A 72,089-nucleotide genomic window follows, 5' to 3' on the forward strand; every position below is an offset into this window, starting at 1 on the left:
AAGGAAATTTAAGAGTTGTCATTTTATCTTGCTCTCAATTAGTCACCACTTTTGGATATGATGAGCAAATATTTTTGGGAGTCTTCTGTTAAGGGTGGTAACTGCCACTCTGTGCAGATTACACCCATGTACACTCTTCTTCATTTCCAACCTCTAGCCTTTAAGGATCCTCAGGGTTTATCCTATGCATTTTTGAATTTGTTTACTGTTTTTATCCTCACCACCTCTTCCAGAAGGGCATTCCAGACATCCACCACCCTCTTGAAGAAGATACTGTTATGCAAATCCATCATTGCTCTCTGCTTCAACGAAAGTGGGAAAAGGGGAATTGGATTCAGAAGGCAAACCAAGAGGGCCCCGACTTTTACAGTTTAGGGAACAAATAAACATGGGGATAAATTGCTAATGCGGCTTTAACTACCCTTAATTACTAAGCCTGATACGTTTTGATACAGCTCCAACATTGTTCTTTGCTTCCACAGAAAGGGTTAAAGGAAATTGTATTCAAACAGCATCCGAGGGCCCTGATGGTCTTGGAAAGTGATAAGCATAAGGCTAACCTGCACAGTGCAGCAGATACTGGCATAGGCATAAGCTTGCTGGGTAGACTGGGTGGATCATTTGGTCCTTTTCTGCCATCATTTCTATGTTTCTATGTAAGACATATTTCCAGATGTTGCTTCTGAATCATCCCCACTGGAATTTCATTTTGTGACCTTTAGTTCTACAGGTTCCTTTCCATCAGAAAAGGTTCAAAGTTCGTGCATGTATGAAGACAGGAAATTCAGTATGGGGTTTCCTGCAGCTTGTGCATGCTGACCGGGCCTGCGATGGTGTGCTTCATCTTCCATGGGTTTCCATGGTATCTGGAAGACTGTGTAGGTAAAAAGGATTGGATTCTGCAGAGCAGTCAGCAAGTAAAGGCTGCAGGAGGTCCGGCACTGAATTTCCTGCCTCCCCTTACTGTTGTAGATGGGACCATGACATAGAGGTGAGGTTAGATTTTGCAAGAAGAGAGTATTTGGGCAAAGGTGATTAGGGAGGCAATGTTCCCTCCCACCATGGGGAGATAGACACTCCTTCCCCTTTGCATATAGGTACTTACAACTTAGATCCATCCCTGCTGTCTTTCCATACGTAAAAGGATAGTGGAGTGGATTATCTTGGATAGTCTGGATCTGATGGCCGGGATTGGCCAACTTGGAAACAACACAGAGGAAATAATTGTTAGATTTATACTTCTTGCGTTAATACTTCAGAAACTAAATAGGATCTGGGTATTCAATTATTTTTTTTAGAAACAACAATTCCCTTTTCAGTGGACAAAACAATCAGGATATTTTCTGTCCTAAAAGCTTTACAGATTAAAAAAAAAAAAAAAAAAAAAGGTTTTTGGATATATGGTAGCATGTCATTCTTCTAGGAGTGGATATTTTTCTTAAAATTTCCCTTTTAATGTCCAATTAAATATCAAGGAGTATGGTAAATGTTTTCAATATAGAACAATTTAAGGGGGTCATTTTCTAAGCCTATCGCACGCGAAAAGTCCCTTTTCGCGTGCGATAGCTTGCCGGAGGCAGAATAGGGGCAGAGTCTGGGCAGCGAGGGGAGGAGTCGGGGCAGCGAGGGGAAGAGTCGGGGCAGCAAAGAGATGGACGCAGCATTATCTTCGCTGGCAGCGATAAGGTAAGGACCGTTATCGTCGCCAGTAGCATGCCCAATAGCACCACCTTTCACTGTGGCACTATTGGTTGCAAAAGCCAGAAGCGATAATACCACGGTGATGCAATTGCTGCTGGATTTCACAGGCCTGCCCCCCCTTTGCCCCCCACCCACCGTTACTGCTGGATTCACCATTATCTGCGAGAATGGAAAATCCAGGCCTAAAATAGGTGACACTGTGTGCAGAAGGACTGAAGAGCTGGAAGCAAAACAGGAACATTAGAGTAGTACAGCAGAACTGGATGCGAAGCAGGAACACCAGATCAAGGAACAAGACCAGATGAGCAGTGGTTCTGGAGGATGCATTCCAGGACTCTGCTGTACTTGCAAACCTATGTCTCTGTTTCTCTTCTCGAATTTTATCACCGATCAGGAAACACCCTAAACTGGGTGTATCTAACTCCCTGGCAACCAGAGGGTTAATATTTCCTTGCCTTTCTTTGACTCTACATTCCTTGTGGTTCCTCTGCAGTTTCTCAACCTCTGCCCTCTAAAACCACTAGTTCAAGCAACATCAATCCTGATGCTGGTCGACAAAGGATCCATCGGATCAAACAGACTCCACATAAGGATTGGATAAATACCTAACTAAAATACGTTACAGGATGTTTCTGGTAAACCCATTGTTGACCCCAAACCTAGTACTTAAAAAGTGCTGGCAGACTCAGCACTTTCCAATCTGATTAATGAAATAAAAAAGGTTGAGAACCGATGTAAGTATGGTAATTAATGATCTTAAAGAATAAAAAGAATCTCCCAAAATGAGACTCACATAGGGGAACAATTGATTCAATGGCATCATTATTAAATAAAAATAAATAACTACATTGAAACACAGCTAAAGAGATTAAAGAGTGACAGTACAGGATAGAAAATCATCAGAGGAGAAATATTCAAAGGGTTTTTGAAATCCCTGAAACTGATAAAAATGAAGATTTGTTTTAAATGTTGAATGAAAAATCCAAAAGTTGATTCTGGATTCAGGTGAAAGCATAACTGGGGGTAACCTACACCGAGCAGTTACTACCTTGGGAAGCTTGCTGGGCAGACTAGATAGACCATTTTGGTCTTTTTCTGCCATCATTACTAGGATACTATGTTACTATGGGTTTGACAGAGTTGGGAGAATCCAAGCTTCTGAAAGAAAAAAATATTTGGGCAATAGTTGCCTAGTTTTGTTATTAAGAGGATAAAAAAAACCCTGCTTAATAAAATAAGAAGTGATCATATTGCGTAAAAAAGAGAGATTTTTCAGGAGTTTTTTTCAAGTAAAATGAATAAACACAGTAAAAACAACAAAAATCTAAAAACATATAATATTAATGAATAGTTAAAATACAATTTACTTCAAACTAAAGTCTTTTCTAAGCTTAACTAAACATAAAATAACTGAGAAAGATAAAAATAAAAAGTAAAGGTAAGATACAAATTAAAATAAAATGCATATTGGATCAGACCAGTTTGTGGATTGTCATGCCAGACCAGCAGGCAAGTGGCTCGACATGGAGCCTACTGTGCCTTGGGAAGTCTCAAGGCAAAAGGTGACAGCAGCCTATGATACAAAAGTATTCAGAGTAGTTAAATCATAAGCGGAGTGTGATAAATTGCAGGAGGACCTTACGAAACTGGAAGATTGAGCACCCAAATGTCAGCTGAAATTTAATATGGACAAGTGCAAGGTGAAGCTTATAGGGAATAATAACCCATGCTGTAGTTACATAATGTTAGGTTCTATATTAGGAGCTACCGCCCAGGAAAAAGAACTAGGCATCATAGTAGATAATATATTGAAATCATTGGCTCAGTGCTGCAGCAGTCAAAAAAGCAAACAATGTTAGGAATTATTAGGAAGGGAATGGTTAATAAAATGGAAAATGTCATAATACCTCTGTATCGCTACATGGTGAAACCACACCTTATGTACTGTGCACAATTCTGGTCGCCGCATCTCAAAAAAGATATAGTTGTGTTGGAGAAGGTACACAGAAGGGCAACCAAAATGATAAAGGGGATGGAACAGCTCCCCTATGAGGAAAAGCTAAAGAGGTTAGGAGTGTTCAGCTTGGAGAAGAGATGGATGAGGGGGGATATGATAGAGGTCTTTAAAATCATAAGAGGTTTAGAACAGGTAAATGTGAATCGGTCATTTACTCTTTTGGATAATAGAAGGATAAGGGGCACTCAATGAAGTTAGCAAGTAGCACTTTTAAAATTAATAGGAAAACATTCTTTTTCACTCAATGCACAAATAAGCTCTGGAATTTGTTGCCAGAGGATGTGGTTAGTGCAGTTAGTGTAGCTGGGTTCAGAAAAGGTTTGGATAAGTTCTTGGAGGAGAAGTCCATTAACTGCTTATGGTATTTGGCTTAGCTATTAATACAGCGATAGAACACACCATTGTATTTTAGACTACCTAAGTACAACATGGAAGGCAGTCGGATAATTGTGAAAGATGCTTGAGTTGGGTACAAAAGTATTTGAAGATATTGCAAATAAAGCTGTGGCCCTTTAAATCTACACATAACTCATTTATTAACTCAAGGAATTAAGCTCCAGGGAAGAGGGAGCAGGAAGTGATGGGCATTACAGATGTCTGTGTTCTCAATGTGTTGCAGCCTAGTTGAACCAGTGAATAATTCAAATACAAGAGGGTAGAATAAGTTGTCTTCTCAGTGTTTCAGTTGAGTTTACTGGTTAAAGAGCACCTGTTATAAGCTACATAACATATCGAGAGGAACTAATCTGTATATAGCAAGGGTCAGTCTCTCTGATTTGTTTTTTTGGTTCAACAAATGGATCATGCAGATGGTGAAGTGGACCCGGGTAAAGGGTGGTTACCACTCTTCTGTTTCTCTCTTGATCTGATCAGGATGAGATAAAGCCTTTTTTTCCCTCCATGAACTCTGCCTCCAGAATAGCTTTCCTTTGCTCCACCCCCTCCCACCCCCCTTGAGACCAGGAAAACAACTGCTCAAGGTTATCTTCAGACACTCAATATTTATTCATCTGGAAATCCCAGCCAGCAACTATAGACCTAACATACAGAAGGTAGTTAATCAATACTGAATACATCATAGTTCATGGGATATGCAGTCAAGACCAACATTTGGCAAAAATAATTATACATTAAAGTCCAGCACTTGGAATACCACCTCATACTTCAAAGTACACTCTTCCATCCATTACTCCCATAACTTTCTCCATCTACTACGTAACAGAATGTATGTCTTACATCCAATGATACCCTACTACTGAAGTTTCCGGCCCTTCAGTTACCCATCTTTTCATGTGTAATCTTATCTCTCACAAAGGTAAATCATACTACTCAGATTTCTCTTCCTTTTAAATACCAAACTCCTTTGTGTGTTATGGGGGCTCATATCCCTGAATCCTGTGTCTCTCACTCAATCCCCCCTCTCTTTACTCCTGTCTGCATGGAAACTGCCCTTCGCCTCAGTCTTCCTGACTTTACCTTTCATGCAGTTTGCAGGCTTCCCTGGTCTGCTCCATGCTCTGACCATCCTTTTGAGGTACTCCTCATTTTAGAACCATTCCATTTTCCTAGCTCCTGGCCATTTTCTCAGGGGGATGAATCACCTCTTCTCCAGCACCTTGGATTCAGGGAAATAGTCCCTGCAGGGCCCTGTTTCCTACTCAGAGGGTCTCCAGGTCCATCAGCCCACAGGCTGACTAGTCGAGGTCCCCTACATACTGGAGGTCCCTATCTTCCTCTACTCTATCCTCAGAATGGGCAATTCCTATCAGATTGACTCAGAATTTATACCTTCTCAGGTGACTCCCCAACCAATCATCTCCTCTCATAAGGGGATACCTCACGATACCCTTTAAACAGAGGGTTAAAACAATTGCATAAAGTACAAAATATCAGTTGCTCAGTATCACACCAACTAACAGCATTTCTTCCCCAAACTCTTCGCAACAAAGACCACCCTTGGGCTCCCCCTCACAAAATGTCTTGTACTACTAAACAGGGATGGGAGTACAATCAATGACAACCCCCCCCCCTCCCTTCTCAACTGTATTAGATCATAGTCTTCAATAGGTACATGTTTCACTGCACCACAATCACAGTTATGATGAAGCTTTAGGATAAAGCATGACTAGCTGTTGATGGTCTAGACTGTGCTAGGCTCGTAATCTAAGATTCATGCCTGAATGGAATATATGAAGACATCACCAAAAGGACAATAAATATGACTCAATGCAAAATTTCACAATCAGGAATTAGATATTCTGCCATTCATGAGACTGTTGATTTCATATAAATATTATAATTACTCATATATATTTTTATAGCTCTACTGGAAATACACGGTGCTGTACAATGGTGATAAGTATTAAGGTATGATAACTTGATAAGTCCCTTCCCCAAAGAGAATACAATGTAAGTTTACAATTCTATATCGATTTCATTTCAGAATTAAACTGCCAGAAATACTTTAATTAGCCCCCCCCCCCCCCCCCCCCCCACACACACACAAGAAAAAGAATTGGTAACCAAAGTTTATTAAACACAAAAAGTCCACAAATAAATCCAGACTAAATCGCACTCTTCTCCCCAATGCACTGTGCAGTAAGATAAATAAACCTACATATTATTAATGCGTTAGACAGATGGATAGACCTCTCATAAATCATGCATTCTCCCTCTGTTGCTCTTGTATACTTCCAAATTTATAGTGAAGAGATTTTTCCAAACACATTAACTAAATATTTCAATGACTTCATTATCAGTAGGGATACCTCTAATTGGTCCAATGTAAAATGTTGGAGAACATTAATTTTGAGAACACATAGGACATTTCTTCAGATCCTGGAATTCATTTGTATAAAAATGTAAAAGAGGGCTTTTCCCATCAATCTTTCTATGATTTACATTTCTTTATATGTTGTCTAACTTCCCTGTCTCGGCTCCCAATTCCTTCCATCTCTGAGGACCGACTGAATGAGCTTTAGGACTGTTACTTGTGCAGTCCACTCTTTGTTACAACTGCTAATTATTTTTTTTTTAAAGGTCAGGCAGAATATTTGGGAATTTCTGCCAAATGAAGTCTGAGCAACATGGATGTTTTAGGCGTCTTGGGGGTTCTTCTTAATGGTTTTCATTCAGCCCTGGTAAAATCAAATTCTCAGGAAATAAATGTCAGCAAGTTTTACTGAAACCAGCTAGGAAATGTTGTAAGAATACATTTTCTGAAAGCCTTTACTAATATTTTCAGGCAAACAAAACTGCTCACAGTTAGGGTAATTTTAAAGGAAAATGTAAATGTTAATATAATATGCTATCATAGCAAATTTCAAAAGCCCATTTACCTGCATTAAGTGCCCATAACATAGGTAAAACCTATTGACAATTCAATATCGCTAGCTATAATATGGAGGCAATATAGCTATAATATTGAGGCAATTTTCAAAGGAGTTACAAACATAAATGTAGCATATTGTCATAGCAATTTTCAAAAGCCCATTTACGTGCTTATATGGTATTGAATTGTCAATAGTTTTTTTCCCACATTAAGTAAACTCAACACTGGAAAATGGGCTTTTGAAAATGACTAGAAAAATGCTGGGCTGCATAGAGAGAGGAATATCGAGTAAGAAAAGGGAAGTGATTATCCCCTTGTACAGGTCCTTGGTGAGGCCTCACCTGGAATACTGTGTTCAGTTCTGGAGATCGTATCTCCAAAGAGACAGAGACAAGATGGAGGTGGTCCAGAGAAGGGCGACCAAAAGGGTGGAAGGTCTTCATTGAATGACTTATGAGGAGAGATTGAAGAATCTAAATATGAACACCCTGGCGGAAAGGAGGAGCAGAGGTGATATGATACAGATTTTCAGATACTTGAAAGGTTTTAATGATCCAAAGACAAATAAGCATGGGTGTAGCTTGCTTATTGCGGCGGTTACTACCCCTAACTGATTAAGCTAGATATTTCACTTAAATGCAGCTCCAACACTGCTCTCTACATTAATGGTGGGGGTGGAAGGGAAATAGAACCAAAAGGTTACTAAGAGCCAAGAGTAACAGATAAGTATGAGTAAAAAAAAAAGTGTGAAACTTGCTGGGCAGACTGGATGGGCCTTTTGGTCTTCTTCTGCCGTCATTTCTATGTTTCTATGTTACATTTATATTTACATTCTCTTTTGAAAACCATCCTGAATATGTTCAGACCATGCACTTGTGAGAACTGAATGTTATTTTTAAGGACTGTATTTGAAGTCAGAAATGTTGATCTCTGTCTAGCCCTTTGGGTGTCAACGAAGGCTTGTGCAAGCACATGGGACCTGCACTCTTTTACAGATGTTATATTAGACACCTGGAATAAGTTACTAGCAGGCAAGGGGACTTCTTTGATCCCTGACCCCTTTCACCTTTATGGAATAAGAACATAAGAACATAAGAACATAAGAAAATGCCATACTGGGTCAGACCAAGGGTCCATCAAGCCCAGCATCCTGTTTCCAACAGTGGCCAATCCAGGCCATAAGAACCTGGCAAGTACCCAAAAACTAAGTCTATTCCATGTAACCATTGCTAATGGCAGTGGCTATTCTCTAAGTGAACCTAATAGCAGGTAATGGACTTCTCCTCCAAGAACTTATCCAATCCTTTTTTAAACACAGCTATACTACCTGCACGAACCACATTCTCTGGCAACAAATTCCAGAGTTTAATTGTGCGTTGAGTAAAAAGAACTTTCTCCGATTAGTTTTAAATGTGCCCCATGCTAACTTCATGGAGTGTCCCCTAGTCCTTCTACTATCTGAAAGAGTAAATAACCGATTCACATCTACCCGTTCTAGACCTCTCATGATTTTAAACACCTCTATCATATCCCCCCTCAGTCGTCTCTTCTCCAAGCTGAAAAGTCCTAATCTCTTTAGTCTTTCCTCATAGGGGAGTTGTTCCATTCCCCTTATCATTTTGGTAGCCCTTCTCTGTACCTTCTCCATCGCAATTATATCTTTTTTGAGATGCGGCAATTTATAAGGGGACAATTTATAAGGGGAACTTTTTAGCTTGCCATGGCCTTGGAATGTGGATGGTGGAGCAATGTTCAATGTTCAATGTTCAATGATTTATATTCAACGTTGAATCTTTACGGATAGATATTCCAGGTGAAAAGTGGAATACAATGGCAGTCGGGAAGTATTACCATTCAACTGGCCAGAATGAACAAACAGATAATGAAATGCTAAAATAAATTAGGGAAGCTAACATAATCAGCAACATAGTAATAATGGGTGATTTCCATTACCTGGGTGAAAGACAGATCAGGATATGATAGTTAAAGTTCCTAGATAAAATAAATGACTCTTTGGAGCAGCTGGTGCAAGAACCAACAAAAAACAGGACACTATTTTAGACCTAGTTCTTAATGGAACACAGGAATTGGTGTGAGAGGTAACAGGCTGGAGCCACTTCACATTAGTGATCACATGATCAAATTTGATTTAATAACTGTAGGGAGGACATTAAAGGAATATAATGCAAAAGCATTTAACTTTCAAAAAGATAATTATGATAAAATGAAGACAATGATTAGAAAAAATGAAGGAAGCAGCTGCAAAGATTATGGGCCAGTTTTTAAAAGGCCCGGTGACGTGCGTAAAGCCCCAGGACGCGTGTAAGTGCCAGGGCTTTACTAAAGGGGTGGGGTGGGGGCGGGCTGGGAGCGGGGAATGGGCGGGGTCAGAGGCCTCAGACACAGTGGCCATTTGCCGCTGTGTCAGGGATCGCGCGCCAGCAGCCGGCCGGCATGTGCAACTTACTTCAGCCCTGGGGCTGAAGTAAGTTTTGTGATTAAAAAAAAAGAAAATGACAAAGGTAGGGGGGGGGGGGGGAAAGGGTGGGGGAGGTAGGGGAAGGGAAGGTGGGGTGGGGGTAGAGAAGTTCCCTCCGAGGCCGCTCCAATTTCGGAGCGGCCTGGGAGGGAATGGGGGAAGTCAGCGCAGCTCGGCGTGGGCTTGGTGAGCGCAAGGTGCACAATTATGCACCCCCTTGCGTGCGCTGACCCCCGATTTTATAACTTGCGTGTGCCTGCATGGACAAGTTATAAAACCGGGCATACATGTGTGCGCGCCGGGTAGCGTGTGCACATGTACACCACATGCGCATGTTATAAAATCTACCTCTAAGAGTTTAGCTCAGACATAAATGTTGTCTAAAAATATCATCTTGGAAGCTCAGAATAAATGTATTCCATGCATTAGAAAAGATGGAAGGAAGGCTAAATGACTATGGCATGGTTAAAAGCTGAGGTGAGAGAGGCTATAATAGCTAAAAGGCCATCTTTCAAGAAACAGAAAAGGTATCCAAAAGAAGAAAACAAGAAACAGCATAAGCATCAGGAAGTCAGCTGCAAAGCATTATTAAGGAAGGCAAAGGAATATTCTGAAAAGAAACTTGCCGTGGAAGCAAAAACTTTTCCAGGTGCGTTTGAAGCAAAAAACACGGTGAAAGAGTCAGCTGGACATAAGATAATCAAGGGGTAAATTGGATACTTAGGGATGACAAAGCATTAGCAGAGAGACTAACGGCCCTATTTTAAAAGCCCACGTGCATAAAACAGGGGTTATATGCAGAAGTCCTGGGCCTTGCAAAAGGGATGGGTTGGGGTGGTGGGGGGAAGGCTGGGACAGTGCCATTAGCTGCTGCCCTGGGGAAGCACTTGCCAGCAGCGGGCTGGTTTGATTACTTATTGCTCCTGAGGAGTAGAAAGAAATCAAACACAAAAAACCATGAGCAGCTAAGAATGGGTTATGAGTAGGGGAGGAGAGGGAAAAGGGTAGGAAGGTTAGGTAAGGATATACAGAAGTTCCCTCTCAGTCAGTTCCTTAATTACATAGAAACATAGAAATGACGGCAGAAGAAGACCAATCGGCCCATCCAGTCTGCCCAGCAAGCTTCACACTTCTTTCCTTTCATACTTATCTGTTTCTCTTGGCTCTTAGCAACCCTTGGTTCTATTTCCCTTTCACCCCCACCATTAATGCAGAGAGCATTGATGGAGCTGCATCCAAGTGAAATATCAAGCTTGATTAGTTAGGGGTAGTAACCGCCGCAACACGCAAGCTACACCCATACTTATTTGTTTACCCAGACTATGTTATTCAGCCCTTATTGGTTGTTTTTATTCTCCCCTGCCATTGAAGCAGAGAGCTATGCTGGATATGCGTGAAGTATCAGTTTTTCTTCTCCCCTGCCGTTGAAGCAGAGAGCTATGCTGGATAAGCTTGAACTATTAGTTTTACTTTTCCCTTGCCGTTGAAACAGAGAGCAATGCTGGATATGCGTGAACTATTAGTTTTACTTCTCCCCTGCCGTTGAAGCAGAGAGCTATGCCGGATATGCGTGAAGTATCAGTTTTTCTTCTCCCCTGCCGTTGAAGCAGAGAGCTATGGTGGATAAGCGTGAACTATTAGTTTTACTTTTCCCTTGCCGTTGAAACAGAGAGCAATGCTGGATATGCGTGAACTATTAGTTTTACTTCTCCCCTGCCGTTGAAGCAGAGGGTTATGCTGGATATGCATTGAAAGTGAAGTATGCATTGAAAGCCACATTAACTATCAACAAATATTGAATACGCCTAATAATTGGTAATACCTATAGCCTATGAACTCTCCGTTAATTTTACATACTCTTACCCACCCCTGTTTTTTTTTGTTTGTTTTTTTTTTTAATTTGGAGATGGCAGCCCTCCATCCTTCCGCTCCATGAAGGTGGAACAGCAACCACTGGCATCCCGCTCCGTGAATGCCTCTGTGGCTACTGCCGCTCGGTGCAGTGTTTTGCTGCCTCCTCTAAACCTGATGGATCCACAGTGTTTATCCCACGCCCCTTTGAAGTCCTTCACAGTTTTGGACTTCACCACTTTCTCCGGAAGGGCATTCCAGGCATCCACCACTCTCTCCGTGAAGAAATACTTCCTGACATTGGTTCTTAGTCTTCCTCCCTGGAGCCTCAGCTCGTGACCTCTGGTTCTGCTGATTTTTTTTGGACGGAAAAGGTTTGTCATTGTCTTTGGAAAGTTAAAGATTTTCAAGTATCTGAAGGTCTGAATCATATCACCCCTGCTCCTCCTTTCCTCCAGGGTGTACATATTTAGATTCTTCAATCTCTCCTCGTATGACATCTGATGAAGACCCTCCACCTTTCTGGTCGCCCTTCTCTGTACTGCTTCCATCTTGTCTCTGTCTCTTTGTAGATATGGTCTCCAGAACTGAACAAAGTACTCCAGGTGAGGCCTCACCAAGGACCTGTACAAGGGGATAATCACTTCCCTTTTCTTACTCGATATTCCTCTCTCTATGCAGCCCAGCATTCTTCTGGCTTTTGCTATTGCCTTGTTGCATTGTTTTGCAGACTTCATATCATTAGACACTATAACCCCTAGGTCTCTCTCCTGCTCCGTGCACATCAGCCTTCCCCCCCCCCCCCCCCCCCCCCATCGAATACAGTTCATTCGGATTTCCACTCCCCATATGCATGACTTTGCACTTCTTGGCATTGAATCTCAGCTGCCATATCTTCGACCACTCTTCCAGTTTCCTTAAACCCCGTCTCATTCTCTCCACTCCTTCCGGCATGTCCACTCTGTTGCAGATCTTAGTGTCATCCGCAAAAAAGACAAATCTTACCTTCTATCCCGTCCGCAATGTCGCTCACAAAGATATTGAACAGGACTGGTCCCAATACCGATCCTTGCGGTACACCACTTAAAACCGCTCTCTCTTCAGAGAAAGTTCCATTTACCATCACACATTGTCTTCTGTCCGTCAACCAGTTTGCAATCCAGGTCACCATCTCGGCACTCACTCCTAAGCTTCTCATTTTATTCATCAGTCTCCTGTGCGGAACCATATCAAAAGCTTTGCTGAAATCTAAGTAGATGACATCAGGCACTCTTCCTTGATCCAATGCCTTGGTTACCCAGTCAAAAAAGTCAATCAGATTTGTCTGACAGGATCTTCCCCTGGTGAATCCATGCTGCCTCTGGTCCAGCAATTCTCCGGACTGTAGATAGTTCACTATTCTCTCTTTCAACAGTGACTCCATTACTTTTCCCACCACCGAAGTAAGGCTAACCGGTCTGTAGTTACCAGCCTCATCTCTGTTCCCACTCTTGTGAAGCGGGACCACCACCGCTCTTCTCCAATCACTCGGCACCACTCCCGTTTCTAGGGATCTATTGAACAGGTCACACAGCGGACCCGCCAGCATATCTCTGAGCGCCTTCAGTATCCTTGGTTGAATCCCATCAGGTCCCATGGCTTTGTCCACTTTCAGATTCTTTAGCTCTTCCCATACATTTTCTTCTGTAAAAGAGTTTTCGGTTATTCCACTTCCTTCCAGTTTCTTGTTGTGTAGAGATGGTCCTTCTCCAGGGTCCTCTTTAGTGAACACAGAACTGAAGTATTCGTTTAATATTTCTGCCATTTCTTTGTCTCTCTCCACGCATTGATCATTTCCACCTTTCAATTTCACTATACCACTTTGAACTTTTCTCTTTTCACTGATGTATATGAAAAATGTTTTGTTACCATTCTTTATCTCCTTGGCAATCCTCTCTTCCGTTTGACTTTTTGCCGACTTGATTAGTTTCTTCGTCTCCCTCAGTTGTTGACTCAAATATTGTTCTTTGTGCTCATCCCTTTGGGATTTTTTATATTTCTTGAATGCTGTTCTTTTAGCCTTAATTTGGTGGAAGGGAACTGGGGAAACCCTAGTCGCATCACCATATGTTGCCTATCATTCCCCTTTGCACGCAGAGGAGGCCTTCCGCACATGCACAAACGAATGTTAAAATCTGCGGCATATGTGCTGATGCATGCGTGTTATAAAATAGCCATGATCATGTACCAGGAACCGCGCACACATGGATGCACACACTGGAATTAAAATTGACCCCTAAATGAATTCCTTGCTTTGAGGATGAAGTAAGAGTGATACTCATGCCAGAAATTATATTCAAAGGTAATGATTCAGCAGAACTGTAACAAATCTCAGTGTACCTTGAAGAAGTAATAGGGAAATTGACAAACTAAAGAGCAGCAAATCACCTGGATCAGATGGTATACATCTCAGTATGCTGAAAGAACTGAAAAATGAAATTTCATACCTGCTATTAGTAATTTGTAAACTATCTTTAAAATCATCCTTGGTAACTGAAGACTGAAGGGTTGCCAATTTTTTAAAAGGAATCAAGGGGTGAGCCAGGAAACTACAGACCAGTGCCAGACAAAATGGAGGAAACTAGCCAGTTGGAGCACTGAGAGGAGAGGATCACCTTGCTGGTAGCTGAAAGGAATCAGTAAGTTTTTTGGGAAGTTTTTTTTTTTTTTTTAAGTATTGGGGTGAAGTTAACTATTGGGATATATTATTTAGTTTGTTTGTGCTTTTAATAGTCAGTAAGGCAGCTAATAAGCAAAAGTTAGTGTGTCTGCATATTTAAAAAAAAAAGAAAAAAAGTAGCCAGAAGATAAAAATAAGCTATGAACAGTGTATACCTAAGTAAAAAGGTTGAAAAGTTCAGTTACTCACCTTGGACATGTGTTAAAGTAGTGTGATTTGGTTTGATTAGGTACCAACATTTGTTAATCAAGAAAGCAATTAGTCATTCAGGCTGACTAACTGAAGTGTTTAGGTTGTGTGATTGATTTGATTAGGAACCATAATTTGTTAATCAGAACAGCAGTGAGTCACTCAGGACAATTAGCTGTAGGGTAAATCTCCAAAGGAATTGTTTTGCACTAATTTACCTTAGAAGCACAATATAAATTGCAAGGGAAGAGCTCAGTAACCCACAATCCAGTGGGTCCACTGAGAGGAGATTATCATCTTGCTGGTGGCTGAAAGGAATCAGTAAGTTTTGCTTGGGATTGTTTTTTTTTTAAGTATTGGGACGAAGTTAACTATTGGGGTATATTATTTAGTGTGTTTGTGTGGTTGTGCTTTTAATAGTCAGTAAGGCAGCGAATGAACAGAAGATAGAGTGTTTGTAAGGTGGAACCAGACTGCTGGCGCAAACCTTTAAAAAGGAGATAGAGCAGCTTTTGAACTAGAACAAAGGGGAAATCCGACTGTTGCTCAGCAGCGCATGGTTCAGAGGGAGGTATCTTCAAAGGATACTAATGATGCATTAGAATAAGGGCATCCCAACAGTGAGGTTCCAATAATAAGAAAAGTAGTCCAGGTGCCTGTAACTTTTTTTTTTTTTAATGCATTTTACATGTTTTAGACAGTAATTTTACATGTCAATGACAGGGCTTCCATGTCAAACAAATCAATATTTTACAAAGTAAATTTTTAGGTATTTCCTATGTTACCCTTTATAAAGAAACTAGAGAACCTACATACATTCAATTCTAGAGCAAATATAAAGAAACATTTTTCATTCAATTAGGTGGTTTAAATGCCTTATACTAATATACCTATGACCAACCTGGAGTTTCTATTTTGGCAATCTAGCATCTATAAATTTCCTAAGCTCTGTGGGGCGGATTTTAAAAGGAGCGCGAATAGCCTACTTTTGCTTGCGCTCCAGGCGCAAACAAAAGTTTGCTGGATTTTAGTAGATACGTGCGGAGCCGCGCGTATCTGCTAAAAACCTGGATCGGCGCGCGCAAGGCTATGCATTTTGTATAGCCGGCGCGCGCCAAGCCGCGCAGCCTACCCCCGTTCCCTCCAAGGCCGCTCTGAAATCGGAGCGGCCTCGGAGGGAATCCTCTAACGCCCTCCCCTCACCTTCCCCTCCCTTCCTCTACCTAACCCACCCGCCCGGCCCTGTCTACACCCCCCCTTACCTTTGTTGGGGGATTTACGCCTCCCGGAGGGAGGCGTAAATCCCCGCACGCCAGCGGGCCTCCTGCGCGCCGGGCTGCGACATGAGGGCGGGTACGGAGGGCGCGGCCACGCCCCCGGACCGCCCCGGGCCGTAGCCATGCCCCCGTACCCACCCCCAAAACGCTGCCGGCACGCCCCCGAAACGCCGCGACGACCGGGCCCGCCCCCCGACACACCCCCCTCGGAGAACCCCGGGACTTACGCGAGTCCCGGGGCTCTGCGCGCGCCGGTAGGCCTATGTAAAATAGGCTTCCCGGCGCGCAGGGCCCTGCTCGCCTAAATCCGCCCGGTTTTGGGCGGATTTAGGCGAGCAGGGCTCTGAAAATCCGCCCCTGTGTGTTCAAAAAATACATAACATTCATTTATATGTTTAACAACACATTTACAAGGGAAATAAACTATCATCTGGGCGCCCAGATGTTTTACTTCAGGGCCCATCTGAAGGAAACTTTTTCTTCTTATCTGGGTATTCCTAGTGATGTCTGGATACATCCAAATTTTCTCAGAAAGATATAATTTTTCTTGATTTCTCAAAAACTGTTTCAAAATATTATCCCTATCTTCAGTTTTTTGAAACCTTACACATAGGGTACCTCTTGACTCTATTTGTTCCTCCATCGTCTGTTCTAAGAAATTTGTAAGGTTATCTAATTGTTGCGATTGGTTCAGAACATTTCTATTCTCTTTGTTACAATGTAAAAGATTTTTTCTATTAAAGGAATTTTTTCTGGGGTAATCAATAAATTTTCACCTAAAAATCTTTTAAATTGTTCCAAGGGAGAAATAAATTTCACAGAAGGAAAATTTAAAATCCTAACATTATTATATCGTGAATTATTTTCAATTATCTCTATTCTTCTAGAGTTTGCTGTTTCCACTTTTATTAATCCTATTTGAACCTCCTGTACCTGGTTTAACTGTTTTCTAAACTCTCGCATTTCTCTGAGTACTTCTTAACTTTTTCATCTATTATTTTACCCTGTGTTTGCACATCAGACATTTTTGTTTCAAGATTGTTCATAAAAACTTTTAATTCCATTAATACCCCCCATAACCTTTCCAAAGTAATCCCTTGAGTATTTTCCGCTAAAGAGCTCCCAGGTTTAACTACTTTATCCCCAGGTTGCAGGTAGTTTTCTGTCCTCAATATTGGGGATACTACCCCTCCTTTAGCGCCATTTGGAGTTGATGTTAAAGGGTCCAGAGATGAATGACTTCCTCCACTGTTCTTTTCTACAGATTCCAGCGGGTTGCCTCTAGTACTTCCTTTTCTATCCACATCAAGCCCATTTTCACCCCCGATGTTTAGCGGCAAAATCACATCTTTGGTAGAGATTGTTGCCTCTGAGCTCGGGCTATGTGTGGGGTTTGGCGGTTCTGGAGTCTTAGGTGCACCGGGACCTAACGAGGTCTGATATTGTTCCTGGGATGACAGAGTTTGCTCTTGTTCTGCATCCAAGACGGAACCTCCCGATGCTGTCACATTTAAAGTTTTGAGAAAGTTTTCAATCATTGGTTGGGATTGGGCCAGGCTTGGAACGGTCGGGGTCTCCGAACACAGCCTTCCCTTTCTCTTAATATGCGGCATGTTTAAGGTATACTTTTAATCTTTCTCAAACACACCTATATTTAACTTAAATAGGTTCTCCGTAAAAGTGGGGGTAGGGAGAGCTAGTAGAAACATACTCACAGTTCTTGAAGTAAAAACGATTCGATTTTCAAATTTTCTATTTCCTTCTCCGGGGTCCAAACAAAGCCGTGTGCCCCTTTGGCGCGGTTATAGGGATTAGAATTTGTACATCATCGGAGTATAGATAGTGTTTAAGTTTTAGGTTTGTTAGCAGTTGGCAGAGGGGAAGGAGATAGATGTTGAAGAGAGTGGGAGACAGGGAGGAGCCCTGAGGTTCTCCTAGAGAAGAATTGATGCATGGGAGACTCTTTGTTTTTGACTTTGACTTTATATCCTCTACTGCTGAGAAAGGAGTCGAACCATTTGAGGGCCGTTCCTGTTATCCCTATGTCAGATAGTTGATTTAGGAGGATGGAGTGGTTCACAGTGTCGAAGGCCACTGAGATGTCGAGGAGCACTAGCTAGAAGGAGTGTCCTTTGTCCAAGCCCATGATGAGGTGGTCTGTGAGGGAGATGAGTAGGGTTTCGGTGCTTAGCAATTTGCGGAATCCATATTGAGTAGGATGGAGTATTTTATGGTCTTCAAGATAATCTGAGAGTTGAGCATTCACTAATTTTTCCATGATCTTAGCGACAAAAGGCAGATTGGAGATAGTGGATTAAAATCATCCACTGTACCTGAAGACTGGAGGATGGCTAATATAACACCAATATTTAAAAAGGGTTCCGGGGTGATCCGGGAAACTGCAGACCAGTTTGCCTGACTTCAGTGCCAGGAAAAATAGTGGAAAGTGTTCTAAATATCAAAATCACAGAACATATAGAAAGACATGGTTTAATGGAACAAATTCAGTATGGCTATACCCAAGGCAAGTCTTGCCTCACAACTCTGCATCACTTTTTTGAAAGAGTTAATAAACTTGTAGATAAAGGTGAACTGGTAGAAGGCATTTTACAAAGTTCCTCATGAGAGGCTTCTAGGAAAAGTAAAAAGTCATGGGATAGGAGGTGATATCCTTTTGTGGATTACAAACTGACTAAAAGACAGGAAACAGAGAGTAGGATTACATAGATAATTTTCTCAGTGGAGAGGGTGGGCAGTGGAGTGCCTCAGGGATCTGTAATGGGACCCATGCTTTTCAATATATTTATAAATGATCTGGAAAGAAATATGACAAGTGAGGTAATCAAATTTGCAGAAGATACAAAAGTATTCAGAGTAGTTAAATCACAAGCAGATTGTGATAAATTGCAGGAAGATCTTGTGAGACTGGAAAATTGAGCATCCAAATGGCAGACAAAATTTAATGTAGATAAGTGCAAGATGATGCATATAGGGAAAAATAACCCATGCTATAGTTACACAATGTTAGGTTCCAAATTAGGAGCTACCACCCAAGAAAGAGATTTAGGCATCATAGTGGATAACACATTGAAATCGTCAGTTCAGTGTGCTGCGGCAGTCAAAAAAGCAAACAGAATGTTGGAAATTTTTAGAAAGGGAATGGTGAATAAAATGGAAAATGATATGGAATGATACAGAGGCATTATGACATTTTCCGTTTTATTCACCATTATTGAATAATGTGTACAATTCTGGTCGCCGCATCTCAAAAAAGATATAGTTGTGATGGAGAAGGTACAGAGAAGGGTGACCAAAATTATAAAGGGGATGGAACAGCTCCCCTATGAGGAAAGACTAAAGAAGTTAGGACTGTTCAGCTTGGAGAAGAGATGGTTGAGGGGGGATATGATAGAGGTCTTAAGATCATGAGAGGTCGTGAATGGTTAAATGTGAATCAGTTATTTACTCCTTTGGATAGTTGAAGGACTAGGGGGCACTCCATGAAGTTAGCAAGTAGCACATTTAAGACTAATCGGAGAAAGTTCGTTTTCACTCAACGAACAATTAAACTCTGGAATTTGTTGCCCAGAGGATGTGGTTAGTGCAGTTAGTGTAGCTGGGTTTTTAAAAGGATTGGGTAATTTCTTGGAGAAGTCCATTACCTGCTATTAATTAAGTTGACTCAGAAAATAGCCTCTGCTATTACTAGCAACAGTAACATGGGATAGACTTAGTTTTTGGCTACTTGCCAGGTTCTTATGGCCTGGATTGGCTACTGCTGCAGATAGGATGCTGGGCTTGATGAACCCTTGGTCTGACCCAGTATGGCATGTTCTTATGAACAAAATGTCTGAACAAACATATACGCATAGTTTAATGAGACAAAACCAGCCTGGATTTAGCCAAGAGAAATCTTGCCTCACTAATCTGCTACATTTTTTTGAGGGCATAAGTAAACATGTAGATAAAGGTGAGCCAGTTAATACAGTGTATTTGGACTTCCAGAAAGCATTTGACCAAGTCTTTCATAAAGACGACTTAGGAAATTAAAAAGTCATAGGATAGGGGGCAGTATCCTACTGTGGATTGGGAAATGGTTAAAAGATAGAAAAAGGAGAATAGGGCTAAATTGTTAATTTTCTCCATGAAGAAAAGTGAATAATGAAGTTCCGTAGAGATCAGTTCTGGGACCACTGTTTTTTAATATATTTATAAATGACCTGGAAATGGGAACAGTGAGTGAGGTGATCAAATTTGCCAATGACACAACATATTTCAAAGCTGTTAAATCACAAGAGGATTGTGAGAAATTGCAAGAGAACCTTGCAAAATTGGGAGACTGGGAATGTGAATGGCAATTTAAATTTAATGTGGACAAGTGCAAAGTGATGCACTTAGGGAAGTGCATCACTTTGCACTTGTCCACATTCAATCTAAACAATATAAACATGCACTCAACCACATTCAACCTAAACAATATAAACATGCACTCAACAATATAAACATGCATTCAACCTAAACAATATAAACATGCACAAATTCAACCTAAACAATATAAAGTTCCATATTAGGAGTCTCCATTCAAAAAAAGCATTTAGATGTCATTGAAAACACATTGAAATCTTCTGCTCAGTGTGCAGCAGCAGCCTAGAAAGCAAATAGAATGCTAGGGATTATTAGGAAAAGAATGGAGAACAAAACAGAGAATATCATAATTCCTCTGTATAGTTCCATGGTACAACCTCATCTTGGGTATTGTGTGCAGTTCTGATAACCACATCTCTAAAAAGATATAACAGAATTAGAAAAGGTACATAGAAGGGTACCAAAAATGATGAAGAGGATGGAACATCAACTTGGAGAAGAGATGGCTGAGGTATGATATGATAGAGGTCTAAAAATAATGGTTAAAGTGGAATTAGTAAATGTTAATTGGTTATTAATGCTTTTAAAGAGTGCAAAGACTAGGGGATACACAATGAAGATAGTAGGAGAATCATTTAAAACTAATAAGAGAAAATATTTTTTTTACTCAGTGCATGATGTAGCTCTGGAATTCATTGCCAGATGATGTGGTAAAATCTAGAGATGTGAATCGGAACCGGAATCGGTTCGGATTCCGGTTCCGATTCACATGTGGTTTTTTTTTCATCGGGCCCGAGCCGATAAACAAAAAACCCACCCCGACCCTTTAAAACTAATCCCTTTACTTCCCCCACCCTCCCGAACCCCCCAAAAATATTTTACAGGTACCTGGTGGTCCAGTGGGGGTCCCGGGAGCGATCTCCCGCTCTCGGGCCGTCGGCTGCCACTAATAAAAATGGCACCGATGGCCTTTGCCCTTACCATGAGACAGGGTATCTGTGCCATTGGCCGACCCTGTCACATGGAGGGAGCACTGGATGGCCGGCGCCATCCTTAAAAAGTGCGCATAGAGTGCCTTACACGTGCTGGGCCTATTTTCAAAAGGCCCGGCGATGCGCATAAAGCCCCGGGACGCATGTAAGTCCTGGGGCTTTACTAAATGGGTGGTCCAGGGGCAGGGCATGGGTAGGGTGGGGGGGCCATAGGTCTCCAACACAGCGGTCATTTGTCACTGGTTTGGAGGATTGTGCGCCGGCAGGCAGGCGCAAAAGGTATGATAAAAATTTGGGGAGGCTAGAGGGGAAAAGGTTAGGGAAAAGGGTGGGAAGCTTAAGTTAGGGGGAATGGAAGAGCCCTCACAGGTCGCTCCGATTTTGGAGAGGCCTGGGAGGGAACGGAGGAAGGCAGCGTGGTTTGGCGCACGCAAGGTGCATAATTGTACACTCTCTTGTGTGCATGTTATAAAATTGCGTGTCCATGTTTGAGCGCCAGGTAGTGCGCGTACATAGACGTACTTGCACAAGTTTAAAAATCTACCCCTAAGAATCTTTGCAGAGCCCTTAGGCCAATGGGCTATGCTCAATCTTGGATACTCTTGATATTATCTGAATCCATGTGAAAGCCCTAACTGGACACTATGTATCCCAGGAAGGGGAGACTCTCCTTCTCAAAAAGACACTTTTCAAGCTTTGTGTACAGCTTGTTCTCTCGCAGTTTCTAGAGGACTGGACATACGTCCCATCAGTGAGAGTAAATGTTCTTAGAGAAAGCAAGGATGTCAAGATCCATGAAGACACAGACTTAAAGAAGGTCTCTGAAGATTGTGTTCATCATCTTTTGAAATATTGTGGCAAATTGAATGCCATCTTCCTGCTGAATCTGAATGAGGTTATAGGCATTGCGGAGATCAAATAGCTTGGAAATGAGTGATAAAGGGTACCAATCTTTCTTTGTAATCACATTTAGTCCTCTGAAATTGATACATGGGCATAGTGAGCCACCCTTCTTAGTGACAAAAATGAAGCCAGCTTCAGCCGGGGAAGTAGAAGGCTGAATAAACTCCCTGTTGATTTTTCCTTGATATATTCTGTCATAGCTTGGGTCTCTGTGATGGATAATGGTACATATTGCCATGAGGAGGCTCAGAATTAGGGAGCAGCTCAATGGCACAGCCATATATCCTATGAGAGATCAGTGTCTAAGCTTTATTTTTGAATAAGATGTCTACATAGTCCATATATGGTGGGGGTAATCCCTTGAGGGTAGCTGCTAATGGCAAACAGAGTGGTGGTTTGTCTTGCTTCAGGCAGGCACCATGGCAATCAGGGCCCCAACTGGGAAGCTATAAAAAAGCTTAATTAAACTGCAGAGAGTGGAGTTGTAGCCATGGAAGACCCAGTTCAATGGGAGTACTACTTTTTCAATGACATGGAGAACCATGTTTTCCACATGCAGAATGTCATTGCATATTAGCAAGGGTGCTTGGCCAGAGTGATTCGTTTTGGCAGAAGGTCACCATTACTAGATGAAATGACAAAGTGTGTCCTCTGGGGGGCCGTAGGAAGGTGCAAGTGGTCAACGAGAGCTTTCATAATAAAATTTCCCCAGGGCTAACATGGGAAACTCCTGGTTGTTCACCATAATCATCATTGGGAGTGTTAATAGAGGAGTGGGGATCATGAATCCTAGGATCACCTCCCCACTACATCCTAGGCTTGGTAGTTTCTCAGCCTCTGTGGGCACCATTTGAACTGATGCCTGGTACAGGCACAGTAAATGCAGAATCCAAGCTGACATCAGCAGAGCCTTTATTTGGGGGTCAGACACCCTTGACTAAGTTGCATTGGTTCCTCCTAACGTGATTGGGTAGGAACTGTTGTTGGTAGTGGAGGTAGAGGGTGCTGAAAATGGGGGGCTAGTGCAAGCAGTTTGCATGGTGGTGGAGTTCTCAGACCCATTGCTGGAGGTGTTGATCAAGCCTCCTGGCCAAGTCTATCAGACCGTCCAAAGATTCAGGGAGCTCATGAGCAGCTAGTTCATCATTGATCTGCAAAGACAGCCCCTCCATAAAAATACTATGGAGACTGTCCTCTCCACACTTCAGACCTGTGGCTATGGTTTGGAACTCTATTGTGAAGTCCATTAAGAGCCTACTACCCTGGCGCAGATGGAGGAGGTCAAAACCCACCATGTACAACTGGCCTGGCTCATCAAAGACCAGCTTGAAGCCCCTTGAAACTGTTGCAGTTCCTCCTGAAGGGGTTATGCTCACTCTGACAAGTGGGAGGCCCAGGCCAGAGACTTCTCATCCATTAAAGAGAGCAATGAAAGTAGTCTTGACTGTATCCATGAGGAACAGAACCAGCTGAAGTGAAAAGTGCATAAAACATTGGTTTAAGAACCCTTGCCACTGTTTCAGATCCCAGGCATACCTCGGTGGAGTCAGCAGCCAGATCATAGGTGAAGTGGAAACATGGTTATGTGGTAGTAGCTGCAGGAGGCAAGGAAGTAGCTGAAGCTGCTGTTGAATCCAAGCTGGCAACGAGTCACTCCATGGAGCCCGCCAGAAGTTCAAGAAATTGCTGCTTGTGCTGGATTTTCTGTGCTAGGCCTGGGATTGCCTGAAGGCTCAAGGTATCTGCTGGGTACATGGCCTCAGCAATCTGTTGCAAGTGTGGAACTTTGGGTCAAGGGGGAGTTGGTATTACCTGCAGGGAGGATCCTTGCAGTTCCCCACCATCACAAGATGAAGCTAATTGAAGCAGAGTACCACATGAAGCTTTACCAATACCAGCCTTCATTTCCCTTAGTTTGAGCCTTCGGGTGCCAGGGCTGGCTGAATAAAGGTACGGGTCTCTGTGCATTGCAGGCTAGCATGGAGAAAATAGGGCAAGTGGTGGTTGGGATAGTCACCAGGAGAATTGAATCAGATTCAGGCTGTGGTCAGAGACAGGTGGAGTTCACTCAGTGTCATGGTTCAGACAGTGGTCTGGTCAGGCAGAGGGTAATCAAAATCAATGAGCAGGAAAATGGTCAGGGGCAGGCGGAGGTCATGCAGCATCGAGGTCCAATATGAGATCAAGCCAGAAGTCAAATCCAGACAAGCAAGAAGTCCGATCCAATGTCAAAGTCAGAAATCCAATCCATGGAGATGAGGGTCAGAGAGGAGGATGTGGGACCACATGAGAAAGATGAAACACTAAGGATAGATAAAAGGAAGACTGACCATGAAAACAAGGACACAGAAGAAAAACCAGACTACCAAGGAGCCAGGAACTGGACATGGGAACTCAAGACTAACACATAGCAGAATCAGAAGCAGGAAGTAGGGATCACATAGTGATGCCCTGTGCGTTCACAAACCCCTCATGACCCCCGACCTAGTACCTAGTCCCTGGTTGTCTAGTGGTACCTCTTTACCCCTAATATAAGAAAGAAACCCTGGTGGTATAGTGGCCTTCCCTCCAAATCCCCTTCACTCTCAGGATTCCTATAACCTAAGAAACATCTCCCTGATATCCTATAACTGGTCCAGTGCATCTTCTAGGTCCTATCTCTGTCACTGCCATTTTCCAAAATGGCACCGGCTGGCCTTTGCCCCTGCTATGTTTTTGTACATTTCAGCTAGCCTGTATATGATGTGTCCTACATGTTCACTTAAAAATTAGATAGCATGGTGTAAGCAATATAAGGGTATTCTGTAACCTGTCTAATACTGTCTGCTTTTCTTCCCCCTCACCTGCAGAATCAGGTGGTGCTATAGACAATTACCTCTTGTCACCTCCTATGTGTGCAATCCAAGCATCTTAGAAACAGAATTGTTCTCCTCAGAATCAGACTTTTATTGATCAACCATGTTGGGCTTACCAGTTAAAATAAGACAGACAACTCATGCCTCTACAGTTTTTTATACTGCACAGGCCTAAAATGATTAAAACTTTGCATCATTAGTGAACTCAGGGCTACATATTATATACCTTGACTTGCTGAGTGTATGGTAATAATGTAGCTAGCTAACTACCCCTATAATTTTAGGAGATTACCTTTAGTTTCACTCTGGAGCAGTCTCTGTGCTGGAAGTCTAGCAGACAGTCTCTGCCAGAAAGAGCATGTTTTCTTGGCCCCTGACACTTGCTGGCCAAAGGAGGCTTGCCTGAGCTCTGTGGAAGAAAATACAGGTTTGACACAAGCAGTCAGTTAACAGCAAGACCTTCTTACATGCAGCATGCCAGGACACCGTAGCACATCTACTTCATCGCAGTGAGGGATGGAGGTGATGGATCAGGAATCCTCTTCAAGTGTTAATGTTCTTCTTTTGCCAACCACCCTGAGCCCTCTCCCCTGCTGCTTTTAACAGGCAGGAGATGCATATTTAAGAGCTCATGCATAGTCAAAAAGGAGCCTAAAAAAGGTTCTCTCTTTCATTTCAGACTACTGGCCCCCCCTTTTCCATCAGTGGGGTCACTGCTCCTTCTAGGTGAAAACTCATGACCATGATGCACAATCTCAGTACTGTAACCTCTTGACCAGTGAATTGCCCTAGTGTTTCAGTGCTCCTCTGTGAGCTGACCTGTCTCATAAACTTGCCTATTATATATATATATATAAACATATATATATATATATGTTTGCTTGCTGGTAGTCAGAAAGTTATGAACTGGCTTATTCCCCATTGTTTAAGTGTGCACAAATATAATGCAAGTGTAGAATTGTCTGTGAGGATTCACATTTTCACAGATAGTTTTTGAGTAGTGTCTTTTTAGTAGATGTTTTTACACATAAGCACCATTTAGTCAACAGTATTAATACTGCTGATTTTTGTTACCTATATATGTATACATATATGTAAACTAGTGGCTTATTGCACTTTTCTTTTCCTTCCTGGATAGGATAAATCTAATTTCAAGGGAGATAGCCCCTGGCCACATTCTTAGTTACAGAAGAAAGCAAATGCCAAATGTTTTTTGAAAATTAAAAGAAGGGTCATTAATATATTCTTGAGATATCCCCAGGGAACCACTTTGACTGGAAGCCAGTGCCTTATTATTTAGTAGACTATACTAACAACAGGTGGACATTACTAGATAGGAAAATATATTATAATTTACATACTTTGCAATATTATTTATTCTTAAAAGAACCAATCGCAGACTTTTGCATCACAGTTAGGGAGTTATTTTCCTACTCGCGTTATGGCATTTTCGCGTGCATTAAAGTGTTTTTTGTATGTGAAAATGCCTTAATGCATGCAAAAAGCACCATAATGCTAATTTTTAAAAAGGGAGGCATTGGGGTGAGATTTTTGTAAGAGTGGGCTGGCATTACAAAGTCATAATATTGCACAATTTTAATGCTGAAAATAGCTACACCTTTTTCATTGGTATTAGGTTGTGCAGTATGCCATTAAGGAGAGAGAGAGAGAGAGAGAGAGACTATCTATAGGGCTCTTGTAGTAGTTAGCTAGTTAGCTATTTATGCTACTATTGGAGGCCCACCTAGTAACTCGGGGTGAGGTTTAGGTAGTAGTGTAGGGGTTAGGGGCCAGTATGAACAGAACAGTGCATTCCTGTGAAGATTAGATGTCTTTCAGAATGAGGAAACTCACAAAACGATGAGATTAGTACAATGCTCTCTCAACCTAGCTTGATGGACTCTTTACCTGTGTAACATCAAGCTAGTTTGAGAGAACATTGTACAAATCTCATCTTTGTGTGAGTTTCCTCACTCCAAAGGACATCAAATCTTCACAAGAGTGTACTGTTCTGTTCGTATGTCTCACTCTGCATATCAAAGTGGCCCCTAACCCCTACATGACTACCTAAACCTCACCTCAAGCTATTAGGTGGGCCTCCTATAGAGATATAAAAAGCTAACTACTACAGGGCTCTTATAGATAGTCTCTCTCACTCTCTCCCTGGTTGTAGGTAAAAAATGCAATAATTGTGGTATTACCACAATAAGTTAATGTACTTTTTCATAATATCTGTGCTAAGGTAACATACATTGTGCTAAATACTAGACTATTACTCCAAAACACATCCCTCTTCCTATCACGTGATAGTTTGATGAATCTAGTCCTTAGATTGGGAAATTCCTGTCTGAAGACAAAAGATTGAATACTGATGATCCTTTTTGATTAGGTAATGATGTGTTACTGTTTGTTTGAAGACAGAGAAAGAGATATTGGAATGTAGCCATGAAGTGAGAGATTTATCTGCAGCTTGGCTGCAGATTGAAAAAAAAAAGTTAAGTACTTATCCAGTAGTACTAAGACAGATATTTATTTCATTTATTTGAAAATATTTATATACCGCCCATGTACCTTTCTAGGTGGGTAACTTTTTCTTTGTAGTAAGGGAATAGAAGGTGACTTTTTTTTTTTTTTTTTAGATATTTCCTGATATTGGTTTTATGTCAAGCTACATGAGAGTAAACACTGTTAGTATCAGTCTAACTGATGAAGAGGTTTCAGAAGATTTGTTGCAATTTTATTTAGAATTGAGAGGGAATATAATTGTTTTTTAACATTCATCTCTGTGAAATAATTTCATCCTACATTTACATGAAGTGCTGAACCCTATATAGATACATGGACTACTTCATCACCCATCTGGACTGCAGACAAGTTTGTCTAAAGGATTCAACCATCACGTGAGATTCAACTAAGAATTCATGCAATTATTCTGGCTAGAATTTAGGTGGGAATTTGGAATTTTTCTTTAACTGAACTAAGGTACAGACAGTAGTTTCCTGTTATAACTTTTAAAAAAGCTAATTTTCTTAATTTTCCAGTGCTAAAATTTTTTTTTTTATTATTATACCACGTATTTCTATTTCCTACAGATTATGAAAATCTAAATGTGTAATGTAAATGTGCATTCACTGATTTGGATTACTTGCAACAATAACATTGTGAGTTTATTTTATTTTATGTTGCTTTTATTTTCTGCTCCAGCCTCTCCTCTCCACTCCTAGGAAAACCTTTAGCTGTGTAGGCCTGCAACACTTGCTCATTCTAAATCACACAAGTGAGAGCTGTAATTATTTATGTAAACACTCCCAAAGGTGAGAATTGCTCACACACTCATAGACACACACACACACACATTTTTTTTACATCCCTTCTACTAGCTGTATCATTTATACAATTACACATTGCATAGCATTTCAGTTTGGACAGTTGACTTATTTTTCACCACTTTGGATTATGCAATGAAAAAAAGAATATAAATCATTTTTAAGAACGCTGGAAGAGTTGAACTGGCCTTCATATTTGTTCTATTAATAGGATTTCTACTTAAATTATTCTGTAGAAAACAGTTCTTACAGTTACCAACTTTAATAGCTTTCTGCATATAGACCTTCACCTCTAGGTTTTAATAAGCTGTCCAAATACCGTTCTGTTATTTACCCTTGACATAAATTTTAAGTCTCTTTATGACTTTAATGAGATGTACAGTAAAAGCATCATCAATTTATATTAGACATTCCCCAGGTCCCTTTACACTTATTCCCATAGCAAGTCTCGCCAACATCCAAAAGCCCTAATGCAAATTTTTATTGATGGCTATCATCAGGAAATTAGTAAACAATGCATGCTAACGTCTTGTGATGGAAAACATAGGCAATAGAATATGAACATTTTACTCTCTTAGTGTGCGTGAACTTCTGAAGTAGGATTGTTTTGTCATCTATTTTAATTATGAAAGGCAAACTAAGGTAGTGGTAGAGATACTGTACTTGTATCATTCAGGGCTTACAGCAACCTGAAGATTTAGGAATGTGTATTCATTTGAATCAGAATGCGGAAAGGCAACAAACAAGTTGGATCTGTTTATTCTAACAAACGTAAAACACAAGGAACTTGAAAATATATGAATCTCTTTCAGTTCATTTGGTTTAGTTCCATTAGAATCCACAGAGCAAGCAAAGCAATACTTTTATTTTACTTCAAACCAGATAGAGGGATGGAGTTAGGAAGGAGCAAAACCAATCATGTTAAAACAGCTTTTCAAGCATCTTAAAGCAGCGTGACTTCCTCATACTTTCTTTTTGAAAAGGTGAAAGCAAAACCAGTACTAAACTTTCATACACACAGCCTTTTCACTCAGTCCTCCTGTGTTAGACATTGAGAAAGTAAAAAAAAAAAAAGGTTGTATAGACATAGAGTCCTATTAAAAGTTTACAGGATTTGAGAAGCGTGCACTGTCCTGTCAGTCAGTACTTAGGTCGACTCAGCTGTACTGGCTCTTGTGCTTGTGCGCAGCTGCTTACTCTTCGGGCTGCACTACAAGGAAACTTGGAGCTGTTGGGCTTGCTGTCTCAGTCTACGCTCTTGTCAGTTTTCCTTCCCACATTTGTAGGCTTAAAATAAAAGCTGTATTTGGTTTTTTTTTTCACAAAAATATGTTTGTTGAGAAGTAATGTTTGTTTAATGCTTCAAGAATACTTTTCAAAGCTTTATTATTCCTGAAGAAACATTTTTTGGAGGTTGTACTCCCTTTAAAAAAACAAACAAACAAAAAAAAAAGAACCAGTGTTTCAGAACAAGCAACAGCTCCCGATGCCCTGCCCTCTCATGGTGCCTTGGGTTGTTCATGCCAATCTCCATGCCATTGTTTCTGGTGCTGTTTCCCTCTTGCAGTGCCTTAGGTTATAATTTTATCTCCACTACTGTACCCTTGGTCCTCTCTCGGTGCATAGTCATGTTGATGCTACCATTCCTGCTACCTGAACTTCTATTGGTGCCTTAGGGTGTAGATAGATGCCTCTACGTCCGCCACTATGCCCCTATCTCAATTCCTTAAAGTGTCATTGCCCCAGTTGCCACTGTCTTGTTCTTTGCTTGGTGTCTTGGGGTATTATTAATAGCTTTGCTATCATTTCCTTGGTCCTTTCCTTAATCACTGCTTTGGAATGATAATTTGAAAGCTGCCTAGTCCTTGACCCTTACTCTGTGCCTTGGCATGTGCATATCATTGTTCCTGCAACTCTTCTTCTCACTGGTTGCTTTCAAGTACCTACCAGGTTCTTGTGACTTGGATTGGCCACTGTTGGAAACAGGATATTGGGCTTGATGGACCCATGGTCTGATCCAGTACTTCTGTACTGGAAAGCTGGGGACTACATCTCACCTACATCAATAAATGGAAGTCAATCTCTCATTCTGATCCCCCAGCCCCTTCCCTTATTTATGTCTTAGGTAAATTATATAAGGCCCACTACAGACCTCCTTCAGAGATTGTCTCTAGGTTTTCCTTCACAGGGATAGTAAGTTCACCATCTTTCACATACTAGATGGCTCAAATAGTCTTTTACACATATACACATAGCAAACTACCAATATGTACATCATAACTGCTATGGAACTTCCCCAGAGTTTGTCAGGTTACAGTTTGTGATGTCTTACCCTATCTTGGTGCTTGGTAGTGCTCCTGCAACTGCTGGTGTTGCTTTCCTCCCTCTTTCATGGTACCTTGGGGTATTCCTGTAACTGTTAAGAACATAAGAAGTTACCATATTGGGTCAGGCCCATGAAACCAGGCATCCTGTTTCCAACAGTGGCAAATCCAGGTTACAAGTACCTGACAGTGTCTAGCACCTACATATTAAACAGATCCCATGCTACTAAACCAGGAAATAAGCCGTGGCTAATCCCTACGCCAACCTGAATAATAGCTGTTTATAGACTTCTCCTCCAGGAACTTATCCAAGCCCTTTGTAAACCCAGCTACACTAAGGGGTAGATTTTAAAAGGCTGCGCGCGGGCGTACATGTGCGTGCACTACCCGGCGCACACACATGTACACCCGATTTTATAATTTGCGCGCACAGGCACGCACAAGTTATAAAATTCAGGGTCGGGGCGCACAAGGGGGTGATCAATTGTGCACCTTGCGTGCGCCGAGCCACGCTGCCTTCCCCCATTCCCTCCCCCTAACCTGACCTCCCCACCTCTTCCCCTAACCTTTCCTCCCCTAGCCCTATTCTAACACCCCCCATATTTTTTATTTTACCTTTTGCGCCTGCCTCTGGACAGCAGTGGCGTAGCCAGAATTGATTTTTTGGGTGGGCACAAGGTTAACATGGGTGGGCTGTAGGCATGCAGGTCTACGAGTTGTTTTTTTACTGATAAATAATGCCAAATTATGCAGCATAGCATTCACATCTACGCCTAAGTATGAGGTTTACTTAATGATACAAACATAATTCACGGTGATTTGTGGTACTTTAGCCTTCTTATTATTACGATTTTATACACGGCTCCTACCTATCCATAAATTTTGAGAGAGCGGTTGTGTTGCTTATATTTAAATTGCTAACATCTCAAAATATAGATATATATTTTTACTTTTGTTGTCTGATCTTTGTATTTTTCTAATCAGTTGGTCTTGGTCTCTTTTTCCCATTTTTTCTCTTATAGCTCATTTCCTAATTCCTTTTCAGTGTCTTTCTTCTATTATTGTCTTCTTCCCTTCCACACACACACACACACACATACACGTTTTCTCTCACAGACTCCCTCTCACACACTCAAGCTCTCACTCTCATATGCTCTCCCCCCCCCCAGCTCACATTCTCTGCAGACACACATACAAGTTCTCACTTTCTCACCCCTCCCCAGGCTTATATTCTTATGCACACACAGACGCACATCCAGGCACCCATTCTCACCCACACACATAAACCCAGACTCCCATTCTCACCCACAAACCCATGCTCCAAGTCTCACCCACACATATTCAAGCTCCCATTCTCATCCATACATATACACATTTAAGGTCCTATTCTCACCCACACATACACACATTCAAGCACCCATTCTTATCCACATATTCAAGCTTCCATTCTCACCCACCCACACAAACCCAGGCTCTCATTCTCACCCATACATACACACATTCAAGCTCCCATTCTCACCCACCCAAAAACCCAGGCTCCCATTCTCACCCACACATACACACATTCAAGCTCCCATTCACCCACATATTCAAGCTTCCATTCTCACCCACATATACACACAATTCAAGCTCCCATTCTCACCCACACACAAACCCAGGCTCCCATTCTCACCCACACACAAACCCAGGCTCCCATTCTCAACCACACATACACACATTTGAGCTCCCATTCACCCACATATTCAAGCTTCCATTCTCACCCACATATACACCCAGGCTCCAGTTTTCACCCACACACACTCCCATTCTCATCCACACATACACATTCAAGCACGTGCACAGCTTCCGCTTCCTCCCCACAAAGCAGGAAGATCAGCTGCCTCTCCTGCTGCCACCGGACTCCTGCTATCTTTGGGCGTCGGGCCATACGGCCCGCCGAACTTCCTGTCGGGGGAGGGGGGGAACGGAAGCGCAGCGCACAACGTCCGCTTCCTCCCTCCCCCCCCAAGCAGGAAGATCGGCAGGCCATACGGCCCGACGCCCGAAGATAGCAGGAGGCCGGTGGCAGCAGGAGAGGCCAGCTGATCTTCCTGTTTTGGGGGAGAAAGCGGAAGCTGTGCGTGGCACTTCCGCTCCCCCACCCCCAAACAGGAAGTTCGTCGGGCCGTTTGGCCCGAAGATAGCAGGAGAATGGGTGGCAGCAGGAGAGGCCAGCTGATCTTCCTGCATTGGGGGGAGGAAGTGGAAGCTGCGCGCGGCGCTTCCGCTCCCCCCCCAACAGGAAGACCGGTTGGCCATATGGCCGCAGCAGCGCTTCCCCATGTGTGCTGTGATGGCGCGCGAGGCGTGGGTTCTCTTGTTCGCTGTCGCGGGGATGGGATCCCGCGACAGCCTTGCAGTTCCGGTGCCAGTTGGGTGGGCCTGGGTCTAAGTTGGGTGGGCACCTGCCCACCCAGGCCCACCCGTGGCTACGCCACTGCTGGACAGGCGCATGTTGCACCTGCTGGCATACTGCTGGCATGCGATCCTCCGACACAGCGGCAATGGCCACTCTGTTGGAGGCCTCTGGCCCTGCCGCAGCCCCACCCCCAGACCACCCTGCCCCCTCCCCACCCCTTTTTGCATGCCCTGGGACTTTCTCACGTCCCGGGGCTTTACGCGCATCGCCGGACTTTTTTTAAAATAGGCACAGCGTGCGTAAACCCAGTTACGCACATAACCCTTTTAAAATCCAGCCTTAAGTGCCTTAACCAAATCCTCCCACAATGAATTCCAGACCTTAATTGTGTGTTGAGAGAAAAATAATTTTCTCCAATTTATTTTAAATGTCCTACTTGCTAATTTCATGGAGTGCCTCCTAGTCCTTGTATTAACTGAAAGATTAAATAATCAATTCACATTTACCTATTCATATCCTTTCATGATTTTATGTACTTCTATCATATTCCTCTTCAGTCCTCTCTTCTCCAAGCTGAATAGCCCTAACCTCTTTAGTCTTTCCTCATAGGGGAGCCATTCCATCCCCTTTATCATTTTGGTTTCACTTCTCTGTATCTTCTCCAGTGCAACTTTATCTTTTTTGAGATGCCATGACCAAAATTGTACATTACATTCAAGGTGCAATCTGACCCTGGAGTGAAACAGAGTGTTATTTTTGGTGCCGCATGGGATGCCCATGAACTGCTTCGCTCACCCCAATACCGACAGAGATTCCCTGCATCTGGGACATTGCCAACATTTGAACTCAGCCAAGCGTGGAACACAACCATGCCACCACCCTCTGGTTTTCCCTAGGCATGCACACACCCGTTGTCCAGCCTTTTAAAAAGCCCGATGTGGGAAGATGCCACAGTGCCCTCTGATGACTTCAGTGACCCTGCATTATAAAAGGCTCCTTCTGCGGAGCATTAGATGCCTCAGCAACAGTTACCATGACGTGCCCTTGGTCTTCACTGTGTGCTGCCATTGCTCCTGCGTTCCAGTGTTTCTTCTTTGCTCGTGCCTTCTCGTCTTGTTCCTTAGTGCCTGACCACCTTGCCTTGTCCCTGTCTTGCTCCATCCTTGTCAGCCTTGTCCAGCCGAACCCTGGTCATTTTCTTTGCCTTGCCCTGGTGCTTGTGTTTGTCTTGATTTCTAGATCCTGACCTCTGCATTTCTTGATTGTTTCCTGGACCTGATCTTCTGCTTTGGATCTGATCTTGCCTTGTCTGCTGCTTTCCCCGACCTCTGGCCTGTTATTTCATGCCACCGTGCTACCACCCTTTGGCTTCCCCTAGACACGAGAGCACCCTAGGTGCGGCCTATTAAAGGAACCAAAGCAGGAAGACACTACTGCACCCTCTGATGATTTCACTGACTCTGCAATATTCATAAAAGGCTCCTTTCAGAGGAAATTTGCTCACCAGAATCCAGCTTAGGTTGGAGGTCCTGTCATCTTACTGCGGACCTTAGGGTGATCTTTTGGCTTGGCTCTGAAGCACTGTTGCATAGGGATGTGAATCGTTTTAGGACGATTAAAATTATCGTCCGATAATTTTAATATCGTCTTAAACCGTTATGGAACACAATACAATACAGATTCTAACGATTTATCGTTATAAATCGTTAGAATCATGAGCCGGCACACTAAAACCCCCTAAAACCCACCCCCGACCCTTTAAATTAAATCCCCCACCCTCCCGAACCCCCCCCCAAATAACTTAAATAACCTGCGGGTCCAGCGGCGGTCCGGAACGGCAGCGGTCCGGAACGGGCTCCTGCTCTGAATCTTGTCGTCTTCAGCCGGCGCCATTTTCCAAAATGGCGCCGAAAAATGGCGGCGGCCATAGACGAAAAAGATTGGACGGCAGGAGGTCCTTCCGGACCCCCGCTGGACTTTTGGCAAGTCTCGTGGGGGTCAGGAGGCCCCCCACAAGCTGGCCAAAAGTTCCTGGAGGTCCAGCGGGGGTCAGGGAGCGATTTCCCGCCGCGAATCGTTTTCGTACGGAAAATGGCGCCGGCAGGAGATCGACTGCAGGAGGTCGTTCAGCGAGGGTTCCGGCGCCTCGCTGAACGACCTCCTGCAGTCGATCTCCTGCCGGCGCCATTTTCCGTACGAAAACGATTCGCGGCGGGAAATCGCTCCCTGACCCCCGCTGGACCTCCAGGAACTTTTGGCCAGCTTGTGGGGGGCCTCCTGACCCCCACGAGACTTGCCAAAAGTCCAGCGGGGGTCCGGAAGGACCTCCTGCCGTCCAATCTTTTTCGTCTATGGCCGCCGCCATTTTTCGGCGCCATTTTGGAAAATGGCGCCGGCTGAAGACGACAAGATTCAGAGCAGGAGCCCGTTCCGGACCGCTGCCGTCCCGGACCGCCGCTGGACCCGCAGGTTATTTAAGTTATTTGGGGGGGGGTTCGGGAGGGTGGGGGATTTAATTTAAAGGGTCGGGGGTGGGTTTTAGGGGGTTTTAATGTGCCGGTTTTTCGATTTTTCGATTTTTCACGATTTTTAACGATTTTTCACGATATTTTACCCCCCCAAATGGCAACAATACGATTCCCTCCCCCTCCCAGCCGAAATCGATCATTAAGACGATCGAGGACACGATTCACATCCCTACTGTTGCATTCTCCCGTGAAAACGCGGACGGGCAGTCTGAGAGGCAGTCATCGAGGTCCTGAGCGTTTAAAATTCTCTGCCCAGGGGCACACCTCTTATATCCTTTTTTTTCCCTTTTGACATATGGGCAAGAAGAGAAAAGGAACTATTGTGATTTCTCCCAAAGCTTCTATACCATTAAGAGGGCCAGTGTGGATTCCCATGTCTTTCGATCCTCAACCATCACGGCAGGTAATACTGAGTATCAATTTGGACACCTCTATTAGTTTTGAAGGGCACTCTCCACCACTCACTTATGCCTTCTTTTATACCTAGGAATCAAGTGCTAACTAAACATGGTCCTATGTAAGCTACAACATCTGTCCCCGGTGATGCTCCCCATATTTTAGAGGAGGAATACCAAGGAGTACTAGCTGCTTCTGACTCCTCAGAGTTTGGTCCTCTTAAATTGTTCATTCCTGATTTAGTACAGCCTCCCCAGCCTTTTGGAGTTGAAGCTGAAAATGCCACAACATCTGAACCTAATAAATAAGAAGTCTTTCTTAGGGGCATATGGAGGGTGGGGTAATCAAGACTGAAAATGTACTTCTGAATTCTATTATTCAATTATGTTCTTTCTCCTCTGGTGTTTCCTTAAAGCCAACAGAGATAGATCTTGGATAGGGCAAACAGAATCTCAGGTGGCTACCCATTTGACTATGGTTACTAATTTGCAAAACTCTATAACTTCAAGAATAAAAGACAGCTTGAATATTTACCATCAGTTGGAATCCCTTGAGAATTCACTGAGATTTAAAAACCTTAGGAGATAATTTTCAAAGGAGTTACGAGCCTAAATGTAACATACTGTTATAGCAAATTTCAAAGCCATTTACTTGACCAAAGTGAAATTATGCGAGTAAATCCTATGGACAATTCAGTGGCATATATTGTAGCAATTTTCAAAAGCTCACTTACTCGAGTAAAGTGCATTTACTTGAGTAAAACCCAGTTTTACTTAAGCAAATGCTTATTATAATCAGGCCCTAAGGTTTTTGAATTTTCCAAAATAACATCCATTATCTGGTTTAGAACCTTTTTACAAAATTTGCTAATGAAGTCTTACAATTTACTGAAGGCAAATCCATCATGTTGTCTAAATTGTATTTTATGCCAGATAAAAAGAGGATATCTAATGAAGAAGCAAGAAGCTCAGATGTGTTTGCTTCTATCACTAGTCTTGATTTCTCTGTGTATCTTAGTTCAAATGATAATATACCCACTGTGGCTACTACAATTGTTACTTTTGATACAGAATCAGATATGAATCTGTGGTCAACAGATACAAGCCTTCCTGCATGTTTTGTGGAGATCCAAGTTAGGTGGAAGGCTTTTCTTTATTTGAAACCATGTGTTATTTCTTTGGGAGCTTCTTTTTTTCCTAAAATATCCTTGTAGATATGGGGTTAACTTTCAGCAGGACAGATATGTATTTTTGGACCTGACACATTTGAAGTCTTTCTTACTTAATAAATCTGCTTGAATTCCTTATTTTATCAAATGGGAAGTCCTCTGTTGTGTCTTTGCTCTTCAATGTGCATTGCTATTGTTCTTGTGTTCCAGGGTTCCTGTCTTGTTCCTGTGTTCCTGCATTCCTGTGTTCTAGTGTTCCTGCCTTGCTCTTGACTTCCTATCTTGTTCCTGAGCTCCTGTCTGTCTTGCCTTCCTCTGCCTTGCTCTTTCCTTGTCCACCTTGTTCAGCCATAACCTGGGTGTTCTCTTTACCTTATCCTGGTACTTTGTTTGTCTTCCTTGGTTTGATTTCCAGATCCTGACCTCAGATTGGACTTTGATGATTCCTTTATTGCTACCTGGACCTGATCTTCAGCTTTGGACCTAACCTTATAGAAACATAGAAACATAGAAATGACGGCAGAAGAAGACCAAATGGCCCATCCAGTCTGCCCAGCAAGCTTCACACATTTTTTTCTCATACTTATTTATTTATTTATTTATTTATTTATTTAATTTCTTTTCCTATACCGATGCTCAAGACTAGGTCTTATCGTACCGGTTTACAATGTAACTGAGGGGAAACCAATTAACATCAAGGTAGAAAGTAAAGTTACATTAAACAGGGAGCATAAAACCTGGGCAATGGAAGACAGTGCAGAGTTTAAACTAAGAAACAATTAGAGAGAGATAAATATATAAATATATATATAAATCAACAAAAACTGTAAGATACAAAACATAGGTTTGTCCTATGTTACTTAACTGTTTCTCTTAGCTCTTTGGTTCTATTACGTTGTATGCCTATCGATTTTGTACTTTGACTCGGCTATTTATGTACTTATCTATTATATATAGTTTTGATGATATGTATATAGTGATTTTGCTGTTCTCAATTTTATGTAAGGGCCCTGCCCAAAAGTTAACCTGTTTGCAATGTTATATGTAAGGGTTCTGCCCAATGGTTCCTGTTTAACTGTAAACCGATACGATGTGTGAACAGCTATCGGTATAAAAAAAGACATTAAATAAATAAAAAAATAAATAACATTTCCCTTCCACCCCCACCTTACCTTGTCTGCTGCCTGCCTTGATCTCTGGCCTATTTTCCAGTATTTGCTATCTGCTGCCTGCCCTGACCTCTGACTAATCTCCTGGTATCTGTCATCTGCTGGCTGCCCTGATCACCACCTGGCCTTCAACCCTCATGCCATTGTTTGCCCTTGGGCCCACCTAAGCCCTGCCAGCCACCAGAACCCAAAGGCACAATCTGCAGAGAATAAGTTAACTCTAGTCTATCCTATCATAGGGCACATTTTCCAAGTGTCGGCCTGGGCCTAGTATATTCACCTACTATCCTGCTCCATCCAAGCCATAACACCAAGGGCTCACAGATACCATGCCCATTACACAGAGACATTATGACATTCTCTGTTTTATTTACTATTCCCTTCCTAATAATTCCTAACGTTCTGCTACATTTTTTGACTGCTATAGCACACTAATCCGATGATTTTAATGTATTATCCACTATGACTTCTAGCTCTCTTTCCTGGGTGATAACTCCTAATATGAAAATTAACATCATTTAACTACAGCATGGTTCATTTTTCCATATATGCATCACATTGTAATTGTCCACATTACATTTCATCTGCTATTTGAAAGCCCAATTTTCCAGTTTGTGAGGTTCTCCTGCAATTTATTATAATCTGTTTGTAATTTAACTACTCTGAATAATTTTCTGTCATCTGCAAATTTGATCACCTCATTAGTTATACTCCTTTCAAGATAAGAACTTAAGAACATAAGAAATTGCCATGCTGGGTCAGACCAAGGTTCCATCAAGCCCAGCATCCTGTTTCCAACTGAGGCCAAACCAGCCCACAAGAACCTGGCAATTACCCAAACACTAAGAAGATCCCATGCTACTGATGCAATTAATAGCAGTGGCTATTCCCTAAGTAAACTTGATTAATAGCCGTTAATGGACTTCTCCTCCAAGAACTTATCCAAACCTTTTTTGAACCCAGCTACACTAACTGCACTAACCACATCCTCTGGCAAACAAAGATCATTTTTAAATATATTAAAAAGCCCTGGTCCAAGTACAGATCCCTGAGGCACTCCACTGTTTACAATTTTCCACTGGAAAAATGACCATTTCATCCTACTATCTGTTTCCTGCCTTTTAACCAATTTGCAGTCCACAAAAGACATTGACTCCTTGACTTTTTAGTTTTATTAGAAGCCTCTCATGAGGATACTTTGTCAAAATCCTTCTGAAAATCAAAATACATTACATCTACAGGTTCATCTTTATCAACATGTTTATTAACTCCTTCAAAAAAATGTAGCAGATTTGTGAGGCAAGACTTCCCTTGGGTAAATCTATGCAAACAGTGTCCCATTAAACCATGTCTAGCTTCAGTTTATGTTCTGTGATTTTGTTCTTTATCTGGTCGCTGCATCTCAAAAAAATATAATTGCGATGGAGAAGGTACAGAGAAGGGCGACCAAAATGATAAGGGGAATGGAACAACTCCCCTATGAGAAAAGAATAAAGAGGTTAGGACTTTTCAGCTTGGAGAAGAGACGACTGAGGGGGGATATGATAGAGGTGTTTAAAATCATGAGAGGTCTAGAACGGGTAGATGTGAATCGGTTATTTACTCTTTCGGATAATAGAAAGACTAAGGGGCACTCCATGAAGTTAGCATGGGGCACATTTAAAACTAATCGGAGAAAGTTCTTTTTTACTCAACGCACAATTAAACTCTGGAATTTGTTGCCAGAGGATGTGGTTCGTGCAGTTAGTATAGCTGTGTTTAAAAAAGGATTGGATAAGTTCTTGGAGGAGAAGTCCATTACCTGCTATTAAGTTCACTTAGGGCCTCATTTTCAAAGCACTTTACCGCGTGCGATAAATTCGCAAATCGCGTTAACAGCTGTTAACGCGATTCGCGAATGCAAATTAGTCATTTGGTATTCAGGGGGCGGAGTTGGGGCGGAGCATATGTAAAGCGGGAACCTGTGTATCGTGTGCGGCGAAACAACCGCAGTGGTAGCGCGGCTGCTATCGCGGATTTTAACTACAACTCCAACTTCGCGTTATGGACTGCGCTACGGGCCAGAAAAGGATTATCGCCATCCACGGTAGTTCCAGAAAGAGAGAGAGCGAGAGAGAGCCTTACTATAGTGCCTATGCCCTACATAGGTATTTGAATCCCTATGGGAGGGCTACCTACTAACTCGGGGTGGGGATTAGGTATGAGCGTTGGGGGTTGGGGGCCACTTTTGCATTCCACATGAGACCTACGGACAGAACAGTGGTCTCTAGTGCAGATTTGCTGGCCATCGGAGTGAGGACGCTCACACCAAGAAGTGGTTTGGGCAACGTTCTCTCCACCTAGCTTGATGGACACTCTACCTGGGCAACAACATGCTAGGTGGAGAAAATGTTGGCCAAATCTCCGCTTGGAGTGAGCGTCCTCACTCCGACGGCCAGCAAATCTGCACTAGAGACCACTGTTCTGTCCGTAGGTCTCATGTGGAATGCAAAAAGTGGCCCCCAACCCCCGACGCTCATACCTAATCCCCACCCCGAGTTAGTAGGTAGCCTTCCCATAGGGATTCAATACCTATGTAGGGCATAGGCACTATAGTAAGTCTCTCTCTCTCTCTCTCTCTCTCTCTCTCTCTCTCTCTCTCTCTCTCTCTCTCTCTCTCTCTCTCTCTCTCTCTCTCTCTCTCTCTCTCTCTCTCTCTCTCTCTCTCTCTCTCTCTCTCTCTCTCTCTCTCTCTCTCTCTCCCCAACAGGCTGTCTGGGACTACGTGCACCGCGATACATGAAACTGGCAAATATCATGCACCGTGATAAACCCTGAAAGAATCATCGTGCAGTGGGAAAACATTGCGTGTGGCACTAATGTTTTCACAAATGGCAAAAACATCGCCGCACACGATGTTTCCCCACTGCACGAAAGAAGCCTCATTTGCATTGGTAACGCCCCCTAATGCGTTACCAATGCGATATTGGAAAATAAGGCCCTTAGAGAATAGCCACTGCAATTAGCAATGGTAACATGGAATAGACTTAGTGTTTGGGTACTTGCCAGGTTCTTATGGCCTGGATTGGCCACTGTTGGAAACAGGATGCTGGGCTTGATAGACCCTTGGTCTGACCCAGTATGGCATGTTCTTATAATAGTTTCAACAGTTTGTGCAGATACTGAAATCAGGCTCATTGGTCTATAGTTTCCCAAATCAACCTGGAATTCTTTATAAATATTGGGGTTACATGGCTTGAAGGGGTTTATAGAAGAGATGTGATTTGACTGAATCTTTCAGTTCGGCCTTCATTATCAGCCCACCGTGGGAAATTTTGTTTTCCCGCGGTTCAGGCTGATTTTTTTCAGCCGCCCTGAAAAAATAACCCCCAAACCACCCCAACCCTTCAAATTTAATTACAAACCCCCACCATCCTGACCTCCCAAGACTTGCTTAACCCCCAAGACTTGCCGAGAGTCCCTGGTGGTCCAGTGGGGGTCCAGGGAGCGATCTCCCCCTCTCGGCCATCGGCTGCCAGTTATCAAAATGGCACCAGTCGCTCTTTGCCCTTACCAGTGACAGGGGCTACCAGTTCCATCAATTGCTCCTATCATGTGACAGGGGCCAACCAATGGCACCTGTAGCCCATGTCACATGATAAGGGCAAAGAGCCACTGGTGCCATTTTGTTTACTGGCGGCCAAAGGCCTGCGAGGGGGAGATCACTCCCGGGACCCCTACTGGACTACCAGTGACTTCTGGCAAGTCTTGGGAGGTCAGGACGGTGGGGGTTTGTAATTAATTATATTTGAAGAGTTGGCGTGGATTTGGGTTTTTATTTTTTTTTAAAGTGCCCTTTCTAACCACCCCCCCCCCGCCCCCCAAAAAAAAAAACGATAGGAAAACCACACAAAATTTTTTGGGTTTTCCTTTCGTTTTGTCAGCCCCCCGAAATGCAACAAAATAGAAAATATCGTCTTCACTTCTTATTTCATTGCAAACGAATGCACATCCCTAGTTTATAGACATGTGGAAAAAGGTGAATCAATAGATATTGTATATTTGGATTTCAGTAGGTGTTTGACAAAGTCCCTCATGAGAGGTTTCTAAGAAAACTAAAAAGTCATGGTATAGGAAGCGATGTTCTTTCGTGGATTACAAACTGGTTAAAAGACAGGAAACAGAGAGTAGGATTAAATGGTCAATTTTCTCAGTAGAAAAGGGTAAACAGTGGAGTGCCTCAGGGATCTGTACTTGGACCGGTGCTTTTCAATATATTTATAAATGATCTGGAAAGGGAAACCACAAGTGTGGTGATTAGATTTCCAGGTGACACAAAATTATTCAGAGTAGTTACATCACATGCAGATTCTGATAAATTGCAGGAGGATCTTGTGAGACTGGAAGACTGGGCATCCAAATTACAGATGAGGTTTATGGGGACAAATGCAAGATGATGCACATAGGGATAAATAAACCATGCAGTAGTTGCACAGTGTTAGGTTACATATTGGGAGTTACCACCCAGGAAAAAGATCTAGGCATCATAGTGCCTATCACCCCTACACTAAAGGACCTACATTGGTTGCCCATATCCTTCCGCTCACAATACAAAACCCTCACCATCCTTCAGAACTCCATACATAAACACAAGCACATCTGGCTTGATGAAATGCCTCGTTACCGCTCCTCTGACCGCCCCACAAGAACAACCCTTACAGACACCCTCCACACCCCATCCCTCAAAACAGCATATTCAGCCAACACCAGAGGGAGAGCCTTCTCCGTCGCTGGCCCCACCCTCTGGAACTCCCTCCCCGCCCTCCCCACCCTCCTACGCCAAGAGACATCCATTCACAACTTCAAGAAAGGCATCAAGACATGGCTTTTCCGTCAGGCATACCCTGACGCAAACCAAACGTAATATCCCTTCTCAGTTCCGATCACCGATCTCCACCAGCTCCCCCCTGCTCAACTCTACACCCCTGCTCCCCCCCCACTCAGTTTCCTCTTGGCCTGACCATCTACACTCCCCCCCTTTCGCCGGACTTATCCTTTCTCCTCCGGGGGATAGGGTAGCGGCCGGGTGACGATTCCTCGTCACCCGGCCGCTACCCTATCCCCCGGTTTCCCCCCCCCCTCCACCTCCCCCCTTGATACCCTTTGAAGAATCTATTTCCCAGTGTTCCTACCGCCTTTGCGACCTTTCGAATCCTCCGCAACTCTACTTATTTAAGCGATACCTTTCTTAAGTCTTCTGTACATTTTCTCCCCCTATTCCACCTTATTTTCTCCCTTTTAATTCCTTTTAACTATGCTTCTCTCCCCTCCCTCTCCTCACCCCCCCTTTCCCACACCCCTCCTAAACCCTTACCCACCCTCCCTCCCCTCGCTCCCCCCCCTCCTCTCCCTCCCCTTTCTCCCCCTTAAATCTGTGCTCCATTGGTTCTTTTTTGTAATGCCTTTGTACTGTTTTTATTTTGTTCATTTTGTTTTTATTCTTTTTGGTTAGTATTATTATATTATATTGTTCATAATGTTATATTGTTATATTGCTATAGTGTTTTACTGTATCTCATCTGAGTTCTTTGTAAACCGGCATGATGTGCTTCACGAATGTCGGTAAATAAAAGTTAATAAATAAATAAAATAAATAAATAAATAGTGGATAATACTTTGAAATTGTCTGCTTAGTGTCCCAGAGCAGTCAACAAATGTAGCAGAACATTAGGAATTATTAGGAAGAGAATGGTGACTAAAACAGAGAATGCCATATGGTAGCAAAGCAGAGTGGGTATGGTAGAATGAGTAGCATAAAGTTCCCCCAATGTGTAATATAAGGGGTAGGGATGTGAATCGTTTTTCAACGATTAAAATTATCGTCCGATAATGTTTATATCGTCTTAAATCGTTATAGAACACGATACAATAGAAATTCTAACGATTTATCGTTAAAAATTGTTAAATCGTGTTAGTGCGCACTAACTCGAGTTAGTGCGCACTAACTGAAAATGATACAAATAAACACTTTCCAGGTCACTGAAGGTCAGTTAGGAATGAATATGTGTTCCTATTGGCTGGCTGCCCTCTTATCTATTGATGTTACCAAGGTTACCACTGAGGTGATGGTTGGGGGATGGGAAATGGAACTGGAAACTAACGAACACCAACAGAAAATGAAACAAAGTGTTCACACTTCCCAGGTCAGTAAAGGTCACTTAGGAATGAATATGTATTCCTATTGGCTGGCTGTGCTCTTATCTATTGATGTTACCAAGGCTAATACTGAGGTAATGGTTGGGGGGATGTGAAATGGAAACAGTTGGAAGCTTGACAAAAAAAGTAATGTAATGATCAGCACTCACGTGACTAGAACTTGTTTGTTTATTATTTTTGTTAGCAGGCACCTGAAATGCTAGTGCATGTTGAATTTGCCAATCACTGTGCATTTTAGAAAGGTGGTCCTGGCTGGAACTGTACACAGTTCAAATATATGTAATTGATTGTTGGTAAGTGTATTTTTTAAGTAGCCACACTGGCACAAGTATGTTTACTTTTCCTCCTACTTAACTCACTAGCTCAGCTTTGTAAGAAGGGCTTCTCTGCTTGTGTGTTGTTTTTGTTTGGTGTGAGGAGAGCAGAAACATCAGATCTTTATTCAATCTACTACAGTCATCTCTTACAGTGCCCTATCCCTATTAATACCAGGAGTGTTGTGATCTTCCTGCACACAGTGCCCTAACCCTGATACCAGTCTGAGACAGCTCCCTCCCTGCATTACTAGTGAGAGGCTGGCTTCACAGACAGGGGGGAGCTGCCTGACCCTCACTCCTGACTTCCCCCATGTCCCAGCTAGTGAATGGTGTGTGGGTGAGGGGGGGGGGAGGATGGTGAAGTCTGAGACAGCTCCCTCCCTGCATTACTAGTGAGAGGCTGGCTTCACAGTCAGGGGGGAGCTGCCTGACCCTCACTCCTGACTTCCCCCATGTCCCAGCTAGTGAATGGTGTGTGGGTGAGGGGGGGGGGAGGATGGTGAAGTCTGAGACAGCTCCCTCCCTGCATTACTAGTGAGAGGCTGGCTTCACAGACAGGGGGGAGCTGCCTGACCCTCACTCCTCCGGGGTATTGTGATCTTCCTGCACACAGTGCCCTATCCCTGATACCAGGGGTGTTGTGATCTTCCTGCATGCAGTGCCCTATCCCTATTAATACCAGGAGTGTTGTGATCTTCCTGCATGCAGTGCCCTAGCCCTATTAATACCAGGAGTGTTGTGATCTTCCTGCATGCAGTGCCCTATCCCTGATACCGGGATGTGTGCAAGAAGATCACAACACCCCCGGTATCAGGAATAGGGCACTGCGTGCAGGAAGATCACAACACCCCCAGTATCAGGAATAGGGCACTGTGTGCAGGAAGATCAAAACACCCCTGGTATTAGGGATAGGGCACTGTGTGCAGGAAGATCACAACACTCCTGGTATTAATAGGGATAGGGCACTGTGTGCAGGAAGATCACAATACCCCTGGTATCAGGGTTAGGGCACAAGTTCTAGTCACATTGACTGATCACATTACTTGTTTTGTCAAGCTACCAACTGTTTCCATTTCCCATCCCCCATATACTGTCAGTAGGAAACTTGGTAACATGAATAAATAAGAGGGCAGCCAATAGGAATACATATTCATTCCTAAACTGACCTTAACTGACCTGAAAAGTGTCAAATTGTATCATTTTCAGTTAGTGCGCACTAACTCCCAGTTAGTGCGCACTAACTCCCGTTAGTGCGCACTAACTCGAGTTAGTGCGCACTAATCGGAAAAAACGATTTTTAACGATTTTTTAACTAAAAAATCGTGCCTAAGACGATTTTCTTGCCCTGCCACACGATTTCTATCATTAAGACGATATGGAAAACGATTCACATCCCTAATAAGGGGTATACCAGGAAGGCAAAGTGGCAGCAAGAATACCATGTTGTACCTCCTCAAGGAACCCTTGCTGCCACTCCTTACTTGGGTGTCACTCCCTGACATGGGTGTCACTCAGGGTGGTATATCAGGAGCAAGGCAGATTGACACCCAAGCCCCCAAGGTGCTTTCAGTCATCCTGCCACTCACATGGAAATTCTAAAAAACCCAGTAAAGGCAGATTAATTTTAAAGACCAACTTTTCAATTAATTCTGCCTACTCTTCCTGGGGGGTTCTTCTCAAATCCATCAGTATAATCTTCCTCCCCAACTCCTTATAGTAGGCTAAGAAACTATTAACTAAAGCTCCCAAATTCTCTTCAGCTACTAGCTATTTGATATCTTCTGATTAATGGATTCAGCTTTTGAAAATACTGCTTCCATTACCTCATAAGCAGTAATCCTTGAGGCATGCATTACTGGTTTTGTGTGTTCCCCTTCTGATGCCCCATCATTGCCCCTGCCCTGCTAACATCAGCCTCAGATGGCTTTCCCACCTTTTTTCCCCTGCTCCAGTTAGCAGCACAGGTGGTGACAGCACATGCTGTCTTTATTTTTAATTCTTGTGGCCATTCTGTCTTCCATTATTGGCTTTCTGCAGCTAAATTAGTCTCTTAAATTTAGGAGCAGGACTCCATTTTTTTCTTTGTTGCTACTACTGTTCATGCTTCTGACATGCTAGGCTGCCTCCGGAGGAACATACAATCCTCTGCCCTTGTCATTTTTCTGCCTGCTGCCATTTCCTCCTCTTGCCTTTGCTTGCAGTGGCATGATGTAATTGGACATGGCTACTGGGCTTGTTTATGTCACAATATACTTTAATACTCTAATACTGCTTAAGTGTATGTCTATCTTAAATAATCAAGTTGACAGACTGAGTTCACCGGTGCTTAACAAGTATGGTGTCAACTTACCAAGCAGTCTCTGACTTTCTATTGTTATCCCTCACAGTATGCAAAAATGTCTCTCTCACACACACATACATATAGAGTGAATGTGTGTGCAATGCTGACTGAGAAGGATGTCAAGACTGTTGTTTCTCTTTACTGAAATGTCTGCAGTTAAGCAGTGAAGTGAATTGTACAGAGACAGAAAGAAACAAAGAATATTTTACTGTTCACTGCTTCTGTGTTTCCAGTCCACAACTCTGGCTCAATGAACGGACAGAAAGTAGTACCTCTTTTACAGTGAAAGCACTGTGATTGCAGTAGTGAAGATAAGAAAAATCTCTTTACCAAAGCCAAAATTATTTTTAAGGCTTTTCTATGACTCTAAAAGATCTTCTGAAAAGATAAGCTTTACCTGTGAAATCCTTCAGAGAAAAAGGTGTTTCTTTTCATATGCTCACACCTTTCAGTAGGAGTACATCATTGTCACTTGATCCAGATGCCAGATACAGGCTAGTTAAAAATAATGTTTCACTTTTATTGGTGATTTAATGTCTACTTACCTACTTTTCTCTCTCTGGCTCCAGCCTGGCTGCTACCTGACACAGACACAGGTTAGTTGCTATAGTTACCAGTCTCCCTGCAGCACTTTTCAATGTGCCAGACTTGAATGGGAAATATAAACAAATGAAGCAAACATTTCTGTTTATATTTGTGGTCACTCTCCATTCATTTAGGGAGTCCTCACATGAAAAGACAAAAATTGTATTTGTTGCATTTTACCCATTTGTTTCAAATTAATGCACATCCCTAGAATCTGACCAGCTAAACCATTTGAAAATTGAATCCTATGATTTTCAATCCTCATTCCTGTTCTTGCAGTGATCTGCTGTTTAATGGAACAACCCTTTAAAGGCTGACACTGGTCATGATTTCATTTCATAGGCTGTCTTTTAAAGCTTATTGATCTTTTGGTGGGCTTTGTTCTGAAGAGAACTTTGTCATGTTAGACGACATCCTATCAAAAACAATAGGTTTCACTGGTCAAAATGTTTCTTTTCATTTATAACCACATATATAGCAATGCAAATATGATGTTTGTAGGACCTATACTCCATGGGTTTGTATTTCAATCAAACTCAATCTGGTTATGGTCCATTTACTTTATTAAATTGTTGAGTCCTTTTTTTTTTTAGGTATATTTTTATGGACCATAACCAAATTGAGTTTGATTGAAATACAAACCCATGGAGTGTAAGTCCTACAAACATCATATTTGCATTGCTATATATGTGGTTATAATTGAAAAGAAAAAATTTTGACCAGTGAAACCTATTGTTTTTGAGAGTGTGTTACACTCTCAAAAGTGTAACACACTTTTGAGAGTGTAAGGTTTTCTGGAATGTGAGGGTTTCTGGAATACAGGAGTGTTTGGGCAGTTTTTTGTGATCGAGGACAACATCCTATATCAGGGCTTCCTTCTCCTCTGAACTAAAATGTATGCTTCCAATACACAGTCTGGACTGGGATGTTCCTGACACTGCTATCCTTTCCAGATGTCACTTCAGTAAAATAATATTCAGCCATCTGAAGCTGTCTCCCTGCCTGGCTTATCCTTCCCCTCTTTCTACCCATCCCTCTCTGATCTAGTTTCCCTCCATCAAACCCCTTGCTCTTCTCCCCCTCTCTTCCTTCACACATGCACTCCTTCCATGGCTAATTTCCTGTTCAATTGCTTGTCTACACTTGCAGCTCCATTCTCTTCACACACACACATATGCACCTATCACATAGACTCAAAAGAACAGAAAGGGGTACATTTTAAGAAACTGCGCGCGGGCATCCATGTGCGCGCGCTACCCAGCATACACACATGGATGCCCGGTTTTATAACATGCGCGTGCAGGTGCGCACATGTTATAATATTGGGGATCAGTGCACGCAAGGGGGTGCACAATTGTGCACCCTGCATGCGCTGACACCCGCGGCCTTCACCCGTTTCTTCCCAAGCCGCTCCGATTTCAGAGCAGTCTGGGAGGGAACTTCTTAACCTCCTAACATAACCTCCCTTCCCCTTCCCCTTCCCCTAACCCTTCCTCCCCCTAGCCTTATTCTAACCCCCCTGACCTTTATTTTAACTCTTGTGCCTGCCTCTGGGCAGGCGCAAGTTACTCGCACCAGCAGCCTGCCTGCATGCCCCTCCCCAGACCACCCCACCCCATCCCCTCCCCACCTTCTCCCCTCCCCGCCCCTTTTTGGAAGGCCCGGGAAGTAGACGCATCCCGGGACTTTATCCACATCACCGGGCCTTTGTAAAATAGGCCCGCCACGCGTAACCCTACCTACGTACATAAATCCTATGGATTTACACATGTAGGGCTTTTAAAATCTGGCCCACAATGCACAGAAAGACTGATGCTTACGCACACTTTCTGACTGCAACAAACTGAAAATAGACAAACATACAATATCACGATATGACACTCAAAACTCACTAAAATCCTCTCTGAATAACCAGTCCCTCCTCAATCTGGTTCAGCGTTCTCTTTCTCTTCTTCCCAGCACTGACAAAGTATGGATGGAAAGGTACAGGTTTTATATATATTTTTTGGGGGTGAGAATATGCTGGTGGAAGGCTTTCCTTTATTGCAAGCTACATCGCAGTACCACATTAACATTTCCCTTAGGCTAAGTTTGCAATATTATCTTAGCAGATTTCATGGTTTCATACAGTATAGAGGCCTCCTTAAGTTGCTATGCCTCCGTTTATTTGCAGTAGGTGCTTGATGACTAGATTTCAAATTTAGAATTCAAAGTAAAACAGACCATGTTCCTCCCTTTGGGCTATATTGCCTGCTGTACATTCACAAAATGTCTATATTCATTTGATGAAAGGCCATGGCTTCCATGTTGCAAGTTGTAAAACTTACCAAATCACACTTCAATATATTGGACCTCAAGGATGTATTAGACTATTGGGACTGACTCTTGGCAGAGAACACTTGTTTTCTACTTGCTCACTGCCTGAACAATCTCAGCTCTGATATTACATATATTTAAAAATGTTATTTTTTTCTAACAAAATAAAGTCAAGAAACCATTCTAACGAATAACCTTAATTTAGTAAAACTGCATTCAAGGAACATTATGGTTCTACGATAATTGAATACAAATCAGTTGATTTGATTGCAGTCAGAACAACAGTTTCAAGTCAAAACCCTTTTGCACTGCAATTACATTAGAAATAGTATCACATGAGGTTTTTTCTTTTTTCTTATGACTCCACCCTACAATAATGTGAAACGCAGGTTGGAATTATGATTACATCAAGAAATATCATATAATCAGAATCCAGTGAAAAGTCTCCCTTTCTCTGCTTCTTCTCTATATCAGTTGTTTAACAGTGCTTTGTGCCAGCTTCAGAGATGTATTATTTTCTTTACTTAAACCAGTTTGTGTCATGGATGTGAGTCCTTGGGCTATGGCGCAGCCTAATAGGCCCAAACTGACAGTGGGTGGCCTTGCTCTTACCAGGAATGGATCAGTCCCATTCCCTGCAGGTTGAACCCTTGTGTTCCAAAGTAGGACTTGGGCGAGAGTCCTGTAAGAAAAGGTCAGATGCAGTCGAGTCTTGGGCAGCGGTCAGGGCAGACAGCAAGCAAACAGTATCCAGGTCCAGGCTGAAGTTGCGGAGGTGGCAGGCAGGCAGTTCAATGTCCAAGCTGGAGTCAGGGCAGGCGGCAATCCAGAAGAGTAGTAAGTGTCCAAATTAAGGGTCAGAGCCAGGAGTCAGGCAGAGAAGGATAGACAAAACAAAGGCAACTGGGGACTAAGACACAAGCAGGACAAGACAGGGCGAAGTAACAGCGAGACGAGACAAGTCACGGCAAGGCAAAGCAACAACAAGGCAAGGCAGGCAGGGTAGCAGTGAGGCAAGACAGGCAAGGTAACAATGAAGCAACAAGGAAACGAGGCACACAGGAAGGAACATGCACTGCAAGGCTGCAGGACTTCCTGTTGCTGAGGCAAGGCTGCGAAGCACGACTGTGGTTTAAGCAGATGGGTTCATGATGTCATCAGAGAGTGCTGGCAGATGGTTTCCACTGAGGGGGCTTTAAGTGATGCTGCACTGCATGCACACACCAGGGAAGCCACAGCAACATGACACAATGGCATCTCAGCCACATCAGCAGTGTGGGGAGTTGGGGGTGAGGGTGGACAGTCATGGGCCATCCTGTGGCTGGCCAAAATTTTACAATTTGTATCTATTATGCTATTCAATTGGCATCAATGTTCTTTAACTCCCACCTCTACCACCCACTTTTCCAGCTCCTTATTAATATTGCAGTTGAAGTGGTACGAGCAATGTTTGGTGCATTTGCTCATTGAGTTGGAACAGTACCAGTTGTTACTACTGGTATGCATGGGTTTACTAATGTACAGGAAATTGTAAGATAGAGAATAGTTTAGTACAATGTCTGTGGAGAGAATTATTTTTTTTACATTAATATAGCAACATAGCAATCACAACAGAAAAAGACCAAATGGACCATCAACTCTGCCCAGCAACTTTCTTATGGTAGTAACTGCTGCTCAGTGCCAGTTATCCCCAAGCCTTACCTTTAATGTAGTAATTCAAAACCAAGCAACCGGAAATCTTCAGAGCTTGTCAAGATGGCACCCTGAGCAAACACGGGTACTCGAGCTCCCGAGACAGTCCCTGCTTTTCTTTGAAAATTTGCTGTATACTCCTTCCTAGGTGGCTATGGGCAAGAGGAAAGGAGTTGTTCAATACTTATCTTCAGAGGGGACAGCCCAGCAAAACACCATGCCGGAGTACTCACCTATTTTGTCTTTGCCGATGTCAGAGGTTGACTTGGCTGGCTCTTGGGCTGTCAACTTGTCAACGGGTGAAGGTTCGCTAAGCCCTGTTGATTGGTGATGCTGAGGCCTGCTGGTGCTTCTGCCCCTGAGATGGTTGGAACATTGAAGCATGTCTGCAGTTCCGGTGCTGCCTTCACATCATCAGTTGGGACCCGCTTGTTTTCTGCTGTGGGTGAAATGCAGAGAGATGTCACAGAGTATTGCCAACATTCCAGGGGGCTGGAGAGGTAGGCTGAAGGAATGATGGCTGCGATCTCGGTGTTGAGTGAAGTTTCTTCACTGCAGCAGGCCATGGGAGCTTCTTTGGAGGAGGGTCAAGCAGGTATTTCATCTTTACAGTTAGAACTGCAATATCTAAACCTCCCTCTGTAATACTGGATAGTCTTTGGACTACAATGACAACTATTGAGTAGTCAGATTCTTCTTTGGTAAACATTACTCTTGATATTCATGCTAAATTACAAACTCAAGATCCTGTGAAATTAATGTCACTAATTCGGAAGCTTTAATTTCACAAAAGAAATAAAAGTTAAACAAATAGGCTTAATATCAGTCTCAAGAAGGGTGGAAAACATGAAAAATTTTTCAAACATTTGAAATTACATATTCTAAATTTTCCTCAAAAGCCATGATTTTTCCCATTGAGATGTTTAAATTGTATATGAAGGAAGTGTTGCAAATTTCTGAATCAGAACTGTCCCCAATGCAAAACATTTTTTATTTACCATCTGCTAAGAAAAATATGGACAGAGAAGAGCAGAAGACTCCCTGTGATTTAACAGATTTGTTTTGGAAAATTCTGGGTCCTCTGCCTTCTCTAGTGCTAATTTGTTGGTTTTGCTTATGTTTCTACAGGATAGAAATGAAGTTCTTTGTTCATTTTCTCTGCATTGAAAGGCCTTATTTAAGGGTGAAAGAATCTGGATATTTTTTAACTTAGCTAAGGCAACGCTGGAGCAAAGGAGGAGATTCTTAGCTATGAGATCAGAGGTCATTTCTTTTGGGGCTTCCTGTTCAGTCAGAAACCCTTGTAAATGCTTAATAGTCTTAAATGCTGTTAGATATGGTTTTTTGACCCAATGCAGCTGAGAGATTTAATTGATGCTAGACATGACACTACCTTTCAGCCCCGGAAGAGGAGGAGTCAGGGTGTCACCAGGGCCGACTCCGTGACGACGGCGCGCACAGCGAAAAGGTAAGTGCCTTTTCGCTGCCTTTTTCGCTCCCAATAGCTACACCTCCTATGGTGGCGCTATTGGGATCGCACCGCGACGGTGCGATCGCTGCCGGCTAGCGCAGGCCCACCCCCTGTTTTGGCCCTCCACCCCTCATCTTCTAAAGTATCGCAGGCCTGCAATACTTTAGAAAATGAGGCCCTTAGTGTGTTAGGCTCTGTTTGAGGAAGCAATGTATGCTTGGGGTAACTGTAATTGTTCTGGGCATGTATTTTTATTTTTCTAGGTCTCATCTTAAGACCTTTTACTTTTCTCCCCATTATTTGAGGTCTTGTACTCTTTTTTTTTTTTTTTTTTACTTTTCGATTTCTATATTCCTGTACATTTACAAAGTTTGTATAACCCACTTTTACCTTTCAAATATGTGAATATGTTTAAATTCAAATAAAAATAAAGTTAAAACAATCAAGCAACCATCAAACCCATAACAAATTTACAGCTCGCAACATTTTTATGGGGTGAGCATCCTTCTTAATAATTCAGACAATGCTGCTTGAACGTGCTTTGCTTTTAGACTTGTCCATGGAAGCACTCCTCTGCTTTTTCCCTAAATTCTGCAGATATCAGTACCCTGGACCATAAAGGTCAGGGCCCAGTACTGGCTGTCATCTGAATCCAATTCTAATCCCCCCCCCCCTGCTGAAACAGAGAGCAATGTTGCAGTTTTGTCACAAGCATCAAGGCTAATTGGTTAAGAATAGTAATTCCCATGCCTTCCGTTAAGGGTAGTAACTGTCACTCTGAACAGGTTACCCCATGCACACTTTTCTTAATTTCCAAACTCTAGTCTTTAGGGACGTGCAATGTTTATCCCATGCCTTTTGAATTTGTTTACTGTTTTCATCCTCACCACCTCTTGCAGATTGGCATTCCAAATATCCGTATTCCAAATATTTCTTCTCTGTGAAGAAATATTTCCTGATGTTGGTTCTGCGTCATCCCCCCTGGAGTTTCATTTCATGACCCCTAGCTCTACAGTTTCCTTCCAACAGAAAACGTTTGAATATCATGCATCATTAAAACCTTTCAGGTTTCTGAAGGTCTGTATCTTTCTCCCCTGCACCTTCTCTCTTCCAGAGTATACATATTTATATTCTTCAACCCCCTCCTCATAAGTCTTATGATAGAGTCCCCACACCATTTCAGTCACCATTCTCTGGACCACCTCCATTCTGTCTTTGTCTATTTTGAGATACAGGCTCCAGAATAAACGCAGAACAACAAGTGAGGCCTCAACAAGGACCTGAACAAAGGCCTTATCAACTCTTTATTCTTACTGGTTATTCCTTTTACTGTTCAGCCCAACATTCTTTTGGCTTTAGCTATTGCCTTGTCACATTTCTTTGCTGCCTTCATATTACCAGACATTGTTACCCCAAGGTGTCTCTCCCAGTCTATGCACCATTAGTCTTTTACCTCCCATCACACACAGCTTTTTTAGATTACTGCACTCCAGATGCATGACTCTACATTCTTCAAATTGAATCCCAGCTGCCAACTCATCGACTACTTCTTCAATTTTTCTTAAATTAAATTTAATGTATTTATTTAAAGACATTTATGAATTGCTGTTCCTGATTAAGAATTGCTCAAAGCGATATACAATCAATATCGTAATACACATCAGCTAAAATAAATCTAAAACAGAACAAAGATCTAAATAACTTTTTATTCTCTCTATTCCTTCAGGCTGTGTATGCTGTTGGAAATCTTAGTATCATTCAAACATAGGCAAACTTTACCTTCTATCCCAACCGCAATGTTGCTCATAAAGATATTGAACAGAACCAGTCCCAAAAACAATCCTTGTAGACAACACTGTTCTCTTTTCAGAGTAGGCTCCATTTCCATTACATGCTGTCTCCTATCAGTCAACTAGTTTGTAATCCACTCCACCACCTTGGCGCCCGCTCTCAAGCTTCTCATTTTATTCATGACCCCCCTATGCAGGACCATATCAAAAGCTTTGCTGAAATCCAAGTAAATCACATTGTGAACTCTTCCTTGATCCAATTCTCTAGTCACTCACTCAAAAAAATCAATCAGGTTTGTCTAATAAGAATTTCTTCTGGTGAATCAATGCTGCTTTTGGACCAGCAATCCACCAGCTTGTAAATAGTTCACTCTCCTTTCTTTCAGTAGAGTCTCCGTTAATTTTCCCACCACCTAGTGAGACTAACCGGCCTGTAGTTTCCAGCCTCCTCTCTGCTACCACCCTTGTAAAGCGGGACCACAACGGCTCTTCTCGCGTCTGGCAGCACCACTCCTGTTTCCAGGGATCTATTGAACAGGTATTTCAGCAGACCCACTCGTTAATCTCTAACAGCTCGATCCAGTATCGTCCGCTCGAGGATTGCCCGTCTGTAACGTGCTCGTAGCGCACAATTCGGGCGCGCAAGGCAGTTCGGCGATACAGTCTCCAGTTTCACGCGTCCGTATCGCTTCTGAAAACAGACGCATAACCCTTTCCGCACCCGGCATGTAAATGAACGAAAAAGCTGTATAATGAAGGAATTATCTATTCCCCTGCGATACTGTAACGGGCGCTGATATTATCTCCTCCCTAACCCGCTGTTCTGCCGCGGCCTTAACCTGCTAGTTTACCGCCTCCCCCTAGTAGGAGTTAGTGTAGTGTAGTGTAGGGTAAAAACATTGCTTACCCGCCCTGGTCCCGTCCGGTCTCCTGCAGCCCCGTCCGGACCGGACGGGGCTGCAGGAGACCGGACGGGACCAGGGCAAAAAAAAACAAACGAAAAAGTAGCAAGGCTCGGGCCTGGTAAGTGTAAAAAGTGTAAAAAACAAAAAACCTGTGTGTTATATAAAAAAATAAAACAATTTTAAATACCTGTCGGAGGGCCGTGGGTCCAGGCGGCCGGTGGGCGGCGGGCAGCCATCAGCGGCATCCGGTAGTCCCTTCTCCCTTCCTCCCTCCCTCCCCTGCCTGGATGAGCGCCAAAATCGCACGGGCGGGTCGGCAGCGGGGGGGGGTGGCAGCAGGATCCGGGAGCGGCGGGTAGGCAGCAGCGGGGTCCGGGGGGGGCAGCGGCAGCGGGGAGGGGGGGGCGGGAGCGGGGGGGCGGCAGCAGGATCTGGGAGCGGCGGGTAGGCAGCAGCGGGGTCCGGGGGTGGCAGCGAGATCCGGGGAGCCAGCAGCGGCAGCATGTTCGATCGCGCAGGCAGGTAGGTGGCAAAGTAAAGATGGCCGCCTGCACGGGAAAATCGTGCAATTGGCCGCTGAAGACGTGACGTCACGACGTTTGGCGTCACGGGGTGTGACATCACGTCTTCAGCGGCCAATTGCACGATTTTCCCGTGCAGGCGGCCATCTTTACTTTGCCACCTACCTGCCTGCGCGATCGAACATGCTGCCGCTGCTGGCTCCCCGGATCTCGCTGCCACCCTCGGACCCCGCTGCTGCCTACCCGCCGCTCCCGGATCCTGCTGCCGCCCCCCCGCTGCTGCCCCCCCCCCCCGCTGCCGCTGCCCCTGCCCCCCCGGACCCCGCTGCTGCCTACCCGCCGCTCCCGGATCCTGCTGCCGCCCCCCCCCCCCCCCCCCCCCGCTGCCGACCCGCCCGTGCGATTTTGGCGCTCATCCAGGCAGGGGAGGAAGGGAGAAGGGACTACCGGATGCCGCTGATGGCTGCCCGCCGCCCACCGGCCGCCTGGACCCACGGCCCTCCGACAGGTATTTAAAATTGTTTTATTTTTTTATATAACACACAGGTATTTTTGTTTTTTACACTTTTTAAACTTTTTTACACTTCCTGGTGCCTGTCATTTCAAATGTCATTTGAAATGACAGGTACCAGCGCACCCAGGTTACTGTATAGGCGCTGTTACAGCGCCTATACAGTAAAATGGGTTGCGCGGGCATAACCCTTCCCTAACGCTTCACAGCCGCGGCATGCATTTGCATGCGATTAGAGGAGAGTATCGGGGAGTTAGTGAAGAGAACTGTGCGTGCGGGGAGGAAGGGTGCGCCTGACACTACCTCACTGTTTTTACCGCGGCCTTACTGGATCGAGCCGTAAGGGAAGTACCTCATCTGGCCCCATGGAGTTGTCCACTTTCAGTTTTTCTAGCTCTTCCCATACATTCTCTTCTGTGAACAGAATTGCATCCACCCCACGCCCATCTTGTCAATCAACAACAGTCCTTCTCCAGGGTCTTCTTTAGACAACATCTAACTGAAGTATTTATTTAATATTTCTGCCATTTCTTCTCCTCTCCCTACACATGGCTCCTTTTTACCTTCCAGTTTTATTATAGCACTTCGTGCCTTCCTTCTTTCTCTGATATACCTGAAAAATGTTTTGTCACCTTGCTTTGCCTCTTTGGTAATTGTTTCTTACACTTGACCTTTTGCTTTTTTTTATTTCTTTCTTTGTCTCCCCCAGTTTCACCAGTTTTCTTCCCTGTGTTCCTCTTTATGGGATCCTTTATACTTCTTGAACGCTGTTCTTTTTGCCTTTATTTTTTCAGCCACCTCCTTTAAGAAGCAGATCAGTTCTTTATCATTTTAGTTTTGTTGACTTTTCTAACATATAGATTTGTTGCCCTTGTAATAGCTACCTTTTTTTTTTCTTTAGACATCATCACTTAAATAAAGACTTGCAAGGATTCTTAATATTCAATATAACTAGGAAAAATAGAAAAAGATAGAAACACAGAAAATGCAGAAAACAAATTGACACCAATAAATGCACTCTAAATTATTGGCTAACTTAAAATAAATTCAAATTCAGCACTTAGCTGCACACAAGGAATGTGAGTCTCTGTAGAGCAACCTGTGTACCTTTTTTGCTTCTAAATTGATTAAGTAGTTCTGGGTTGATGATCTCCTACAATGCAAAGTGATTCATGAGATGAATACATCTCTGCTTCAAGATTTTCTCCCAAATACCTGTTCAGATATTGAAGGGAAACTGCATACATTCATTTGTACAGAGCTTATCCTCAGAGGGATAATTGTTGTTACTATACATTGGAGATTCTGATAACTGTGAAACTAATTACTTTATTGACATATATGCTGTGTTGAACTGTAAGCCTAAATAAGCTAGACCAGTTGGAGCAACTCTGGATTGATAAGTTTGTTTTATTTGGGAATTTAATTAGAAAGAAGGCACCCATGATGATTTAAAAAACACACAACAAATGAAATTGTATGATTTCAGGAGGAAAATACTTCAGACATCAAATATTGAGGATTGATCCAAGACTTTAGTGGGTGTTTAATGATCATAAGTTAAAAAAAACCTCCATTTACATTTTTCTTATGTGACAAATATCTACCACTAGTGAACAAATATCTCACCTATTACTCATCTAAATGTCTTTGCTACAAAAGTACAAAAATACTTTGCTTTGAACTTGAAGAAATCAGAGAAATTTAATAAAATTGCATCTGAAGTACTGCTGTTGAAGCTCTTTGCATGTATGGAGTCAGCTCATAATGTTAAAGACTCCAGATCTTAATGATGCCTTGTAAATGATTCTAATGTAGGCAAGTGTTTCACCACTTTGGCCTCCTCAAGGAGAACTCTGACTTTATCTATGAAATAAAGTACAAAACAAATGAATTAGAAAAACTCCGTATTCTCTGAGATTTGAATTTTTAATTAAATTTTCTTTACCATTTGAAAGTATGCTTCCTAAAAAACATGCTCGGTAATATGGTGACACAAAGTCTACCTGGTAGCTTCAAGCAACGAGGGCTGACAGTAAACTTGAGGCAGTATTTATACAAGCATTCAGCAACAAATTGTTGCACTGGAGGTGGACTCTTGGCCTGGTGCAGGATTGGTACGGCCCTCCGGTCGGACCCGGAGAGCTCCTGCCACCAGGAGGCGGAGCACAGGAGGAGACAGAGGCTAGCAGGAGCTTCACCAGTAGCAACCTGGGGTTCCCTCAGGTTGAGCCCTTGGATACCCAGGCCACCTGGACTTAGATGGGTCTCACAGGATCTCCTGGAGAGGAAGTGCAGAGGAGTGCCCACCATGAACTAGGGTGTTCAGTCGATGTCCAAACCAGAATGTCTAGCAGTCACAGGAGGCCAGAACAGAGAGTCCGAATGGAAAGCGAGGATCAAGGCCAGAGTAGTTCAGAATGGTCAGCCGAAGCAGGGGTCAGTACCTGTAGTCAATCCAGACATAGACAGTGTTCAGGCAGAGGTTGTTTCCAGGCAGCGGTCAAGAGTAGTCAGTGTTCAGGCAGAGGTCAGATCCAGGCAGTGGTCAAGAGTAGTCAGTGTTCAGGCAGAGATCGGTTCCAGGCAGCAACCAGGAGAAAGAGAACAGGCAGAGGTCAGGTCCAGGCAGCAATCAAGAATAGTCAGGAGCAAACAATGGTCAGTACTGTGAGATCAGTCCGGAGGGTACTACCAGGGATGAAGAGACGAAGGGACAGAAGACACTGGAACAGGAGACGCAGGAGACACTGGAACAGGAGACGCAGGAGACACTGGAACAGGAGACGCAGGAGACGCTGGAACAGGAGACACTGGAACAGGAAATGCTGGAAGGCAAACTAGACACACCGGAGTGTATGACCTGAACGAGGTGCTTGCCGGACCTGGGCCCCGGCCACCACGGAAATGGACGCTGGATGGAACGGTGGTCCCAGGATGTGGTCAACCGGGAGTGGGTCCCGACGAGCCACTGAACAGGCAGCCATGGAATGGCCCGATTATCAAGGCAATGAGCTAGGGGGCTGAGCTGTAGTTTAAATACCCTGCTCAAGTGACGTCAGACTTGGGCGCTGCCTGAGGTTTTCCCATGTTTTGTCCTTTAACTTGGGAAGAGCTCCGCGTGCACGCGCCAGGGGGCAGGGCCAATGCCGAGGAAGACGCCGAGCCCCGGCATGAGGACAGCTGCAAAGAGGAAGGCCATGAAGGAGCCAGGGATGCTCATGGAAGCCGTGGCCGAGCAGCGCAGGGACTCAGGGCAGAGCTGGTGGACAGTTGGGCCAGGTGAGCAGGCCCAGCCGTGGAGCGGCCGCGGCCGGAAAGCTCAACACAAATGAGTTACATGGAATTCAAAATGCTCACTTTTATTGGTTGAATTTAAATGATATGAACCCATGATGAAATAACTTGATTGGCTAAAGCAACTACATAGGTGTTCATAACAAAATAATTATAGCCACAAATGAACACAATGTTAATGCTATCCATGGTCTTAAATAGATTCATGATATGCTCCTACTATAGACAGATCCAGATCAATAAATGAAAGTAAAAAATAAAATTAGAAAAACATTAAAAAAAAAATGGCTCCACTCAATGCCAGAATTCAAACCAAGTGGGTTCAACAAAATTTTAATGTACATATACATTTTTTTCATACTTTCAAAGTCTAATCATGATCTACACCTCAAAGGAGGGCTCAACAGTATCTATGGCAAAAAATAGTTATTGTTCAAATAACTGTGTCATGTCAAGGCAATGTGCAATTACCCTGCTTCCAATCGAGAATACTTTAAACAACTTCAGTGTTCTGAAATCCGGGTACGGAGATTTATTATTGTTTTTCCCATGTACAACTTGGGGCATGGACAAATACCATGTGAGAAGGAACAATTAGTAAAGTGATGTAAAAAACATATTTTATGGGAGACGGGATGAATAAATTCTTTGAGTCAGCGTAACAGCGCAAGCCTGACAGTTCCCAGATTTGTAATGGCCAATAGGTATTCCTGAAGAATTGCTGTTCTTAATATTCACATAAAATGCTAGACATAATACCTCTTTTGGGTTCTTGCACATTATCTGTGAAAATCTCAGATGTTTGCTATAGAAAAACAGGATATAAATAAAGGATCTAAAGATGTTTTTTCAGAATCTGTTGAATAAATCCAGAGCGCGAATTGTATCATAAAACACAAGTTAATGTTTCTTCAGATTCTGCATTTCTAGGTGAATTATCTTGCAACAAAAATTCCCTAGAATAGTAGAAAGCTCTTTTATAGGCTTTTTTAATAACAGAAAATGGATATTGATATTGGAGTAGGGGATGCCTCTTCCAGTCAGAGCAAGGGATGCCCCTGGCAGATCTACCAGTAGTATAGACAGAATGGAGGAGTAGTTTGGTGGTTAGAGCTCCTTGTGATTTTGAGCAATTCACTTCACCCTCTATTGCCTCAGTTACAAACTTTCAGGCCGATGCAATATTGTGTGCTGAGCCTAGCACATAGGTTAATGGGTGCTTGGACAGACATTTTGGACTCACTAAGCTAACATCTGATACAATAAAGGGATTAGCGCGTCCAAACCAGCGCATAGCTAATAGCACTCATTGGTGTAGATGAGGCTATTAGCTTTCACCCCAATGAAAAAAAATCACCATGCTCTCAACGCGCACATTTTACCATGGATAACAACATCAGCCCCAGGCATTAAGTCTTTACACACTCTGAGCCATCTGAAAAACACCCCAAAAAGCCCAAAATACTGCTTTTCTTTGTTTCCTACAACTTAGTATCATCTCGATACTAAGTAGGAAGAACCACAGGAAGCAACATGAAAAAAAAAAAAATCTTGCAGGTGGTCAGGATAGGAAAATGGATGGCCATTAATTGTCCTAACGGACATACAGCCACATCTCCTGGGTGCCCAATGCCATGGACACACTAGGGATGGACATTTATCCCTTAGATATTCTTTTTAGTGCGGTGGCTCATTTGCCTATTGCAATAAGTGTCCAGGAGAGGTGATTGTGCACACATTCAAAAAACTTAGTTAAGTTAAGACGCACGTTTTTTGCACACACTTTATTGCATCGGCCTGTTTGATTGTAAGCCCTCTGGAGCTAGGGAAATACCTACAGTACCGGAATGTAATCCATGTTGAAGTGCCTGAAAAATGGAATATAAATCAAATAAGTAACTAGTACATGATTCCAACAAATAAATGTTGAATGGCATCTGAAGTGGCATGAAGTGCCTGAGGAGTGGTGCAACAAGTCTGAAAAGCAACAAACAACCAGGGCAAGACCAAGAGTTGGCAAATACCACAGGGGAAGAGGATTTGTACAGAGACTCTAAATCTATCAGTGGAGGGTGCTTTCCCAGTCCAACAAGGACTGAACTTCACAATCTGGATAAACAAATAAGCATGGAGGTAGCTTGCTTATTATGGTGGTTACTACCCTAAACCAATTAAGCCTGATATATCACATTGAATGCATATACAGAGTTGCTCTCTGCTTCAACAGCAGGGGGAAATGTGGAAAAGAGGATTTGCATTCAGACAACAACCAACAAGGACTGAACTTCACAATCAGGGTAAACAAATAAGTGTGGAGGTAGCTTTATTAATACGGCAATTACTACCCTAAACCAATTAAGCCTGATACATCACTTTGAATGCATATATGACTTTGCTCTCTACTTCAATGGCAGGGGGAACAGGGGGAAATGTGGAAAACAGGATTTACATTCAGACAACATCCAACAAGGCAATGATCTGTGCAGTCTAGGTAAACAAGCATCGAGGTAACTTGCTTGATGAGGCGGTTACTATCCTTAACCATTAAGCCTTATGCTCACCTTTGATGCAACCCCAACATTACTATCTGCATCAATGTCAGGGGATGGCAGGAAACTTGAATCAAATAGTTACCAACAAGGGCCCTGAAATTGGTGGTTGGTGAAACAGATAAGTATGGGAAAATAAGTGTGGAAGCTTGCTGGGCAGACTGGATGGGCCAATTGGTCTTTTTTCTGCCGTAATTTCTATGTTTCTATGTTTCTACCCATAATATATTCCTCTGTTGAAGAGTAAACCATGCACCTTATATGTACACAAGGCTAGCACAATGAAACTGTGAATGGCTCATTAAGTAAATTATAGTTCTATGGAGTGGTACAGTAAGCATGCAGAGTATCAGGTGTATAGGGTAGGATAAAAAATCAGCAAGTACCATAGAGGAAGGGGACCAGGATTGGGAAGGGACCTCATATACAGCTGGAGTGGTTGATTCCACTCCTAGACAGAGTTATAGTCATACCTAATGGATCAACCAGTACATTATGCTTCTAACATGTGTTTATATTTTCTCCATCAAGATTTGTGGATTGGCAGAATTAAAATGTTTAAAATAAACAAACAAATAAATAAATAAATAGTGTAGGTCGTGTGCATCAGGCATTCATAAAGGGCCTGATGAGAGGTACAGCAAAGTAATAAACTGCCAGGGCAAAACCATGAATCGGCAAGTACCATGGGGGAAGGGGATTTGAGCAGAAGCTCAAGTCAGCCGGAGTGGAGAATTCTCTCCTAATCAAAGGCATAATGTGTTTGATCCTATCAGTGTATAGGCCTGTGTTTAACAGTAAGCAATGCACTATATAAGTACACATGGCTGGCACAGTGATAATGTGAATGGCTTATGAAATCGTAATCTCCAGGTAGACCCCTCTAAATCAGAGGCAGTCTGGTTTAGTTTCAGATCTACTTCTCTGATAATGGCCCTTATGATGCTAGGTGTTCCCTTCTCTATAAAACATATGATGACCTCTTTAGGCTTTCAGCTACATTCTGCTCACACTGGGGTAGATTTTTTTAAAAAGCGCGATCGCGAACTTTTGTTCACGCAGCAGGCGCAAACAAAAGTATGCAGGATTTTATAAGATACGCGCATAGCTGGGGAGGGAACTTTCTTTCGCCCTCCCCTCACCTTCCCCTCCCTTCCCCTACCTAACCCACCTCCCCCCCCCCCCCGGCCCTATCTAACCCCCCCCTTACCTTTGTCCCTAGATTTACGCCTGCGAGAAGCAGATGTGAATCTACGCGTGCCAGCATTCCGCTGGCGCGTCGTCATCCGACCCGGGGGCTGGTCTGGAGGCCTGGACCACGCCCCCGGGCTGGCACCACGCCCCCGGTCCCACCCCCGAAACACCGCATCCCACCCCCGAAACGCCGCGTCATCCGGCCCCGCCCCCGACACGCCCCCTTCAAAAAACCCCGGGACTTATGCGCGTCCCGGGGCTTTGCGCGCGCCGGTGGCCTATGCAAAATAGGCGCGCCGGCGAGCAGGGCTTTTAAAATCCGCCCGACTATGTCAAAGTTCACTTCAGCTATTGTACTTCAGCTACTGTACTTTTTCTCCTTTTAGATACATCGGGAAAATGTGCTCATTGTTAGATGTAAAAGACCTTAAATCTTTGGCACATACATTTGTTATCTCAAAATTGCATTTTTGCAATTATCTATTACTTGATGTTTCAAAACCACTGTTGAAGTGCTTGCAGTTGCTGCAGAACACCACATCCAGGCTGATTTTCGGTCACTGCAAATATGATCATATCTCACCTTCTTTGGAACAGTTACATTGGTTGCTAGTTACCTATAGGATTAGATTTCAAGTTTTAAACATTGGTTTTCGACCTCTACCATTCTACTTATCCAAAATGTTAGATCCTTACATTCCGGCTTGCACTTTACATTCTTCACAAGCAGACCTTATCCAAGATCCCCCACCATCAGTATTACAGGTACCATCAGATAAAAGTCATGCATTTCTGTCCTCCTCACTATAATCAACATGGAAGCCATGCCAGATAAATTTCTTTTAAGGCTAGCTTCTGCTGGACCTGTGGATGTTCCATAAGAAAATGCCATGCTGGGTCAGACCAAGAGTCCATCAAGCCCAGCATCCGGTTTCCAACAGTGGCCAAACCAGGCCATAAGAACCTGGCAATTACCCAAAAACTAAGTCAATTCCATGCTACTGTTGCTAGTAATAGCTGTGGCTATTCTCTAAGTCAACTTAATTAATAGCAGGTAATGGACTTCTTCTCCAAGAACTTATCCAATCCTTTTTTAAACACAGCTACACTAACTGCACTAACCACATCCTCTGGCAACAAATTCCAGAGTTTAATTGTGCGATGAGTGAAAAAGAACTTTCTCCGATTAGTTTTAATGTGCCCCATGCTAACTTCATGGAGTGCCCCCTAGTCTTTCTATTATCCGAAAGAGTAAATAACTGATTCACATCTACCCGTTCTAGACCTCTCATGATTTTAAACACCTCTATCATATCCCCCCTCAGTCGTCTCTTCTCCAAGCTGAAAAGTCCTAACCTCTTTAGTCTTTCCACATAGGGGAGCCCTAGTCAAGCCTAATAAAATGCCCAAGAAATTTGTATTTTCCAAATTGAATCCTGCTCCTGAATTTAGTTCAGCTGCTGCTCCTGTCTCAGTCATCCAGCTTCAGGGGCTCCTCATAAGTCAGCTGCTCCCAGCTATGTTTCTGGGAATCCTAATTATCCAGACATTCTTATTTCAGCGTCTGTGACTCCAAACTAGTCAGTTGTTTTCAGCTCACTTCCTGTGATTCCAAGTCAGCCTGTATCAGAAGAGAATACATGTTGTATTTCCTGACTTTGGATCATGAAATAAGGTGTATTACACAAAGTGTTGGTGAAAGCAGACGACTTGGAACTAAGTGATGAGTGTAGAGAAAAGGGTGGTCTGACTCCAGAGGGACTGAACAAAGCAGAGCCTCTGGACAGAGTCCTGCATCAGTTTAATCAACTGGTTGCAAATGATCTGAAAGCTCTGGAAAACAATACTTACACACTTTGCCCTGATGGGCAAAGTGTGTAAGTATTGTCCTTCAGCAGTTTTTGCATCCTGAAGCATCCAAAAAGCTCTCATCACCACCATGAGAGCCCCGTTGCTCTGTTACTGTGTTTTGGATCTTGCTGCACCATTCTACAACTGTTCCCCGCATTCTGAACTGGGCCGGTCTGCACAGCCACGCCCCCCCCCAGTGACATCATCTCCGGGTAACAGCTAATACCGAGACGCCGGAAGGGCTTACCAGCCTGTGCCTCTGCGGCTCTCATCACCACCACTAGAGCCCGTTGCTCTGTTACTGTGTTTTGGATCTTGCTGCACCATTCTACAACTATTTCCCATGTTTTGAGCTGGGCTGGTTTGCACAGCCATGCCCCCCCCCCCCAGTGACATAATCTCCAGGCGATAGCTAATAAGAACTGCGGTGACGCCAGAGGCATTGTGCACCAGGGAGTCGCACGCCAAAGAAGTGAGACAAAGGGGCTTGCCCTTTTGTTTCCCCCTTTGTTCCCTTCTGAGGTCCCCTTTTGTCTAATATTTTTTATTTCTGACTTATCATCATGGAAATTACTATCATATCTAGAAATGGTAAATATGGTCCTCTTGCCTCTTGTTCAAAAAAATACCGTTATTCCTCTGAATCCAAATTCTTACACCGGAACTCTCTGGTGTCTATTATACCTGCCTTAATTAACACTATAGCATTATCATTGGTGTCATTTATATTTTGCAACGCTCAACCAGTTAAAAAGACAATTCTGGTTTTATCAGTCTTGGTACATACTAACAACCCCGATTTCTTCTTAATCTCTGACTCTTGGTTAACAGACTCAGACATTGTTACTATAAATAATTTATGCACTAAGGGATACACAATCATTTCTGAACTTCGACCAAATCATAGAGGAGGTGGCTTACTAGCCATTATAAAATCATCCTTTTGTCCAATAAAAAATCATCTCTCGACTACGGCTTCATATGAAATTCTCCTTCTAATTACTACTGTTTTAAACATCTGTATCATATATTGCCCGCCTGGCCTTTTACTCACAGACCAATCCAGTTTTCTAGAACTACTTTCCTCTTTACCAATAGGCCCATCAAAAACCATATTAGTGGTGATTTCAATTTGCATATTAATTCTACTCCACCATCTCCGGCTGTGACCTCCTTTTTGGATGCCATGACTGGCCTTGGTTGGGATCAGTTGATCCAAGCTCCTACCCATATTCGTGGGCACACGTTAGATCTTGCTTTTTTCAACCCTTCCTTTGCAACTCCTATTCCAGAGAAAACACTTATTAATCCAATTCCCTGGTCAGATCATTATCTCATCTGTTTCACTTTAAACTTAATAAAAACTATTCCAAACTCAAAATGGAATACTACAGTACTGAAACAAAAATTTGTAACTTCAGATTATTTTATTGATTCTTTTATTCCTAATATGCCCTCATCCCTGCCTCCACTATTAATGACACAGTCACAGTCTGGAATACAGCTATCATTACAACAATAGATTCAATAGCCCCTTTAAAAAAATTTGCACACAAGAAAGAGAAGCGTAATGCTCCTTGGTACACTAAGTCCTTTCATTCCTTTAAAACTCTGCTGAGACAAGAATGTAATTGGCAATGCAAAAAACCTTCAGATGCAAAAAATACATATTTCCGAACTTTACGTCAATATAATAAAGAATTGAACATAGCAAAAAAAAAAAAGTTAGAGATGAGAATCGGGTGCTGGAATCGGTTCCGGTTTCAGGATTCCATTTCCCGTGGGTCCGGACGGTTTTTGTTTTTGGCTGTCCCGAGCCGAAAAAAACCACCCCACCCTGACCCTTTAAATCTAATTATTTAGAATCCCTCACCCTCCTGATCCCCTCAAAACTTTCCTAAAGTACCTGGTGGTCCAGCAGGGGTCCCGGGAGCGATCTCCCGCTCTCGGGCCATCAGCTGCCACTAATCAAAATGGTGCCGATAGCCCTTTGCCCTTATCATGTGAAAGGGGATATTAGTGCCATTGGCCAGCCCCTGTCACATGGTAGGAGCAATGGATGGTTGGCGCCATCTTAAAAAATGGTGAGGACCATCCATTGCTCCTACCATGTGATAGGGGCCGGCCAATGGCACCAATAGCCCCTGTCACATGGTAAGGGAAAACGGCCATCGGCGCCATTTTGATTAGTGGCAGCCGATAGCCCGAGAGCGGGAGATCGCTCCCGGGACCCCCGCTGGACCACCAGGTACTTTAGGAAAGTTTTTGGGAGGTCAGGAGGGTGGGGGATTCTAAATAATTAGATTTAAAGGGTCGGGGTGAGTTTGGGTTTTTTTTTCTGTGTACCCTTTCAATTTATACTTGTTGTAGAATATATAAGTGCGCAAATACTATATTCTCAACACTAATCTAAATGTGATGATGCATGCATCATCAAGATTTCTCATGTGGCTCTTATTCTTGAGTAGTTATTTCATAGTAGTATGCATGTATGTTATACCAGTCTACATTTCCAGAAATTTTGGCTACCACATAACATTCTGCTCGAACTTTCCCATTTGCTTTTGACTAGGGCCATAAATCTCCTATAAAGGAAAACTGAGAACATCAGCTGAATAACGTATCATGTGGCACTGGCTAGGATAGGTAAGGCATAATTTAAAACATAGTCAGTCTGCAAAATATCTTTACTCTGGAGTCAGAATTGTAGTCAGCAATTTCTACTGTACTGGTCCACAGGCAATGAAACAAGGTGAGAGTCCTTATAACTTACAAGATATATCAGGTTTTCATCAAAGTTGATGTCGAGTCCCCTAAACACATTCAGGATCTTTACCTCTGTGGGGACATACCCCCTCCCCCTACACACACACACACACACACACACACACACACACACACACACACACTGACTATAGAATACTTGTAAACTGTAACCAGGGAAACCTTACTGTTAACATCTTGTTTGTTAGAAATAGTAATTTCCTTCAATGGTGTGCTAATGAATCATATATTATTTACCATAGCAACTCTGGTTTCAGAGAATTCATCAGAATTTGTCATGTTACATTTCTCTTGGATATTGTCAATGGACAAACCCCACAGAGCTTAAAGAAATGCTTCCTGGGACAAAACTGATGTTTGTTTGTTATGCAGATGAGTCTTCCGGTCCTTTTCTGCTGCAAGGGGTGCAGGGCCTCTGGAGCCTGAAAGCCTGGATTGTCCTCTTTGACGTCTGGAGTCCTCACCCGTGGGGTGCTGGGAACAGGATGTAGATAAGCTTTCTGGTCCTGGGTGAGCCTTCCGGTCAATGTCTTTGATGGGCTGTGCAACATTGCATGTCACTGTGCTGGGTGCTGGGTGGGCTGAGAATCTTTCTTGCCAGATGCTTTCACTATGTCCTGTGCCAGGAGAGATGGTTCTTTTTGGGTAAGGTGGCTTTGGCTTATTGTGGTTGTGGAGAAAGTGCTAGCCGACAGGTTGCTTCTCCTACTTGCCTTACTCTCTGAGGTGGCCACTGTTTCCACCTGTGCTATATCCCTATTCTGCTTCTACCTCTAGCGCTTCTCTTGACCGACCTTATCTACCAGCATCTTCTTCATGAATGTGAGATGGTGGCTCCATAGGGTGAGACTCCCTTTTACCTGGGAATCGCAAACAGGTTAATTTTAAAATGAACACACCAGTGCCCATTCACACTCACAACAGTGTACGAGCAAAGATACACTGGGGTTTTAAATCATGTATGCACTTTTGCACATGTGTTTTAAAATACACCAACCATGTATAAGTATGCTCCTAATTTTAAGAGGTTACTCGAGCACAGCTAGCGCGAGTATCTTCCAAAGGCCTTTGTCAGCTTTTATGTATTAATGTAAGAGGATTTAAAAACATCTCATGTGAGGGACAACCCAGTTTTTTGAATTAGTCTACACATTTTCCCAGTTCATATTGTCTTCAAGATCTCTTTGGTTCTTCATTCTGCAAGCTCCCCATTTGAGCCTGACCTGTCATACTATGCTAAAAGTCCTAAAACTTGAGATCTCCAGATTTGCTCCTCATCAAGACCAGCAATAAATGTACACAGATAACAAGCCAACACACACCATGGTCAGCATTTGTTTAAAAGAAATGCATATCCTTATTGGTTGGTATAATGGAAATCAGGATTGGGCTGTGACCACCCCAGGTTACAATCTCCTCAGGCTAGACAAATTAGGGAATGGAAGATAAGAAGTTTTTTATAACAGGGACTCAACAGTGACAAACAAAATATAGATAGAACTTGGAGAAGCCGAAATGCTGTGGGTTGCCCTGCAAAAAAAAAAAAAAAACTTGGAAAACTTTCATCTAAATGGGAGTAATATACAGATCTTGGACACACAGAAAAGAGGTCGATTCAGACATGAACAGTGATATCATAAGAATGACCAGAAAGAGGAGGTACGGTTTGTCAGTAAGTTGACTTGAAAATCAGCACAGAATTATACCCTTTCTTATTTCTATGAATTCTGACAAACCGTCTACCAGCTTTGGAATCCAAAGACAATCCTATCATCTTTCAAAGAAGGATGCGTGCAAGCCATGCAAAGCAGCAGGCAATCCAGGGGGAGCTATGGCAATTCACAATTGGTTTTATTAGAATCGGAAGCGTAATGGTGGTCTGCCTTGAATACTGCAGATTTCCTGTGAATGGCTGGCTCCATATGTAAGGCTGTTCAAAAATAAAAAAAAAAGAACTTGGTTTCTAATATCTCTGTAGTTAAAAATGGACAAAGAATATTATGGGATTTTTTTTTTTTTTTGGGGGGGGGGGAATTAATTTACTTGCAAGTAAAAATTAGTTTCAACCCCCTTCTCTGCAACCCCACCACCCCAACAAAAAGAAAAAAAAAACCTGAGCCATTACTTATATTATGCAGAGTTGTTATGCTTTATAATTTTTTTGTATTTGGACATTTTTACTATTCCAATGTATGCACAAAGTAGGCAGTTTTCCTTTCCATTTAGTAATTACAGCACAGAAAAGAATATAAATACTGGAATAGAAAATAGAGTAAAACATGCAAATTAGTTTGGGTATTTATGTTGCCTGTCTTCTTCCATTTAGTAGCAAAGTTAAGCAAAGATTTATGGGACTAATTCCTACAGAAACTGAAAACAAAAACCATAGAATAATGTGTGAGTATTTGTTCCCATAATTCTCTAATATGTACAGTGCTTCATCCCCAAATGCTTTAAAAACAGACTTTTCTGTTTCCAAAGTAAGTTGGTGTTTGGTCAAGAGCCATGTGAATAATATGCAAGCAATAAACATCTCCTGGGTGTGCAGTAATATGCATATTAATGTTAGAAATGGGCCAGTCCAATTTATGGGAGATATGATCCAAGATCTGAGTTTTTAGACACTAATAATCTGAGGCTTGCTTTAATATATAATAATCTGACCATCAAATTCGGTCTTCAGATCAACTATTACAGGGAATTTCCAATTGAATTGGGAAACACTGGATTTATTTTTCAGGGGGAGATGGGTGCATTTATAAAGGTTACCCCCAAACCCCATGCTAGACGAGGTCATCAAGACAACAAGCTTACTAGAAGTTCATGGAACTGCATTATCATCCCATCATTGACTCTTCTGACTCTGGACTAGGTGTTTGCCTCTTTCCAATGCATCTGCACTATAGGATGTTCCATTACCCTAGCTCTCTAATCCAGGAGACCCACCCAGCCAATCAAGTTTTCAGGATATCTCTAATAATATGCATGAGATTTATTTGCATGTACTACAGCCTATGGGATATCTTGAAGACCCAACTGGCTGGGAATGGGGGGCTGAGGACTGGTTTTTGTACCCCTGCTATAACCCATTCAGTAAACTCATTTTGCCTCCATACTGTATGCTACCCATTAGATAACCAGTCAATCATCTTCACACTTCTAATCTTATTTTATAAGCCCCCTCTTAATATTTCCCTTTTGTGTTTCCCTATACTTATTGTAATCTAAGGCACAAATGTCTTGGAATGTGTAGACATATTAAAAAAGGGATTTCCATTACAAATCCTTTGATGCTCCCAAATCTTGATGTGATAAAAGATGATCTAATTGAAGAAATGTACTGAACTCCATGGTGAGACCACACCTTAATGATTGTGTATAATTCTTTTGCACATCTCAAAAAAAATATAGTTGTGATGGAGAAAGTACAGAGAAGGGCGACCAAAATGATAAAGGGGTTGGATCAACTCCCCTATGAGGAAAGGCTAAAGAGGTTAAGGGTGTTCAGCTTAGAGAAGAGACAGCTGATGGGGGATATGATAGAGGTCTTTAAAATCATGAGAAGTCTAGAATGGGTAAATGTGAATCATTTATTTACTCTTTCAGATAATAGAAGGACTAGGGGGCATTGAATGCACAGTTAAGCTCTGGAATTTGTTGCCAGAGGATATGGTTAGCGTACGTAGTGCAGCTGGATTTAAAAAAGGTTTGGATAAGTTCATGGAGGAGAAGTCCATTAACGGCTATTAATCAAGTTGACTTAGTGGCATCAGAAGCATGGG

The sequence above is a fragment of the Rhinatrema bivittatum genome, chromosome 1 (genome assembly GCF_901001135.1).
Source record: "Rhinatrema bivittatum chromosome 1, aRhiBiv1.1, whole genome shotgun sequence".
Classification (NCBI taxonomy): Eukaryota; Metazoa; Chordata; class Amphibia; order Gymnophiona; family Rhinatrematidae; genus Rhinatrema; species Rhinatrema bivittatum.